Here is a 68369-nt window from a genome sequence, read left to right as displayed (position 1 = left end):
AACGACGTAACCACATATTCAAATAGGTTGTTACTAAGCATAAAAGTCGAGAATTCGTTTATTAAAAGCTCATTTTGATCTGACACCATGTCAACAACGTCTTTGGTGACCACAGCCACAGAATTTCAGACAGATCACACCTTTAGCTTTTATACTCAACAAGTATATCAAGAAATACATCTAGTTTGTTATTCACTGATTAGCTTCTGTAAAGCTTTGACATAATTTATTGCATTTTTGCCTCTTTTTGCCTCCAAACACATGAGCAACTTTGTAATAAAACAAAAGTAAAACGATGCACACACACGAATCATTTCGTTTATAGCAGGCGTCGAATCTGCGCACACCTTTCTGCATTTGTACATCCATTATCGTTGTGACCTATTTTATGCACACTTCCTTTAGATAAGAGCACTTGTTGAGTTATCCGAAAGTGGCCGGCCGTATATCTACTCGTGTGTTACATTCCCTTTTCAGTGCTAATCTGAAAAGCTTTCAACTCTTTATTGTGTGACCTCTTCACGAGTGCCGGGCGGTCACTGATTTCTTCTCACATAAGGTAAGCTCATACGTCACTTATAATGTCAGATTGTATGGCGGCTGGTGTAACCAAGCTGTTATCTTTCTGTTGTGTATGTGAGGGATTTCCACTAGGGAACTGAAACAAATGCGATTTCCAAATTATTGTTTTTTTTTGTCCTACATGTACTACATCTACACCTGTATACAGTACCATTCAGAAGTTTTAAAACATGTTTGCCAATAAGAGTTTAGAATAGATGTATAACTCATCAGTATTCAGCATTAAAATCATCTTCGGTTGAGATCTCAAGAAGCTGCTTGATTAAAAAAAAGACCAAATTGTGACTACACTTAAGATGTTAAAGACATGTAAGATGTTTTTAATCACAACATAATTTTATAGTTACATGTGTATTATTCCATAGTATAGATGAGTTTACAATCATTTTTATAAATGACAAATATAAAGAAAGTGTAATGTGGCATTCACACCAGATGCGGAAGAGGCGGCAAAAACGTGATATTCGCGCGTAGTTGGACGCTTGAACATTTTGGCTGTTTTTCAATTCCAAGAACGCAATGAACAGACTTGCGTTCTCGTGGATATCGGTCTTGCCAGGCGACCTTGGAAGAACGAACTCAGAAGGTCGCGAGAACACAGAACGCACCTGTGAGAATTGAGATGTGTGCGATCTTCCTGTTGTTCACCTGACCTTCGCCATTGTTTTGCCGCAATGACTTCTGCGGTGTGAAGCGATTTCAGCACGCAAGTCTGCACTCGATGCATCCTCGATATCAAGAACACATCCGGGTATTTTCATGCGTCCTCTGTACTTGTGTTCTTGAAAATTGGAATTGAACTTTGGTGGTTAATGATGACGTAGAGCGAGAACACAAGGACACAAGATTCGAGATATTCATGCGGAAAATCGTGTCATGGGAGGGGCTTCTGTGACTCCACTCGCTCCCTGTAATCACGTGACTACTAGAGCAAGCTCCTGATTGGTTACCGCGATGCGAATAGCCGGCAAAGTTAAGATTTTTCAACTTGCGTGTTTCCTGTGGAAACGCTCAATTTGCGCGAAATACGCGTTCTGCGCCATTCACACTGCGCCATTTGCGCGTACTTGAGCTCAAGATGCTCATTCGCATCTTTGCATTGACTTAACATGTAAATCACTCGCGATTGCCGCCTTTTCCACGTCTGGTGTGAATGCCACATAAGGGTTATTAAACTTTTAAAACGTATTTTAGTGCACCATATTTATAATTTTTGGACGCTGAAAAATGTACTTACCATATATGTGCATTGAAAATACACACACTGTAAAAATGATATCACGTCAACATATATTTTTATGCTACTTTGTTTAACTTAATTTGTTAAGTTCATTTCGACTTGTTTTCTAAGTTATGTCAACTTTTCAAAAGTCAAAACTTAAAAAAGTAGGCAGAACTGATCTGCATAATTAAGTTGTTTAAATGCTGCATTTTTTTAACCAAATAATCGATGACTGATCCTGAACTGCACATTTTGTTCAATCATGTTACTTTCCTAAACTTATGCATGAGATTGATATTTTGCAGGGGATCTACATAGAATTTAGGGATTTTAAAGAAGACAATTGTTGACAATTTTTAAACACGCAAATGTTGTGGAAAATCCCATTGTTGGTTTTGCAGGGGTGTACATTACCAACATACTCAACGTGTAAGTGCACAGATGCAAATACTGTGTAGTCAAAGAAATTCAGACAGGTGTTGAATCAAACATTATTATCTAATTTCAGCTTTCTTAATATCGAAGGCACATACAAGCATTAACACTTAATCAAAATCCATTCAAATTTAAAGGGTCATGATTCTGTCTTCCCTGTTTTCTAGCTCATTGTGACAGGAACATGGCAGTCCCCTGTGTTTTATGTGGAAGCACGTGGCAATTGTTTGTTTTGGTGTGGCATGATGTGTTCTTCTGTCTCATGTCTTGACCCCACCCCTGTTGCTCATTTTTTTGCATCATTTGCTCCCATATTTATTGCCCTTTGATGTCTTGTGCTGGTTCATTTTGTAACTGTGTGACCTTGTGAAGATTGTCAATGAAGTCAAGTCTAGTTAAGTCAAGATTTTTGTTAAGATTGTATTGTTTTACCCCCTTGTGGGCTTTTGTTTTGTCCCATATACACAACTTCCAGGATGGCATGCTGCCCTGTTCCGCCCGCACGTCCGCTTCTGCGACCTCTTTCTGGGCTCAAAAGGTCCTGAGATCCGGCCACAACCAAGAAAATATGTTTTTTTCATCATATGAAAAACAACATTAATAATAATATTTGTCACAAACAGCAGCATTTCATGTAACTTCAAAGGGTTTTCTGTAAAATGATATAAAGATATTACATTTATTCCACTGTATGTGGGTATGGGGTCACTTCAAATGTTTTTAGGTGGAAATTGAATGCAAAAAGGGTATTATTACGGAGCCCCTGAGGGGACATGGAGCAAAAATAAAATAAGGTTTTGAATGCACACGTGAAACTATCGCGTGCTCACGTGAAACTTTCACGTGCTCACGTGAGACTTTCACGTGCTCACGTGAAACTTTCACGTGCTCACGTGAAGCTACCGCGTTTAGTTTTGCGTGCTTATGTAAAACTTTTGCGTGCGCACTTGAAACTTTTGCAAAAAGGGTATTATTACAGAGCCCCTAAGGGGATATGGAGCAAATATTTAAATTAGATAAAAGTTTAACGATAGTTTCACATGTGCGCGAGATAGTTTCACGTGCGCATGTGAAAGTTTCACGTTAGCACGCAAAACTAAACTTTAAAAAAAAATTTGCACATGAAGGTTTCGCGTGAGCACATAAAACTAAACTTTAGATTATTTTTAATCCAATGTCAATTTAGGGGCTCGGTATATTATTCCTCATTTCAGTTGGAATATAATAACTTTTGCATAGATTATGATAGAGACAAATTTCATTTTCTTCCACAATCTGAAATCACCTGGAATCAAACAAAACTCTCTGCAGGTTTCGGGAACACTCAGGGCCAGAGTTATACACTTTCAACTACATACTGTTGAAAAAAAATCAAAAAGCTCCTAATTATTTTTTATTGTTTAATGAAGGACTGACAACACATACAACCATGTTTAGCTCTTTTAACAGTGTTTTATAAAATTTGGAGGGGTTTCCTGTAAACATTTACTCCACTGTATGTGGTTATGAGGGGCTTTTAAATTTGGGCATGCCACATTCAGGTGGAAATTCAAAAAATGTCTCAATGTAACATGTTAATACAGTTTCTGTTGCCCTGAACTGTCTGCACAAGTGCACATGGGTTCATATCTGCAAAATCCTGACACTTACATATATAAAATGATATCTTTTTATTGACTAAGTAAGGTCATGTCAAAGATTGAAATCAATGTGAAATCAAATCGAACTTTGATGCACCTAGATCATGAAACTTTAACCCACAGACAGGGTAACATATACACTTAACATCCCTTTACCACATTACAAGACACAAAACAAGCATCTGGTTGTCCACTAGTGGGAAGTGAAAGAGCGAAGGTTGTCACATGACCTTTCTGCACGTAGCAGAACAACACAATAGTCATGTTTCATACTTTAAAAAGCATAGTAACTGGAAGTTCCCAAAAGTTCATGTTGAAATATTCTAGAAAAACTTTGTTTGGGCATCTTGGGATATACTGTAGATAGAAAGTCTTTCTTTTTTTTTGAAGATCAAATGGACTTAACTGCTTGAAAAGATTTAGTATGGAAATATAGCTGAAAAGCTGCCCAAACTATTTGTGCTCTTATCAGCTGTTGGAAGTCATCTAAACTGCCCATGCCAATTCAAATCACAGTCCTCATCACCACTGTGAAAAAAACCCTGGATTAAGAATTTAAATAAAAGACAGATGAGCCAAAATAGGTGACTGCCAACTGAACAACACAATTGACAGCAAAGATGATCCCGGTGCAGTCAAGAGCTTGTCAAAATAAAGATATTTTGCCTGCAGCTTTACACAAAATGTAACTGAAACCTTAAAAAAACAAAATTATTTGCTTGAGACTTTGTGCTGCTGCTGTTTTTTTTGTGGTCAGTTTTGATTGATGCCATTAATAAAACGTCCCGTAGAGCCACAGCTGGATTTAAAACAGAACTTATTTCCCATCATTTGTAGGAAGGTCAGTAGTTATTTTTGTAAATAGAACACTACAATCTAATTTATTTAAGGCATATACAACTTCCAGGATGGCAAGAGGCCCTGTCCCGCCCGCACGTCCGCTTCTGCGACCTCTTTCTGGGCACAAAAGGTCCTGAGATCCAACCACAACCATGAGATCCGGCCAACCAAGAGACCGTCCAAGTCGGAGAAGCCCGGCACTCTCCCTATTCATAAATATCAGTCATGTGACCTTTTACATGATCTGCTCTTTTTCCAGCTTACTGGCGCCATCTCGAGTACCAGTAGGCTACTGACAAGCTAGCTTGCTACGATTTACGAATTTTTTATCTTTTACTGTCTATGATTCATACGTAGGGTGGCCATTCGTGCCAGATCCGCCGAACATGTTTTCGGGTGCGTTCTCCAGAAGTCGCGTTGCTCGACCGCATACGTCATCGAGGTTCTCACATTTCAGTTAAAATACATGTAAGATTTATTTCTTTTAAGACATACAATCATTGTAGTTTCATTCTTACCTTGAAATGTAACGGTTACTTTTCTGAAATTTAACCCGAAATATTAAACCTTAATGGCGTATGCGATCGACCAACGCGACTTCCGGGGAACGCATCCGAAAACATGTTCGGGACGTGTACGGCGGAACTAGCACGAATGGCCACCCTATTCGTATGGATACAGTAAAGGGCTACGAAACACAACATTTTGCACCTCGACTGTCATGAAAAGAAACACTACTTTCAAAAAATATCTTGGTTAGGGTGTGATGCCTACTCAATCCCTGATGCGTTCTTCTAGCCGCTGTCTGCTGCTACCGAACTACCACTATTTTTACGACACTAAGGCGGCACGACAACAACATGAAACTGCTCGAAGTATCACCTGGATCTCTACACATGCACCTGTTTGCAACGCCTTCCCGGGGGGCAGAGGACCCGGTCCCATGCGTGCCTGGAACGGAGCACCTTCGTCTGTACGACAGAGAGAGTTCGGAGACCCTGGAAGTCCACGAGCCACCCCACTAGACTGTCCATTTGAATCACAATCAGGCACAATATAATTTATAATTGTATTAATTTATGATCATAAACTGTGATATAGTCTTGATATGTGAGTAATCCACTTCTAGCCAAAATAACTTTTGAGATGTATGATATTCCATTGTGTAAGCAAAGTCACGGTGATTACAAAATGTATTTATTTATTTTATGTAATTTATTTTTGGGATATGGTGAGACAGCCCAAATGTAGCCTTGTTTTAGTTTATGTTTACCAATGTTTTGTCTAAAGATGCACACAAGTAATGTTTTTTATGTTTGTACTTAAATATCCTAATAAGGCCTAGTCCTGAATTAATCTAAACCTTGTCCTGGTTCAGAAGTTTTTTAGTTTAAATTACCAGCAATATTCTGTAATAAAACAGTTGCAAAACTTGTTGCTTTGTTGAAAAAGTGTTTCACAAGTGTCCAAGCTTGTGTTTTTAAGGGCTATAGTGTATATTTTATTTTAAGGAAATAAACCAAATGTACGATTTTAATTTCTCTCTGTTCCTCAAACGCAGCAGCAGAAGGCTTTAAAATACAACACAGTGAATCAAACCGAGCATATTTTTCTGCTTGAATACCACCAGACATAGGAAATATTTGTGCCAGTCAGCTTTGTACTCCCAGGTGGTTCATTTGATCCGCCACATTCATTTATTACAAACCCAAGAACAAGGCTGTTATTAAAGCAAATACAATAATCACTATAATTATTTGAGGCACAAAATATTTATGACGGTGAGTTACTATATCATGTGCCATAAGCAATAAACGTGTAAGAGGATTGGTCAGTCCAAAACATTTCAAGAAGATTTTTATTACCTCCTTCAGATTTCCTAGAAATCCTTGGAGTCTTCAGGGAGAGAAGTGATAATTGTCTTATCAGTAGGAGGCGAGCTATTGGTTTTGGCAGGCAACGTTTTGGTTTTGTATTGCGCAGGAAAGCAAAGCTCTGGGCCAAACTCACTAATAGAATGAAATGAAAGTTAAGCCGGCCGGCACGACCAAAACAGGAAAGAATGTCTGTCTAAGATTCCTGGATTGGGTGTTGGACACAAACACTGTCAGCCCTGGAAACCAAAAAATAAAGTATTCTCATGGTATTAGCCTCTGTTTTGAAACACTGTCAGTTTTTAGAACAAATATTAAAATAGTATTTTGAAATAGATTGTAAGGCATTGGAGTAATTGGAGTAACCTCCTGAGACCCGAGTTTTGGTTTGTCTTTTTTCAGATTTCTTCCAGCTATTTTGGGGTTAGGAAGAACCAATAAATATAATAATCAAATATTTTTCTAAGAACATGAAGCAGTGTATTTGTCCATGTTTGTGTACAACAGGTTCCAGTTATAGAGAATTAAGTATTATGGTGCAGACAACAAAAAATGTGATGTCCACATATGTGTCACCAGGTCTTAGAGGACATTTCACAATACTTTTTTAAGATGTCAAATAAATCTTTGGTGTCCCCAGAGTTTGTATGTAAAGTTCTAGTTCAAAATACCCCACAGAAAATGTATTATAGCTTGATAAAATTGACAAGTTTTTTGCTGTGCCATTTAAATGCAAATGAGTTGCTAATGCAAACACTGATCACCATAATATTGGTGATTTTCCTCACTGCTTGCTAAAAATATAAGTTGTTTTCTTTCACAAACCTACAATTTTGCTCCAGAAGAGCTCAGACACAAAAACCTCTAAGTGCAGCTGACATGTTTTCTTGTAAATGAGCATTTTTATCAGGCTCATGTTTAGGTTCAGTTATTTCACTTTAATGGCAATGAAAAAGTTGTTATTTAATAACTGAAATGCCTTATTTTTTTTCAATTTCACTGGTATTTCAACGCTATCTCACGAGAATTTGTAGATATTTTATTATAGCATGATAAAATTGACAAGTTTTTTGCTGTGCCATTTAAATGCAAATGAGTTGCTAATGCAAACACTGATCACCATAATATTGGTTTGTTGAAATTAAAACTTAATTGTGCTGTCAATAATTGTGCTGTCTCTCGCTCTCTCCACTAAATGCAGTGCTGTGGTTGGATTAGTGCAGAATAAGGGGTGGTATTATTATAATAAGATTCCCTTCTGACATCACAAGGGGAGCCATTTTTCAATTATCAATTTTTTCACATCCTTGCAGAGAATGATTTGCCAAAACTAAGTTACTTTGATCTTTTTTACATTTTGTGGTTTGATAGAAGTGCTGGGGACCCAACTATGGCACTTAAACAGGAAAAAAGTCAGATTTTCATTATATGTCCCCTTTAAAAAAACATGAGATGAATAAATGATTAAGACTTCCTCACTGCTTGCTAAAAATATGAGTTGTTTTCTTTCACAAACCTACAATTTTGCTCCAGAAGAGCTCAGACACAAACACCTCTAAGTGCAGCTGACATGTTTTCTTGTAAATGAGCATTGTTATCAGGCTCATGTTTAGGTTCAGTTACTTCACTTTAATGGCAATGAAAAGATGTTAGTTAATAACTGAAATGCCTTATTTTTTTCAATTTCACTGGTTTTTCAATGCTATCTCATGAGAATTTGTAGATATTTTATTATAGCATGATAAAATTGACAAGTTTTTTGCTGTGCCATTTAAATGCAAATGAGTTGCTAATGCAAACACTGATCACCATAATATTGGTTTGTTGAAATTAAAACTCAATTGTGCTGTCAATAATTGTGCTGTCTCTCGCTCTCTCCACTAAATGCAGTGCTGTGGTTGGATTAGTGCAGAATAAGGGGTGGTATTATTATAATAAGATTCCCTTCTGACATCACAAGGGGAGTCATTTTTCAATTACCTATTTTTTCACATGCTTGCAGAGAACAATTTGCCAAAACTAAGTTACTTTGATTTTTTTACATTTTGTGGTTTGATAGAAGTGCTGGGGACCCAACTATGGCACTTAAACAGAAAAAAAGTCAGATTTTAGATGACACATGTGTGTCAGTAGGCCAGTATGAGGATAGATGGTCAAAGTCTGTAGCATGAACTAATTCACAAATAGGCCATGAACTTCCAACTAGTTAAAGATAAAACCACATAGAAAACAAGCTATAAAATAGTTTAACTAAACGCGACCAACTTTTTAGGGACGTTTCCTGGTTTTGGTCATTTGTTTCTTGCACAGACACCATGCCGACTAGCTCTAAGCCTGTTTTCAGAGGTGAATCAGAATATTGGTGGTGACAGGAGCGGTGAATAATGTCCAGCGTCCTGTAATCTCATTGAGAGGATCTTCTCATTAGGTAAGACAAGGTCGCTCCACGACACCGGGCAGGAACAAAGTCAACACGTGCAACGTGCCTTATCAGCTGTGGAAATTTACCCTCATGCGTGCATGTTTGAAAACAAACAAGAGCAAGGAGCTTCGTTTCTGATGGGTATCATAATGGGGAATTATAGATCTCTTTCCATGGGAAAGCAATTATTTCTTAATTCATTGCAATAAGGGATTATGTTGTGTCAATTATATACCAGTATTTATCTGTTTGGATGGAGTAGGCTTCCATATATTAATTTATGATGTAATGCGACTCTTACAGTCACTTATCAAAATTTGTCCCTGCTGTAGGAGAGAGCACCATTTTTCAGAAAGACGTCATTTAAAAGATAATGTTTTAGACAGAGATATATTTTTGCTGTGGTCAATAACTCACAAGTGTTGTCTATCAATACCAGGTGAAATTTTGAACAAATGTAAAATGACTCACTTTAAACATAAATAGCGAATTGTTACTTTTGACCCTGACAGCTGGGATGAAAGTAACACACAGGTGGGTCAAAAGTAACACAACAAAACCAGATTTTTATATTTTAGTAAATATACATGACGATGACCTTATTACGATTTACTTTTATTTTGAAAAACTCACTTCAGGATGTGTTATGGTAATACATAACCTGTAGATTGATATAAATATATATTAATTCCTCCCAAGGGTTTTTGTCCTTCTAGGACTTTTTCCCATTGGTTTTTTTTCCTAGAGGGTTTTTAGTCCCAGGGAGAGTCAGCCAACTTTGGCTTAACTTAGCACTTTACTGTATAGGTTACATTATTAATATGCTCGCTTGTACGGTTTAACCGCTTTCTCTACTTCTTATATTTTCTATTGATTTTCTGTGTTCTCCTCTACATCTTCTCGTATTTTAGTTAAACATACAATTTTTTAGGTGTTACCAATGGAAGTATTTTTTTAAGTTAACTTTTCACTTTTTACAGTGTTGGTGGTGAGTTAACAACATGGAAGATGGAAATCTTTAATTAAACTCCTAAAACATGGATGTCCACATACAGTGCATGGACATAATTGTTTTTTGCACCATAATACTTCATTATGTGTAACTGAAACCTGTTCTACACAAACATGGACAACTTCACTGCGTCATGTTCAAAGAAAAATATATTAATTATATTATTGGTTCTTCCTAACCCCAAAATAAATCTGGAAAAAAGACAAAGCAAAGCTCGGGTCTTAGGAGGTTAACATCTATTCTTTCCATTCATGTTCCATTAAGCGTGGTGTTTGAATCACTGTGCATCTGTTTAACATTATCAGTGGTGAACATACTAAACTTATAAGACAAACATCTGTTGTAAATGTTGTAAAAGTCCACAAGATAAGAAGCTAAGGAAACAAACATTGATGTTGATGTTGTTTTAGAAGTTCAATAACTCCTCACAAACGACATTAAAGCAGTAAAAACCTGGGAACATTCTCTCCCACCTACATGTTTTCTTTGTAAACGTTGTCTTAACAAGCCTGTATTGCTTTAAGTCAGTGCAAAAAATGTTATCGTGCCTAAACATCACAAACTAAGATGGACTTTGTACGTTAAACAATGCACCAATGACGTCATACGCCCCACAAAATATTTCGCCCTTTATGGATGACGGCTATGTTGAGTAGGCTAAATATCACCACACCATAGAAAGTATAAAAGGCTTTGATATGGTTGACATACTGAAGGCTACTTAAGGCTTAAATTGAATTTGGCGGTGGATTTTGGGTGTGTGGTGTTTATGTAAACAGGCGTAATTTACATGTGCTCAATGATAGCACCTCACAAAAAAGTGTGAAACTTACGATGAAACTGAATTTATGTGCATTATTTATGGATTAAATCACAGATACACTCTCTGTTCAGAATGTTAAAGTGCACATAAACTTTCATATTTACTGTAAGAAATGTTTATTATTAATAAAGAACATTAAAAAATGAATATAAGTTGGTTTTAACTATTTACTTAAATAAGAAGAATGTCAATATATATATTATGGACATACATGTTGTTAAATTGTGGTGGTAGTTAATACTGATATTAGATATTTCTTTGCTGATTTGAAATAGGATATAACATTCAGCTAAGTTTTACTGGTGTTAAATATTACTGCTTGACTAAAATGTGTCTAGGGCTTTAGAAATCATATTTAATGTCTTACAAAAACTTAAAAAGCAAAGTTTAATTTAAACACTCTTTGGCAAATATCTCTGTGCAAAGTTCACATTTTTTGAAAAAAAATAAATAAATAAATAAAAATAGTTGCAGTGTTGAAAATATATTTTATGATTCCTCATTGAAGAAGAACTGTAATTGAAATATTGGTGAATCTCTTATAAATGTAAATGTTATTTATTGTTAACCCTATAGGTCCTATAACAGCTTTTTAAAAAGAAAAAAATAATGAAAAGGTTTCATATCATAAATTTTTCTATTTTTTTCTGACAGTGTAAGAGAGAAACCACCTCTTCTGCATTTTGGATTTGGTGCTAAATCCAAAAACATTACCTCGTGGTAAATTTGACCTTGTACTGTTGGGAAAACACTGCACAGTCGTAAGATATTTACTTTAAATGTATCGGACTCACAGATCTCTCTCAAGCTGTTCTCGGATATTCAGGATGTAGGCCTTCCTGTTCAATGGATTTTCGGAAAAGCCGATAGGTGTGGTTTGTTTGCCGTATTCATGCACCAGCTTACATTGTCAGATTTGATTTTGGACTGTTACATTTTATGTATTACACAATTAAGTTTTCTAATATGTCACAAGTTCTGCATTCGTTGACACAATAAATCAGATGTGATATATGATGTTGTTTCTCTTTCATCGCATGAAAATCTGTTTGAGGTGACTCATGATAAATGTTGAACTGGATAATCTTTTTGTCTGGTTTTGTTTGGTTTAAGGGTGAGTCAGCACCGCAGATACGATGGAAAAAAACTAGTTCTTAAACTTGGTAAATTTCCACTTGCAAGCCTAAAGATTACCTCAGCAAAACTGAGTTTAAGGCAGCAATGTAAAAATAAACCTAACCCTAAGAAAAAGCATGCACTACAGAACATAAGTTTAATGTTTAAATGTGATTTATTTATTTTTTTAGATAAAAAATGCAATTAATTTTTTTTTTACATTTTACAATGAGGTTGTATCATATACAGTGAACAATACCTCTACAGCATTTATTCATCTTTTTTGTGTCAACTTCAGCATTAACTAATACAATTTTAAAACCAAAAATGACTATTAACATTAGTTAATGCATAATGGACATGAATAATTTTATTGGCATTAACTAACGTTAACAAATACTAAAAAGAAAACGGTAACACTTTCTTTTACGGTGTCTTTGTTACACATGCTACATGTAATTATTATAGTAAAAACAGTTAATTATGCATAATTACATGCAACTAACCCTAAACCAAACCCTAATCCTAAACCCAACCATGTAGTAAGTACATGTTATTAATGATTATTACTTACTTAAATGCATAATTACACTGTAACAGCGATACTGTTAAATAAAGTATGACCAAGAAAACTATATTCCTCATTGTTAGTTCAACTAATACACAAATACAACCTTATTTGTAATAAGTTACCAAAAATCAATAGTGCCCTGCATTGTTTTAAACCATAGCTGGATAAAATGTAGACAAACCCAAATGTTGGTTTAGGTTAACCTGAAAAATCCAACTATGGGTTAACAACTCAAAATTTGACACATTTATCAAAATTGAATTGTTTCAAAGTCCCTTTAAGGAAGTTGTGCCACTAGGTGGCCATGTTTGCAATTTCTCTGGGAAGTTATTTCAGTCATGCAAGACTAAAGTCCAGTCTACTTGAATGGGGAAAGACAGATATGTCTAAAATTACAATAAAAACATATTTCTGACCAACAATTAAAATTGACATACTCTACTTTTGCTTTTAAAGGGACACTCCACTTTTTTGAAATATACTTATTTTCCAGCTCCCCTAGAGTTAAACATTAGATTTTTAGGGTCTGGTGCTAGCACTTTTAGCATAGCTTAGCACAATCCATTGAATCTGATTAGACCATTAGCATCACACAAAAAAAATGAATATTTCGATATTTTTCCTATTTAAAACTTGACTCTTCTGTAGTTACATTGTGTACTAAGAACGACAGAAAATGAAAGTTGTGATTTTCTAGGCAAATATGACTAGGAACTATACTTTCATTCTGGCGTAATAATCGAGGACTTTGCTGCCGTAACATGACTGTAGGCGCAATGATATTATGCAGCAACCGAAAATAATCCCTGTAGTGTTTTTTAATAGCAGGGGACTATTTTCGATAAATCAACAACCCAACTGTACACTTGATCACTTCTTTTGGCAACAATGTTGTTATCCTATCTTGCTTTGGAGTAAATGTAAGTATTTGTTGAAATATTCAGACATCCATCTCTGTTAAATGCAGTTTGAGAAAATGTTTGTTATTACTTGAAAGAACCGGTTAAATAATGCTTACTAAAACAGGTTAAATGCTTACTAATAAGTATTTTCAAGCTGATGCAAGATAGTTTAGATTATCATGCATAAAATATCTGACACAAGAAACATATAAGTGGCTGTCAACCAATGGCATGAGTTTGGGGTGGAGCTTCCTGTCTATCCACACAATGACAGGTGGAGCGTCTGTCACGCCCGTTTGAAAACAATGAAAGCTGGTGGGAGGGTGAAAGTTCAGTGATGAAAGGTCAGAGCGGCTCATTCAAAGGTTAGATGTTCAATCTCAGCTACCGTATGGGCTTGCAATGGTTACAGTCACCATTGTGGTTTTGAAAAAGGCTTTGATCCTCAGGGGGAATGCATGTTGGATAAAGTGCATTTGCTAACCAACATAAACATCATGAGAGAGTTCTGGGTTTCCAAATTTGGACCCCATTTATGATCCCAAGAGTATACGTTTAATTTCCATTCTTATGAACCCAGTGACTCAAGCACATGAAAACTTCAAGATTCAAAATGGATATAAAGTCACCCACCTAACGCAATATGAGGGACATAAACTTCAAATGAGGAAATAGTGATAAAATGGGATATACTACACTGTCAGAAAAAGAAAATGGTCATAGGTACATATATGTATATAGGTACCTTTGAGATACTAATACAGTATGTACTCTTTGATACCAGTATGTACATCTGAGGTAGTATTACATGTGTAATTTTCTAAAGGATACCACTCCAGTGTAGCTATCTACTAACAGAAATTTTAAACATAATAAAATATGAAAAAAAACGTTTACACACAATTTACATTAAATAATCCTCTACAAGTACAACGTATAAGAGTCAAATTAATTTAATTAATTTAACTAATTTAAATTCTTTGGTCTAGAAGCAAAATCTTGTTCTCTTTATAAAGACAACACATTAAAGTTTTTCACTGAAGTGTCTAGAGTTGTGAATATTAAATTGAAAAATAGTTATAGCAGTTTGTGTGCATTTTTTAAAAAATAAAAATAATGCAATACATTATAGATTTTATATTACAAACCCATATAAATGAAAATGTTTTACTTCCAAAATGAGGTTTTTGTCACACTTTTAGTGGTTTTACCAACTAAGGCCACTAGGTGTCAACAGTTTGCTGCATACTCACATATCACAAATTAATAAATTACTGTCACTGCATTATTATTAATGAAAAAAAGGTTTTGAAATATGAAAACTACATTCTTAGAGTTTTCCAAGATTTTTGAAGATTTATAATAGGATATTACAATTATGAATATATAGTAATTATGTGGTGAGTGACATTTAACAAAATGACTATCACTACTAAATATCTATCATCAGATTACATTGAAATATGAAAAATACATTCTTAGAGCTTTCCACCAATAGTTTGTCAAGATTATTTCAGGTTATTTCAAATTACTCATATACCGGTATATCATTATTTTTGCAATATAGTGATGCAATATGAAAACCTAAATTTTTGAGCTTTCCAACAATATATAGTTTGTCAAGATTAGTGCTTTTTAAGACATTTTTAAGAAATTATTGTTTTAAATATGTAATGCCAAAAGCTTTAAAGTGAGAAATAAAAAGGCATGAAAAATAGGCATTACTAACTGAAGTATTTTTTTTAAGTTAATCCAACTTTCACTTTTTACATTGTATAAGTTCTTGCTTTTCTGTACGCTCTTAAAAATGTTGACCTTTAAGTTAAATCCATACAATGGGTCGGGTTTGTCCGTTTTTGACCCATTGCTGGATTGAAAATAACCCAGCATTTTTAAGAATGTAGCTCTTAGTAAAGCATACAGCTAGCAACACCAAAGTATTGGGTTCGATTTCCAGGGAATCCGTGTTGTGCCTAAAAAAATTAAGTCACTTTGGAGAAAATTCCTGCAGGTTGATCATCAATTCCAGTTTAATCAGTTTAACTGTACCCTTGGTAACAATAAAACATCCATCATGGAAATATTTACATCATCGATCTGTGACGTCTTAAAAAACACCCTCGTGACATTTCAGCTATCGTTACTCTTTATAACAAAACCCTGAATGCGGTGATTCCAAACACAAACACAGGAATAATGGAAAAACAAAGTCATTCTGTTAGGCTACATGTGTTTTTACTAACACGTTTATCAAACTTAAATAGGATACAAATCAAAACAATACCAAACAAGACACAACAAGACAGCCTGACGTAATGTTCCCAGGCATGTTCAATTTATCTTCCCCAAAATGAACTTTGCAGATAGGGTTTATGGACGATGCATGTAGCTGTGGGGCGGTGTTGTGTGCACCTGTATGTGATTGTATTTTGTAAATTAAAGTGATCACAATTTTTCGAATATGGAGCGAATCATTTTTATAATCTGAAAAAAAAAGTTTTTACCTTAAAGAACCAGAAAGGTTCTTCAGGTATTCAAGGTGCTTTAAAAACCATTTAGGGTTCTTCAATGACATCGTGAAGCAAAAATGTTAAGTAGTGATTTAATATAAATCTCCATCAGCTCATTGCCCTCATAGATAATTCAACTGCAGACTGACTGACAGAAACATACCTTACATGTCTTATAAATCCTTTGAAATATGATTATACTTATAATGATAAATACTTATACAAGTCCTTAAATTAATGACATTTTAAGAATGCACATGGAGCCCCCGGCTAGGGCAGGTGGCCTTTCTGTGTGGAGTTTGCATGTTCTCCCTGTGTCAGTGTGAGTTTACTCCGGGTACTCCGGTTTCCTCCCACAGGCCCAAAACATGGAAGTTAGGCAAATTGGAGATACCAAATTGTCCCTCCCCCAACCTTTGTATGGATCAACTTGTCTGAATAAAACTTGTGTATGGATTGACTGGTTCTCGTCATAAATATAGCCGTAGATACTGGAATGGCGTTAAGAAATAAAGAAGAAGAAGAAGAATGCACACGCATACACATAGAATTTTGGATGGAAGGACACACAGACAGGAAAGCAGATTGATAAATTGTCAGACAGACAGACAGAAGAAAGACAGATAGATGGACCGGAGGACTGACAAACAGACAGACAGACAGATGGACAGGTGGGCAGACAGAAGACAGATAGATGGACAGAAAGACAGACAGATAGATATATAGACAGGAGGGCAGACAGACAGGTTGACAGACACACAGGCAAGCAGAAAGATTGACAGACAGACAGGTGGACAGAAAGACAGACGGACATACAAACAGATGGACAGATAGATTGATATTGAATTGGTGGCCAGACAGACATATTGATAAGCTGGCAGACAAACAGACAGATAGATAGATGGACAGACAGACAGACAGATTGATAGATGAACAGGCAGACAGACAGACAGACAGATTGATAGATGAACAGGCAGACAGACAGACAGACAGACAGATTGATAGATGAACAGGCAGGCAGACAGACAGACAGACAAGAAGATTGACAGACAGACAGGTGGACTGAAAAACAGACAGATACATGGACAGACAGATAGACAGATAAATAGATAGACAGACAGACAGACAGGCAGACGGATTGATAGATGAACAGGCAGGCAGACAGACAGACAGACAGACAGAGAGGAAGATTGACAGACAGACAGGTGGACAGAAAGACAGACAGATACATGGACAGGCAGACAGACTGATAGATAGATGGACAGACAGACTGCTAGATGTACAAGTGGGCAGACAAACAGACAGATTGATAGATGAACAGACAGACTGACAGACAATCAGAGAGGAAGATTGGCAGACAGACAGGTGGACAGAAAGACAGACAGATACATGGACAGACAGAAAGACAGATAAATAGATAGACAGACAGACAGACAGACAGACAGACAGATTGATAGATGAACAGGCAGACAGACAGGCAAGTTGACAGACAGGAAGATTGACAGACCAACAGGTGGACAGAAAGACAGACAGATACATGGACAGGCAAACAGATAGATAGATGGACAGACAGACTGCTAGATGTACAAGTGGGCAGACAGACAGACAGATTGATATATGAACAGACAGACAGACAGACAGACAGATAGATAGATGTACAAGTGGGCAGACAGAAAGACAGATGGATGGATGAACAGGCGGACAGACAGACAGACAGACAGACAGGAAGATTGATAGATGAACAGGCAGACGACAGACAAGTTGACAGGGGGACAGACAGACAGACAGGAAGATTGACAGACAAACAGGTGGACAGAAAGACAGACAGATACATGGACAGACAGACAGATAGACAAATAGATAGATAGATGGACAGACAGACAGACAGACAGACAGACAGATATACAAGTGGGCAGACAGACAGACAGACAGACAGACACGTTGACAGGGGGACAGACAGACAGAAAGGTTGACAGGCAGACAGGTGGATAGAAAGACAGACAGATACATGGACAGACAGACATATAGATAGATGAACAGGCAGGAGGACAGACAGGTTGACAGGGGGACAAACAGACAGGCATATAAGCAGGCATAAAGATTGACAGACAAACAGGTGAACAGAAAGACAGACAGACGGACAGACAGATAGATGGACAGGTCAACAGATAGATTGATAGATGGACAAGCAGACAGACAGACACATGGATGGACATGCGGGCAGACAGAAAGATTCACAGACAGACAGGTGGACAGAAAGACAGACAGTCAGAAGGACAGGTGGACCAACAGACAGACTGATAGATGGACAGACATACTGACACGTAGATGTACAGATAGTTGAACAGTTGACCAGACAGACAGACTTGTAGATGAACAGGCAGATGGACAGACAGATAGATGGACAGGCAGACATACAAGTAGATAGACAGACATCTTCAGGATTAAAAAACAAACAAAATCTATTGATTTTATAAAAATGATTATTTTGCAGAACTGCACACATTTTCCTGAAATATCAGTGCAGAAATGTAAATAAAGTCTGCAGAATCTCCCAGGCCTGTTGAATGTGAGACAGACATTGGCCTTTCTCTACTATACTTCTATTTAAAGCAGAGGTGGTATTATTCTCTGTTTCCATAGAGTTACAGGAACCTGCGTGAGGCGTGCAACCCCATTGTGTCACGTAAGAGATCGTTGGTAAATTCCTCAAATGTGGCCTTGGACCACAAGCCATTTTCATTTAACATGCAAAGCTCCAATTCCAAACAATCCAACACGGTCATTAAATCGCTTTAGTAAATCACGAAAACTCAAAGCCACGCTAACCGACTGCAGTCTGATGTGTTTTACATGCAAACTGTCTCGCTTGTAAACAAACTCACGCATCCGCCGACACCCAGTAAAATTACTTTTATTTGGTCTCTGCTGTAAATTCCAGTCAATAGTAAAGCTTGCTCGTATGTGACAGATTTATTCAAATACTAACTCACATGCTAGCAAACTGTCCTTTTGAGTGAGTTTACAGTGTCAGAGATAAAGGACTTTCACAATGGGGATCTACTGAGGGAAGGAGGTTGTTCCCTAAAATCTTGCAATACATGGCCCCGGTCATCCTCTCCTTAATACAGTGCAGTTACCCTGTCGCAGAAAAACAACCCAAAGCATGATGCTACCACCCCCATACTTCACAGTAGAAATGCTGTTCTTGGGATCATACTCATCATTCTTCTTCATCCAAACACGTTTAGTGGAATTATGACCAAAAAGTTCTATTTTGGTCTCATCTGAACTCATCACTTTCTCCCATGACTCCTCTGGATCATCCAAATGGTCATTGGCAAACTTAAGACGGGCCTGGACATGTGCTGGTTTAAGCAGGGGAACCCCCGTGCCATGCGTGATTTCAAACCATGACGTCTTAGTGTATTACCAACAGTAACCTTGGAAACGGTGGTCCCAGCTCTTTTCAGGCTATTGACCAGCTCCTCCCGTGTAGTTCTGGCCTGATTTCTCACCTTTCTTAGGATCATTGAGACCCCACGAGATGAGATCTTGCATGGAGCTCCAGTCTGAGGGAGATTGACAGTCATTAGCTTCTTCCATTTTCTAATGATTGCTCCAACAGTGGACCTTTTTTCACCAAGCTGCTTGGCAATTTCCTTGTAGGCCTTTCCAGCCTTGTGAAGGTCTACAATTTTGTCTCTTGTGTCTTTGGACAGCTCTTTGGTCTTGGCCATGTTAGTAGTTGGATTCTTTCTGGTTGTATGGGTTGGACAGGTGTCTTTATGCAGCTAACGACCTCAAACAGGTGCATCTAATTTAGGATAATAAATGGAGTGGAGGTGGACTATCTATCTATCTATCTATCTATCTATCTATCTATCTATCTATCTATCAGTAAGGTCTTATTCATCAAATTGATAGTTCACCCAAAAATGAAAATTCTTCATTTACTCACCCTCATGTTGTTACAAACCTGTATGAATTTATTTGTTCTGCTGAATACGAATGAAAATATTTTGAACAATGTTTGTAACCAACAATATTGACTTCTATGGTGTTTTTTCTACTTTTGGGTGAGTAACCTGGACCGTGCTGTCCTGAACAAACATCAAGTGCTTCTGTTAATAGCAGCACAACATATTTTCAATATTAGATCACAGGCGGTATCAAAAGAGGTCCATTGTGTTGTCCCTCACATGTGCAACAAACATGAGTCATTCTACTGAGTTTCCTTTTTTAAGGAGTACACTGAGGATTCAAACAGGCTTGTTTGTTGAAAAAAATATGCAAGTTCTTTGAGTAAAAAATGTAAAAATGTTTCAAAGACAATATGAAACATTAGCGCTCTGTCTGAAACATAGTATTTAAAAAACTGCAGGAGAAATTGCGTTTCGAAATTGAGGTTTGTTGCAATTCGCAATCTCACCACAAGATTGAACACATTACATCTTTATAAAAAAACTTTCTTTGAATTTTATGATTTGTTTATATGCTATTACTTTAACATATTTCATAATGTAATGTGATTCACCATTAACAACAATAGGAAATACATGTCAACACTCGGTATAAAGTAAAGGACTTTGGGGAACAAAATTGTGCTTATTGGCACAAAAATACTCTCCATTTTTTGGATTAAAATGTGACCTTGACCATGTTTTCAGGAAATTCACAAATATTTTATCATCAGTTTCAATATTTTTATATATAAATTCTAACTGCTGTGGGAAGCTGGGAACACATCGGATGAAGAGGTCATTTAAATTCGAACAAAAATTACATCTTAATGGTGCCTCCATCAAAACATTAAAAGAATGAAACGTTTAAGTGCCAACTTTTTTTCACAAAAAACATTGACATTGAAAAGGGATTTGGATATTTTGAAATCCATTACATGTTCTTAGTGGTGCTTCTCACAATAACCAAAACAGTTTACTAAGGATGCAAACAGAGCCACCCAAATTTCCCTCTCTTAGAAACTCATCTGGCTCTAACCCAAAACCAATAAATCTGAGCTTAGTAAATGACAGCCAACAGAGAACAATATAGTTGCTATAACCAGCAATAGACCGAGGACAACAAGCCTTCTCGTATTAAATTAGGACATTGAGAAAGAAAATGAAGTCCACAGAGAAGAGGCACAGATGCAGGGACAGGAAAAACTTTCAATGAAGGTCAACAACAACCGGACGAGACCTCCGCATGGATCCAAGACTCGTTCGCCTGACCACTGGCGTGCATGTGGAAAAAAAACGTCTCGGAGGAGCACGGCATGTGATCACCGCAGCAGACATCCTTTGCTATGTGAGCCGATGAGGGCAATCCCATAAACGTGTTAGCAAGAATGGGAAATGACAGTTTCAGGAACACAGACCTTTACTAGATGACTTCCATATGGTAGTGGTGTTTTTATGGTGACCAAACTGCATTTTGCGTTTGGGGCACCGTGTAATCCCATAATCTTGGTGAAACAGTTAGCATGCAATGGCAATGGGTGGATTACATGTTTGCTGATGGCGGTTTGACCCAAACCACTGCCCACGAACACAGCCCTGTTATTGTTTTTATGGTTACTGTAAAGGTCCAGGCACTAATACGAGAAAAACAGGATGAAAACAAACAATGAGTGAATAGGAATGACAAGCATCTGCTATAGTTACAAACAAAATTTCAAGCTGGGACATATAATAAATATACACTCACCTAAAGAATTATTAGGAACACCATATTAATACTGTGTTTGACCCCCTTTCGCCTTCAGAACTGCCTTAATTCTACATGGCATTGATTCAACAAGGTGCTGAAAGCATTCTTTAGAAATGTTGGTCCATATTGATAGAATAGCATCTTGCAGTTGATAAAGATTTGTGGGATGCACATCCAGGACACGAATCTCCCGTTCCACTACATCCCAAAGATGCTCTATTGAGTTGAGATCTGGTGACTGTGGGGGCCATTTTAGTACAGTGAACTCATTGTCATGTTCAAGAAACCAATTTGAAATGATTCAAGCTTTGTGACATGGTGCATTATCCTGCTGGAAGGAGGATACACATGGTGGTCATAAAGGGATGGACATGGTCAGAAACAATGCTCAGGTAGGCCATGGCTTTTATATAATGCCCAATTGGCACTAAGGGGCCTAAAGTGTGCCAAGAAAACATCCCCCACACCATTACACCAACACCAGCAGCCTGCACAGTGATAACAAGGCATGATGGATCCATGTTCTCATTCTGTTTAAGCCAAATTCTGCCTCTACCATCTGAATGTCCCAACAGAAATCAAATCAGGCAACATTTTTCCAGTCTTCAACTGTCCAATTTTGGTAAGCTCGTGCAAATTGTAGCCTCTTTTTCCTATTTGTACTGGAGATGAGTGGTACCCGGTGGGGTCTTCTGCTGTTGTAGCCCATCTGCCTCAAGGTTGTGCGTGTTGTGGCTTCACAAATGCTTTGCTGCATACCTCGGTTGCAACGAGTGGTTATTTCAGTCAAAGTTGCTCTTCTATCAGCTTGAATCAGTCGGCTCATTCTCCCCTGATCTCTAGCTTCAACAAGGCATTTTCGCCCACAGGACTGCCATATACTGGATGTTTTTCCCTTTTCGCACCATTCTTTGTAAACCCTAGAAATGGTTGTGCGTGAAAATCCCAGTAACTGAGCAGATTGTAAAATACTCAGACCGACGTCTGGCACCAACAACCATGCCACGCTCAAAATTGCTTTCCCATTCTGACATTCAGTTGCAAAATGTTCAACTCTGGGTGAAACAATCAGCTCGTTAATGTCACTTCTCACTTGGCCGTCCAATCACAGTGGAGGGGGGTGGGACAAATATCACAGCAAGCGCTGGCGTTTTTCAGTCGCGCATAAATGCTTTATTGTACACGCCCCCTAATGCATGACCCCCATCCCATCCTTACATAAAAACTCAGTTTTATGTTTTTACCTGAGGCAAAAATGTGAATAGCTCAACATAACCCTAAATAGCATTACAAGATCATAGCCGTAATTACATTTTTATTGGTTTATCCTGCCAATAACGCACATGTCTGCGGTCAACCACTCTTTATTGTTGCATGTGCAATTGAGCTGTGCTTAATAGAGTTGTTGTCGGATGATGGAATGCACGAGCTTTGCCATCTCTTCACTCCGAGGTCAAATAGTGGTGAACCAAAGCAGTGTGTTATTTTACAAGAGTTGCAATTATAACATAACCATCTTTCATTGCAATAACAAAACCAACTTCCAGAGAAAATACAATCAAACTGGTTCTAAACATACTGTAATACTTGCGCTTTAAATACATAGTCATGAAAAAGAATATTAAATCTCGCAAAGTTCCCATGAAATTAAGTAGAAATAACAGTTTAGTAAAAAAAAACATTATTCAAAGATACTACTACTGCATCACTAGCCTATTAGTTGTACTGTTTGTATATTAGCAATTTCTACTTTTTAGTTATACCTTATTCTTATTCTTTAAATGGTATTGGGAACTAATAATTGGGTATCTCCAATTTAACTAACCTGCATGATTTGGACTGTGGGAAGAAACCAACCATCTAAGCTGACACCTGGAAAACATTCACACCGGGGACGTTCTTGATGTAAGGCACCTCTGTGCCGCCCAAAAGACATTTCCGCGGTGCATTATGGCGAATGGCCAGGCCCATAGTCCCTTATAATATTTTTCCGTGCTTCATAAATTTTACTGTTGGCCCTGCGATGCATAAACAACACTTGAGTTGGTCATTCAGATCAAAAGCAATGACCCCTTTACAATAACACATACGGCACAGGTGCAACGGTTTGCCCTGCACACCAGTGACACAGTACTATGAATTCAAAAACAATACGGCCAAATGAGGAAAACATCCCACAGGGAACAATTGATAGATTATCTTAACAATGCTTTCGGAAAACTAACCGAGCACGAACGCTGCTGTCCACTGTTATTCAGATTTAAATGATTCGCACACAAAGGCACCAGAAATACATTCAGGGAATCGGTCCAGAATGAAAGAGATCAGGCCTGCATCTACAACACAATAGAGTTAATGACAAACATGCGGTAACAAGCATCAGGTGTGCTGGGGGGTACAAGCAATGTTATATATTTACATTTATGCATTTAGCAGGCGTTTTATTCAGTGCATTCTTATCAGTATTGTTCCCAGGGAATCAAAACAATGACCTCTGCATTCCCAACATAGTGCTTTGTTGCGTTACGGGAACACTTTCAATCATGCATGCACTCATTTGTGGCGAATTTGGCATATAGTTTTGAGTAAAGGTTAAAGTCTCATAGTTTGATTTCAATCTTTATGGCCTTACAATAAATTAATAACAAATTTTTATTACTTTCTATTGCATTTGCGAATGAATGAGAAGAATGGAGAGCAAGTGTGGTCTGATCTGTGCATGACTTACGTTTACATTGATGCATTTATTCAAAATGACTTATCGTTATAATGATCGAACCAATGAGCTTTGCATTGATAATGCAATGCATTAATAAAGTACTAAAAGTATGATCATTGGAACCGAATCAGTATTGAAACATAACAGACGTACTGCACCGTGGCCAAGTGGCGTGTCAGGCTGGATCGGTGACGCATGGCTCCGCTCAAGGTTACTAGAGGCATTTATTTTTCCCTTGGCTCGGACAGCATAGCTTTTACATTCTGTCACCGTGACGCTTAAAGAGAAACGCAGCTGTCCATAAAGTCAAGTGAGAATTCACAGGTGCCTGTATGTAAACCTCTGTGGATTTCATTATGAAATAGACAATTGCTTTATAAACCATCCTGGCAGATCAGTGGGAAAGTTTTGTTATGGGATGTATTTGTATAGGCTTTGAAGCAAAGTACCACCTGCGACCAAACGGGGCAATTATATTCGACTTATTCACGGTCAAAATTCTCTAGAATATAAACATCCTCTGGCATCTATTAAAGAAACACCAAGCGGAAAAACATGCCGCGACTTTGTGGTTTCGCAAGTTGGCCGTACAATTGAAAAATCACTTGTTCAAAGTCGACCAAAACCAGAAAATATTCTCTGAGCGATGTAAATGAGTCCGAGGAAAGCCTCCAAATGACACTGGTGAACCCGAACTGTCTAGGACAGTCTGCATGTCTAGGATGGCCATAAGGAATCCCGAGTCTCTCCAGATCCTCCTGGCAGTCTGTGCAATAAAGTTGTGGGAAGAAGCTGTTTTCAAATTCTCCTCGTAAATTCCTTTCGGCTATTAGCTTATTTGAGGGCGGATTAAAATGCTGCTGGTGAACTTTTTAAACAGAGAAATTGTAGAAACAACAAGAATAACAATCATGCGACTCGAGACGGGTGTGGTGGATTTACAGAAAGTCCCCCTTGGGCAGAGGTCTTCAACCTTTTCCAGGCCAAGGACCCCTTAATGGATAGAGAGGATGATCAGGGACCCCCAGTACATACTTTGTTATGATGGTTACGTTACAAAGATATGTAAATTGTGATTTTTTTTGTAAATACACAATACTTTGAATCGTTTTTTTTTTTCAAATATGGAAACTCAAAACTCTTTGGGTATTTTTTAAGCGCAATGCTAATGGTCTAATCAGATTCAATGAATTTTGCTAAGCTATGCTAAAAGTGGTGCCGCCAGACCGGTATAAATCAAATGTACACCAAAAAAAAGTGTAGTGTCCCTTTAAGGGTAAATAAATAAATATTTTAATAAACCTATTTATGCATATTTGTAGGATGCCTAATTTAAATTTTGTACATATATATTTTGAATTTAAACAATTTTTGGAAGACCACCAGTAATACCACCACAGACCCCCAAGGGCCCCTGACCCCCTGTTAAAGACCCACATTAAATATTGCTTATTAGGTCATTCAGAAAATTTGCATAAGGTACCAAAGTCCCAGTCGAAATAAATGAGTTCACTCGGGCAGCTTTTAGTCCTGCTGGTGAAGCTGCTATCTAGCTGAATAGGGGAATAAAATCTCAAATACTTTTTTTTTTGGTCTGTGCACAGTATACATAGTAGCCTAAAGTACAGAGGTTTTCAGACGTTATGATGCCAAGGACACCCAAATATGATGAACTTTTTGTAAGGGACCCAATTCCTAATTTATGTATTTTTTGCGAATAGTAAGAATGATGCTGAAAGCATTAACCTGAAGAAAGCATTTTCAAGTCACATTTATTTGTACTGGAGAAACTTTCACAATAAATCTTGTTTCATAAAAGATGTACAAGGAATAATGCCATATACAGCTAGGGAGTGAGATAAAGGGGACTGTAATGAAGAAATCACGCTACAAAGACACAAAGCAAATATAAACGATTCTGGAATTTATAAAGAAAGAAACTTTTTTCAGGGACCCTCTAAAACTTTGGGGGACCCCCGGTAGACCCCCTTAAGCTATTCTCAACAAAGCCAAATATTATGTGAATTCAACCTTTAGGAGTACATTGAAAAAACACCTTATGTGTATTCCAAAAGTTGATTTTCAAGTATTTCCATTACTAAACAAAATTACTTGACATATTTAAATATGAAAAGTCATATCAACTGCAAAGCATTTTTGTTTCTTTCTTAGAAAAGATGATAGTTTGTTTATTCTTAAAACTACACATACTTCCCTACTGAAAATTCCAGCTAAGACCAGCATAAACTGGTGGGCTGGTTTTGGCTGGTCTCCCAGCTGGGTTTTAGCCGGTATTGCTGGTGTAGCAAGCTGGTCTAGCTGTGTTTTGGTCGCTTTTTAAGCTGGTCTAGATGAACTTAGCTGGTCAGGCTGGGAAGACCAGCTTAAACCAGCTACTGCCACCTTAAACCAGCTAAAACCAGCTACCAGCTTATACTGGTCTTAGCTGGATTTTCCAGTAGGGTTACGCCCGCCATCCTGATACCAGCAAATCTGACAAATTTCCTTGGTTTCTTCTTATATGTAGACCCTTTACAAACTTCTTTGTCCTTATTTCCATTATCTTCCATTATATACACTACAGTAATAGGAGGTGTTCACATCCAGATAGGCCTGTTTGTTAGAGGCCTAGTCAAGTTAGTGTTCACAATCATAAACTAATAAGAGGTTTAGGTTCACTTATTAAACACAATAGTATGTGGTATTTCTGACCATAGATATATTGATCTATATTGTATTTAATCCAAGTAGACTTAAGGGCAGCCATCTTGAAAAGTGTTGCTGTTTTGTACAAGTTAACCAATTACCAACAATCTTCTTCAGCTATGTCTCTTGATGTTTTTTAATATATATAATTTTTTGCATGGAGAAAATTGGCTATTGATATATCGATATGGACAGCTTTTCAAAATACATACAGCAGACATTATGTTTGACTGTTTCTTGTTTGTAATATAACCACAGAGCTGTTTTTCATTATGATCACTTCAGTTTACAGGCCAAGATGATGAATTAGATTTTTTGGCCTCAGTGTCCGTCTGGGTTTTATTCCAAGGACAATTCAATCAAGATTTGGTAATACAGAGAAGCACAATAACCAAATTCGGCATGCAACTGTTTACTAGTTTGTCTAACATATTTTGAATTAAGGCCATAACCACAGAACATTTGGGGGGGGGGGACAAAACATTTAGGGCTGTATGAATCAATACATACCAGATATCAATAAACATACATCCATCTGTTGCATATAAATTGTACTTACCACAGCTAAAGGCGGCGGGTGTCTTAGGAGTGAAATCTTCCACTCATGTATACATTTACACCTGAGATATTTCTGAAAAGCGAGCTGATGATGATGATGAAAAATTTGTTTTTGCAATGTGCATGTGCAGAAGAAATCAGGAATGAACCTACAATATATAATAAGGCACACAATCCAAGTTGCTTAAAATTATATCATTATATTTACAATATCCCTGCAACGTAATTGGACATGTCTGCTAAAAAAATTAACATGATTCTTTGCACTGATTTGTCTATATTTGCATGTTTAAAACATTTTTTATATTGCCTTGGCTTCTTTTATGTATGTTAACATTTTAAACAATGTTAAAACATCAACAAGTACAACAAAAAACTTTTAGCCCTCCAGATTGTTTTATCCTGGAGGATAAAATATCCGGGCTATATGAAAGATAATATACACATAGCATTCATCATATCATATAAAATATGATTTTGCATGCATGCATGCATAAGGATTCCCTGACATGTCTTTATTGTTGAAGGAGCAGTCTGCATTATATAATCAATGCAAAGCTAAAGAATATGTATGCAATTTGAAATATTGCACCAATAAAAATGGAGAAAATACAGAAAAATATGCACACTTTCTTCCCTACATACTACAGCAGGTTTAAACATTGTACAACAAAATAGGTGGTCAGGGTGAGTGAATTACAGTGGGTATAAAAGAAACCACAAATTCCACATAAAAATGCATCCTCAAAATGTGATCCTGTTTTTCAGTGCATATTTTAGCACAGTATTTGGTAGAAATAAGAACAAATATGTAAACCATCTTGAGGGCATGGTTAACTTTTTATCCAAAAATACATATTTAGTGGAAACAGAACAGTCCATACACTGGAAAACAGATTGAAATATGTTCATGCTATTGTTGAACTCGAGTGAGGTGCATGTTCATTATTCTGTATGCGATGAGTTTTATTATGAGACTGGCAGCATTTCACTCATTTATTTCATTTTCAAAACTGTAAATCACCCAAATTACTTTCGATTTTAGGATTTTTACTTTTTTTTTTTCAACTTTTGCAGCAAATAAGTCTGTGAGGTGTAACCAACTAATCCTGCAGTTTGTAAACAAAACAGGAAATGATATCACAAAGAGGATCCCTGCATGTGCATGGCATTGTTATTATATAATAATGCATTACTTTTCTGTTGTTTATTACATTTTATATTATAATTAAGGACCTAAAGCAACTTAAAGTGCATTAAAGAAATGTTTATATGAACATACTAATGTTTTTATTAATTTTATTCTGCAATGAAAGGTTATGTAGTTTAAACTAGTTATAAAAAGATTTATCCTTCCCCCCAACCTTATTTGTCATTGTTTACGCTAAAAATGCAATTTTTTGATTGAAAACATATTTTCAGCTGGTCTGAACCGTGTCCTCTCTGGACCTGTCCCAAAAACAGCTCGATTTGGTTATCATTGGCCAACACAGGATTATTTATAGACTGTGGGAAAAACTCAAATAATCCTCCTCTTAAGTATAATGAGAAAGACCCCTGTCATGAGAAAGTGATATTTGGGGTCTTTTTCCAAACAAGGGTTCAATTTTAATAAAAAAGTAGTGTTCTCAGTTGGGCCATAAATGAGTATTTTTATCATATAATCTAAATTGTGCAGCGCTGTCAGGAAAGATGGATGATGCTTAACATTAAAAAGTAATCAAAACATCGATTTTAATAGCCACCGTCCCTGTGGAACTAAAACACAGGGGAACGAAACACAAGCGGAGCACCATGAAAAGTGTTTTGATTGGATGCGACTCCCTCTGCTGGTCACACATCAGTGTAGCATACACTAAAAAACTGTATATTACATTTCTGTGCTTATAAGATATTTAAGATATTAACTATAAAAATATAGAAACTACAGAAAAGAAAAGAAATGTTAAAACTTTCAAGGTCTCAAAGCTTTTTTAGTTTAAAAATATATATATTAAATGCCTCGTGTGAAAATATTAGACCAACACAACAGATTTTTTATGGAAAACGTTTGCCTGACAGATCACCACTTTTTTTATTACACTTGAAAAACATGAAACGTTTTAGTATTTTGATACAATCCAAAATAAAGCGTGCAAACAGCTTCAGAGTTTCCAAAACATAAAAGGTCAAATTCGAACAGAAATCTGTGGCTCAAGTGAAAATGTCATTCACTTAAAAGTCCATCCACTTGAAAAAAATAAAAATAAAAATCCCAAAAAAAGAACGAACAAATGAAGTTATCCGACTCTCAGCGGAGGGGCGACTAACACGACTCCATCCCCTCGAACAAACAACATGGGGATATTTCTCTTTGTTGACTGCAAAATCAAAGAGAGAGAGAGATGTAATGCATGTTGTAATGCATCTGATGAATAAAAAACAATCAAAATCTGATCGCTCTCACAGCAGTTACCTTGTAAATTTCCTCATACGTCTCTTCATCGATTTCCACAGTGGTGACCGTCTCCTCCACATCACCCAGGATCATGTTTAAGTGCTGATCGTAGGCGTGCAGTTAGTCAAACAGACATGAAATCAGTCAACACAACATTGTAAGAAGAACTGAATCTCAATTGCAGTCCGCATTTAGCAACATGAAACAAGAAAAAGTAATGTGTGTATATGAATAAACAATTATAATTGCATACATGTAGATGGTCTACTTATATATGCTTGCTTTTTAAGTGCAATATGTAAATGATCAGTGTGTGTTTTTTTACAACTATACAATAACATATCAAGCCTGCATTATTATGTTATCCTTACGTGAGAATACAAAACCAAACTAGTTTTGCATGATCCAGATCACACGATGTCTGCTAAATATTAAAGTCAGTGTAGTTTTTACATTTAAATGTGCCAAAAAATGCATGCAAATAATCTTTTAAATTGTTCTCTGATATCTACACAGAAGGTTTGTGGCTTTATTAAGTGCAAAAATGATCCAGAGTCAGTTTTACATGTCCATTAACAACCCTAGGATTTGCTTTAGAATGAAAGGGGTCATGAATGGTAATGTTGAGCTCTGCTCTGATTGGCTGTTTCTCCTTCAGTAGCTCTGTGTGTGTGTGTAAACAGACCTTATGTTTAAGTCTGTATCAGGGTTTTTTCAGAATGGACCTGTAATAAGTAACTGTAACGTCAATAGTAAAACTTCAGTCTTCAGTCTAACCGCTAGCATACAGCATTAACTAGCATATAGGGCTAACTCAGCAGTCACAACTTTGTTTTAGCATTTTAAAGGCGGAGTCCACGATGTTTGAAAAACGTATTGGAAAAGGAGACGGGCCGACTACCAAAACACGCGTATAGCCAATCAAATCAAATCAAATGCCGGGTTGCGTATGTGTGGGGCGGGTCTATCAACAGAAGGTCCAGATTCTATTGGGGTAGGGGCGTGTTTGTTTGGGTGATTTCAAATATCAACATTGGCTTTCAAACATCGTGGACTCCGCCTTTAACAACTTAATTTAATGTGTAATTCATGTTGGAGGCGTACATCACAAATGTAACATCACAGTTTTTGTTATGTTGAGATTGGTCTGTTTTCCAGCAATCTTTTGTATATATAAATATATTGTGCATTTAATTAAGTTTGGAAAATTTACTGTGTAGTTTAGTCAAAATGACAAAGATTGCAAATTCTGCGCCCTCGCGGCTTGAGTCGGTGTTGCCAGATCCCATTGTTAAAAATCCACTTTAGACGTAGTGTTTTAGTAATTATTGTGACACTTTGGGATATTTATAAAGCAATGATTAGGTGTAGATTAGCGTTATGCTGCGTTCACAGCAGTCGTGGTAAAGGCGGCAAGCGCGGGAGATGTACATGTTAAGTCAATGCAATTCTGCTGCGGCACGGCTTGAATGACGCACGAATTGAGCGTTGCCGTGGGAAAAGCGCGAGTTCCGCGCCGCGTTAACCAATCAGGACCTTCCTGTAGTAGTGACGTGATTACAGGAAGCGAGCCGAGTCTCAGACGAGTCGCAGAAGCCCCTCCCATGACGCGAATTTCCGCGTGAATGTCTCGAATGACTAGAATTTCACGAGCGAATGAAGCAAGTAAACTCAAATGTTCAAGCGTACAACTACGCGTGAATAGCGCGTTTTTGCCACCTCTACCGTGGCTGGTGTAAACGCAGCATTAGCGATATCTATGATGTATTTCTGAAAAACAAGCTTTGAATTTAATTTGTTCTTTATGGCCTATTATTTTTGTTTGTTTTTCGTACTAATATTTGGTAAGAATGGGGGAGGAGAACGTACTGTAAACTGACAGTTATCAAATATGGTTATTGCTGACAGGATAGCCTACTACATTCGGTAAGACAAAAGCAGTCAAAAACTCAAAGATACAAAGATGTAGAGCAATTGGGTTTAAATTTAATATGGCAAATATGTTAACACCCCAATCGTAAAACAGAAAAGCTAATCTCAACAATCTCATTCAATTTAGGAGTTAACCTTTCATTTTGAAAACATTCATAAGAGCAAAGAACTAAACAAAGTACTTGTTCATATAATATTGATTATTTAAAAAATATTGCTTACTTATTGTTTCATTTTAATTTCAACATTATTTACGTTAGTTTAAATAAAGTTTGTTAAGTGTTTATGTATTTTTTGTTGTTGATTTTAACACTTCTTTCTACCTAATAGCAGTACATCTCTACAGTCTACACACACAAAAACATGTTAAACTGCATGTGAATCTTTTACACACACTGTATTACACTTATATGGTAAGTTACTATAGACAAAAACAACATAGATTCTTGCATTAAACCTTAAGTTATTATAGCAATAACAGCATCTTGGTAAGAAAAGTGGATGGCTGTGGTGTCATGTCAATGTAAAGATCAGTTTTATAAGTTAAGGGTTTATATGGAAAATATATAATATTAGATATTAAAAGATGTAATGACGGAGTGGTGTATGATCTCACGTGCAGTCTGCCGCGCAGCTCTCTGTCATTTCTCATCTTCACATAAATCCTCTCATCTAAACTCAGACGGATCAGATCCAGAGGCTCTTCAACTGTGTTTGTGGCCGGTGGCTGCAAATATAAGTTTTTATGCATACATACTAATAATATAATACAAATCACATTCATACGTTCATGATCGCATCTCCTGTTTAAAAGCTGCACAGAATCACAACCGTACTTAATTTAACTAAACACTATAGTAGCTATTGCCGATAAAAAAAATCAAATTTAGATTAGCTTAAAAATGCTTAAACTATTACACTTATATCTAAAACAAAATAACAAACCTGCTCCACGTCGTCCGCCATCTTTCAAAATTACCCACAATGCTTTTCACCGTCTGCTTCACAAATCATTGGGCGGCAAAATTTGGTTGACAAACTGTGTGTTGTCCTGCAAGCGGCGCTCTGTGATCTATAAAACCATCCATTTGGGCAACTATCACACTTTTAGCTTTTTTTGGAGACATTTAAACACTAAAAACAAGTGAAATATACTGTTTATAGTCAGTAAGATATGATTCAAATCATATAAAGCTCAAACAAAAGGCTTGTTCGACTTCATGCGGCGCCGCAAGAACTGACAGGCAATGACATCACAGTACCGCGAGAGCAGATTCCTTAGAATGATTTCTCGAATCGGTCTCGCGGTATTTTGATGTCATCAGCATTTCGGATGAAGTCAAACAAGGCTGAAGTAAAAGGTTACACGTGACCAAGTTTATCAGCGGATTGAAAATAATTTATATCTAAAAAAATATCACTGAGTAACTTTTTATTGCCATTTTAAAGTCATGTATTTCTGCTTAAACTGTATGTTTCTGATGTGACTGGCTTAAATTGTAAAATAAAATATTTAAATTATTCATTAACACTGGTTAAAATGCTTTATTAATAGGCAATTGACAAAATTTGCATTTGGTTTAGTTTTTTAATACACATATTTGTGCATACATCATTTTATGTATAAATCTTATATAGTAGAAATGTTTTGGTATGAAGCTTGTCTGATAGTTTTGGTAAAGCATTTGCATTACATTTACAGTCACATATTAGATGATCTTTGAAAGTCTCTACAGCATGAACCTTGAATTGACAAGAGTCATTATTTATTCTATAACTGGATGGATTTTATAAGATTTTATAAAGTATGTTGTACATTAGCTATACATTAACTAGTCATTGTCATGCAAGTCCAAGTTTGCCATCAACGTCATTCAAACTAATATGTTATCAGAGGCGTGTTTGTTAAGGTCATTTCAATATCAACATTGGCTTTCAGAGATCATGCACCCCACCTTTAATTGTTAATGTTTATGATAGTTTATTCTGGGGGAGTAATGAATTTAATGAACTGTAAATTAAAGAACACATAATTTGTGGTTTTTAATTACATTGCTGTAAGATAAATAAGATACAATCAAGCTGATATAAAATAAATATTTTATTTTAATCATAATGCCAGTTATCATGATCATTGCATAGGAAATACGTTTTTTATCCTAATACCAATTATCACGATCATTTCACAGGGTTTGTTGATATCCATAGTATTACAAGTAACCAACGAAACAAAAATATTTTTAAGTATAATGCATTTAGTAAAATTATTTTTACACCAGCAGAAAACAGTCATGGACGGATATTAAAAAAATGCAAATGTAGTACTTATACAGCTGGAAAGTTCTAAAAACAGACATATTTACTAATGCAGATTATAGTATAGTATTAAAAAACTGAAATATTATCTGTAAAACGGAAACTTTTTAGTAGTTGAGTACTGTTGTAGTTATTCTTTTAACAGGATCAGTGCAATTTAACATAAGAATTATGAGGTTTTCAGGCTTTGACCTTGTGATCTTTGTGTAAAAAAATATTGTGTGTAACTGCACAACCCACTGTGCTGATAAGTATAAGGAAATGTACTGCAGGTAACTAACAAAGACAAAAAAATAATGGCATTTTAAAAGCTGCACCTTATCCACTTACTGTAAAATTATGAAATGTGATAAGGTTTTAAGGCACCATAATAAATTGAACGCACACAGATAAATCCATAAAGTCATACTTGATAATAATTATATGACCAGCACCTGTAAGTGCTCTTAATAGGTTGGCTGATAAATGATACTAATAAGGCACATTAAAGGTATTGCGGAGGATTTTCTTTTTCCGGGTGGATCATCAAGACTATTGGTCCTCCTAGTTGTCAATCAGGAGTGTTGCGCAATTGCATTTTTTTTTAAAAGTGAAGAAGGCGGTTCTTTTCTAATATTTGAGAAAATCCTCCGCTTCACCTTTAAGAGAAGATCCTTGATTGAGATCAAAAACTGGGTGAGGTGGATTTGCATTTTCTGGGTTGAAAAGACAGGGGTACAGCCCTGGGGCTGGTGCAGGTGGTAGCCCGGCTGGTGCAGGTGGTAGCCCACCAGGAGCAGGAGGTAGAAAGAGGTTAGGCTGGAATCCTCCAGGTGGGCCTTGCCACGGAGCAAACTGCTGGACGAATGGAAGAATAACCAGAGGGAATTTGATTTCTGGATCTGAGGCAAAGCGCACATCCAGATAAATCTGAAAGAGAATAAAAATGTGAACCACGAAAATGCAAACAATTGTATGCATGTAAAAACTAACGTATAACTACTTTATGTAAATTAGGAAATTAAATCTAAAAATATTACAGTAAGGAAAAAGAAATAGCACCTTGAGTTCATACTCCACTTTAATTATTCTACAGTTTTCTATAGTGACATCCATGTCAGGTGGGAGCTTTAGGTCTATTGTGACTTTTTTCTTTTCTCCAGATGGAATGCAGTCCTTGGTCTCTTTGACTATGTCTTTATATCCTCTATTAGTACTTTTCCCAGCAATGAAGGTCTGATGTTGCTTGAGGCTGTATTTTAGCTTGACATCACGAGATGAAGAGTTGTCAATGTCGACAAAAACTTTAATTTGCTCACCTTGCAGCAGATATTCCAAATAAGTAACTTGAGACCATGTCAATATAAATCATGAAAATGCTGACATTGCACTTGAGAGATACATTTGGTTTGTTTTATAACGTTACCTTGCATATAGCCCGATTTCTCAGTTGTTGCTGTAATTGAGGTTTTTCCCGAGGCAAAGAATTTCAACTTCTTGTCTTTAGTGCCAACTTGTGGTTGCAGTATAAAACAAAACAACAACATATTTATAAGAGCGCATTAAACCCTTTAACTATAGTACAGTTATTATACAACATTTCTATATGGGCTTTTGAAACAAAATTTCCACCAGATGTAGCCATTAAGCCACATATTGAATTCATAGAAAGAAATCAGAACATTTAAGTATACAAGTTGAGTCATAATAAATAAAGTGAAATGACACAGAGAATATCTGAAAAATAAATAATCAATAAATGTAAATCTGCACACTTCCATTCACTCTGTGACCCTCTTGTTGAGAACTGCTATTTTAACACAAATATTATGAATTCATACCAGTAAATGATCATTGGTGCCATCATTTCTTAACACGAAGGTCAATTCTGTTGATTTAGTAGAAGCCATCTTCCAAGGCCTGTTTAGCTTTACTTCCAAACTGTACTTTACCCATCCATGACACGCTTTAAAAGATGGAGGCATATTCCTGAAATTAAAAAGCACCAATGGTCAAATTCATGTTTTTACATTTTCTTTAGTGTGTAAGTGTGTATTAGTACATGTTAAGCATATGCAAAAGGTACAAACCCCAGAGTAAACGATGACGCGAGTTATTACATATTGTTTTTTTCGATATCAGCGCAGCTAACTTGTCAAGTTTCTTAAAAATTGAAAATACTGCACACTCGTGGTAAAACAGCACAGCTGTGCATTATTTTCGAATAATTTAACAGCACACCGTGACTGAAACAAGAATGGGAATGACACCAACTGACTATTGCATCATTTCACTTTGCATGTGAACAAATTCTGTGATATCACTCACTTTTGTGGCAGCTGAAATCTGAACGGAAAAACATGGCACCCTGGCTTCACAGTTTGCCCATCTGTGAATAATAATACAGGTATGAGTTTACTTTTACTCTATAATGTAAAAAAGTATAAATGTTATAATATCAAATACAAATGCGAGGGGCTATTTTAACAGATTATAATGGCTGTATTTTATACAGTTAATTCTAGAATCATTTTATATATCACTGAGTTTCGTGTAATGTACATTACTGTGGACATGCATCTAGCAATAGAAAAGACCCCTACTTACAAATCTCTCCACTTATAAGAGTCGTATTCTTTTCTACTTGACCTATAGAAATTAGAAACAAAAAGCAGTGGTAAAAACAAAACAGCAGCCCAAAATGCACGGGTTCGAACACAGAGATTCAACAAAATGTATACCAGTTTTAATGCACTGTAAGTCGCTTAGGGATGCTCCAATTTGATATTTTGCATCATATCGGGGCTGATCCGGGCTTTTTTGGCTGGGTCGGATATCGGACTAACAGGACGATCCAATTCCGATACTGTGTGTTACCCGGGGTTGTTACTGACAAGTTATATTCTTAAAATTTCTTAAAATATTCATGTAACTCTGTCTTTCGCAGCCCCCACTAGCCTAGCCTAGCACAAAGACCGGAAGCCAATGGCTCCAGCTAGCACACTGCTGCCAATAAGTGACAAAATATCATCTGACTATACAAATCACAACACATAAATAGGAAAATGTTTGCGTTATTTTGTCACTGATAGGGGCAGTATGCCAGCTGGAGCCATCTACCTCCAGTCTCCGTGCCAAGCCAAGCCATCGGGGGCCGCGTCAGACAGAAAGGTATGTATGCACTTATCTAACTCTGGGGGATACAGTGAATAAGCTTAATTCCCAAAATGTGGGCGTGTTCCTTTAAAATCGAGTTGACCTAATACTGTTTAAAAGTTTTATAAAAACAAATGTTTGAGGAAGTCTGAGGCGAGATGATCACATTCAAGGCTAGAATGTCCAGATCTTTTTGATTTTGCAATTGAATCTCGTAACAGTGGACTGAGTTTCTTACATAACCATAACTCCACCCCCTTTTGCGTCAATTCTGTACCTTTGGTAAATATCATCATAACCCGGAACTATGAGAACAGCAGATGGGGAGTTTTCATGGAGCCGGGTTTCCATTAAACAGAGAAAGTCTAAATTAAATTATTTATTGGATCGCTTTTGGATATAAGACTGCGTATATTTTGATGACCACCCAATATGTTTAGCTTTCGGATCCCAAATAATCCTCGAGTGGTTTAGTTGAAAACACTATCCATTTCCGGTTCTTACGAATGCCTCTGTTTATTTTTTTCTTTGCGCACATTTTTGTCAGATGAATTTCAGCAATGCTTATCACTGGACTGACATCATGTATTCACGGACGTATAGTCACCACTGGTTAACACTGCTGTTAGTCTTGTTTGTTTACGTATAAAAGTTACAACTTAGGATTGCACACACGCTACATATTTTATAAGTGACGTTTATATAATTGTACCTCTTTTAGAGCTGTCTTGAATGAAATACTGCTTTATTTTGAAGTATCTTTCATGGTCGCTGTAGGTTGTTTCATCATCGCCTGAGCCTTCGGTCCAGTGTACGTGTGCGTCCCCCGTAAACTTCACGAACAAACTGTCCACCTTAATTTCTTTGGTCACTTCCAAAACAGCTCGCCCCTCCACAATGTCACCACTAGCAAATGTATTGCTTTCATTTATCGGATCGTAATGAACACTGAGCTCTTTGATGGTTGGTGCCATGTTTGTGTGTGTGTTTGTATGTAGTGTTCACCTAGCCAGGGACTGGGTCCTTTGGGAAGTGGGCGTGTTCAGGTGTTGCGAAACTTTAACGAATCTTTTTTGATTTTGAATCATTCTGAGCGTGTTTCAAACTGGCTAGTCACGTGATATTAGCAAACGATGCCTCAGGCTTGTTCGATTTCATGCGGCGCTGCAAGAACCGACAGTCGGATGACGTCAAAGTACCGCGATAATAATTTGAGGAATAATACGATGTCTAATTTCTTCTAGCTCTCGCGGTACTTTGACGTCATCCGGCTGCAGATTCTTGCGGCGCCGCATGAAGTCGAACAAGCCTTTCATTACGTCATAACTGTTTAAAAAAATCCGACGATTCACCACTAGTGTGAGTTGATCACAAATGACCAGTGTCTAATATGGTCAGTTTTATCATGCAAATTCACAAAACATCCATCCTTCTGACGAATAACACTACAATTTTTTTCTACTTTTTGTACACAAAAATGTGCATAATTAAAAAGAGAGTTCGTTTTAATGATTTGTTTGCCATAAATAAAACTTAAAACACAGAATACACTTTCAATTATGTCTTAATTAAATTAAATAATTAATTTTTCTTAAAAACATATTTTTAGAACAATCTTGCTATTATTTTGTAAAAAGTTAAATGTTTGAACAGATCTTGCTGCTTTTACGCTATTTTGAACAGCAGATGTCGCCAGTGTGTGGTGTTTCGAACGCTTCGAAAAACTGAATCAATTTGCGAAGCAAACCTCGTTTTGCCATCACTAAAAATGAGCACGAATAAACACACTAACATATGACAACAATAGACATTGACAATAACAGACCAAGACTAAGGGAAACAACGGGGTATAAATAGAAAATGATGATGATAAACATAATAGATGACAGGTGAGGGAGTGAAGAGGATTATGGGAATTGAAGTCCGGTTAGGGATGACAGGCAAGGATGTAACAACAAATGTATCATTCACTGTAAATAAAATCCTTGTTGCACTTACATTAATTTTAAACAACTTGAATAAATATGTAATTTAAAGGGGATATATCATGAAAATTTGACTTTTTACGTGTTTACGTGCAATAATCAACATAGAAAATGTGAAAAAAATCAACATAGTAAGTTAATTTTGGTAAACCATTTTCTGCAAGCATGTGAAAAAAGCTCATTGAAATTCTGCTCCCCTTGTGATGTCAGAAGGGGATAAAACCGCCTCTTAATCTACACTATCCAACCACGGCACTGCCATTTAGTGCAGAAATCAGCTCATTTGCATTTTTAAGGACACATTCAAAAAACGGCTTAAACATAACCCATCCATTTTTATAGTGCAATGAATGCTCTTCAGCTCTTAACACCTGTTGCAGGTCTTTCCTGTTCTCTATAGCTGGTAAAACATAACATGCTACTGCATCATGATGTTTTCTGTTGCTGACCAATATAAATTGGTGATGTTAGGGGTAAGCATGTTGTAACTTCATGAGAAAGTAAAGCCTCCATTAGGTTGATGGGAAATGTTGTGGAGATCAGCCGAGATGAGATGTGGGAGATGGGAAGAGGTGCATTTCCTAAAAGACTAATCTAGTCCAAAACTATCATCTAAAGGAGTTTTATGCACTACAAAAAAACTATTTTGAAACAAAAACACGTTGGATGTTAGGGGTCTTTATGAAACAATTTAGCTGAAAATAACTGTTCTATGTCATCGTGAAGCACCTTTTTTAAAAGAGTATGTATACTAAATGATTAAAAAAGTAGGCCAGACTTTGAGGTTTGTATTGTTAAGCATGCCACTGAGCTTAGAAAAACATGCAACACCTGGGTTACAAAGTGTTAGCCACGTATAAGTGAAGCTGTGCATGTGTTGCTTTACTGAAAATCTATAGTACAAAAGAGATTCAGCTTATTTCGTTTTTAATATTTTTATATAAAAATACAATTTTAGGTGTTACCAATTGAAATAATTGATCAAGTAGTTGATCCAACTTTTACAGTGCATATAGTGTCTGACAAAGAACCTTGTCCCATTTTTATTTCAAAACTGACAATTCTGTACGCATTTACCAAATCCACGTGTGACTTTCTTCTGTAGATCACAAAACCAGAAGGTTGGCAGAAAATCTAGTGTGAAGACACTTTGCAATGGAAAACATGGCTCATTTACACTTTCAGAAAATATTGGTCAAAATATGTACCCCAGCTGTCTTCTTCTTTACTGTTTATTTGCGGTTGGCAACCACACACACACATATATTGTTACAAACGGTGCCGACAACATAAGAACATAACACATTATGGTATGTGCCACCAGGAGTCCTGTCTCCCGCTCCCACAAACACACCACGTCTCGGAATGAAGTTAAAAGAGAATTTGATATCTTCAAATTCATAATAAAATCTCCTTTTCATATAAAAATCAGGAAGTGGCTCAGAGTCAGTGGCATACAAGTAGGCGGTGGCATACAAGTAGGCGGTTGGATACAAGTAAAAAAAGATCTATCACTTCTTAAAGTCAGTCCGCTTGTTGTCGGCACAATGATGTCATCAAGATATGCGTCACAATTTTGAATCCCATGGAGTAGTACCAATCGCATAAGGCACTGGAATGTGGATGGCGCGTTGCACAAGCCCATCCGTTTTTCCGTGAGGAGACTAGTGCTCTAATACAGGGCCGATGATCCAACACACCATGTATCATCAACTTTTTAAACTTCTCCCAAACCAGTACTGTTGTGCACCAGATCCTTTGCATAGCAGGTTAGGCATTGTATATTAATGCATCGTTGTTTCTACAGATGCTTATCATTTTCTCGACTTTTCGTAGGCGATTGGATAGAAGTAGGCGGTTGGATACAAGTAGGCGATTGGATAGAAGTAGGCGGTTTGATACAAGTAGGTGATTGGATAGAAGTAGGCGGTTGGATAGAAGTAGGCGGTTGGATAGAAGTAGGCGGTTGGATAGAAGTAGGCGGTGGGATAGAAGTAAGCGGTTGGATAGAAGTAGGCGGTTGGATAGAAGTAGGTGGTTGGATACAAGTAAGCGGTTGGATACAAGTAGGCTGTGAGATACAAGTAGGCTGTGAGATACAAGTAGGCGGTGGCATACAAGTAGGCGGTGGCATACAAGTAGGCGGTGGCATACAAGTAGGCGGTGGCATACAAGTAGGCGGTGGGATACAAGTAGGCGGTGGCATACAAGTAGGCGGGTGGATAGAAGTAGGCGGTTGGATGCAAGTAGGCATTTGGATAGAAGTAGGCGGTTGGATAGAAGTAGGCGGTGGGATACAAGTAGGCGGTGGGATACAAGTAGGCGGTGGGATACAAGTAGGCGGTGGCATACAAGTAGGGGGTGGCATACAAGTAGGCGGTTGGATACAAGTAGGCGGTTGGATGCAAGTAGGTGGTTGGATAGAAGTAGGCGGAGGCATACAAGTAGGCGGTGGGATACAAGTAGGCGGTGGGATACAAGTAGGCGATGGGATTCAAGTAGACGATGGGATTCAAGTAGGCGGCTGGATGCAAGTTGGCGGTTGGATACAAGTTGGCAGTTAGATACAAGTAGGCGATTGGATGCAAGTAGGTGATTGGATGCAAGTAGGCGATTGGATGCAAGTAGGGCGGTTGGATGCAAGTAGGCGGTGGCATACAAGTAGGCGGTGGCATACAAGTAGGCGGTTGGATACAAGTAGGCGGTTGGATACAAGTAGGCGGTGGCATACAAGTAGGCGGTGGCATACAAGTAGGCGGTTGGATACCAGTAGGCGGTTGGATGCAAGTAGGCGGTTGGATAGAAGTAGAAGGTTGGATGGAAGTAGGCAATTGGATACAAGTAGGCGATTGGATGCAAGTAGGCGATTATTAGAAAAACAGCAATATATTTGATATTTATATATTATATATGATTTCTCCTTTGTTATTATATATGTCCCTTTCCCTATTTCCCCATCATATATCCTGATCCACACATTTTTTGTCTGTGCATAAATTCTTTTATATATAAATCTTTAATTCTGGTATGAGTGCGTAATAACTTGTAGTCTGCTAATAAAATCATCTAGATCACAATGTATTGTCACATTCCAATCTGTTATGATCTTTGAAAGTCTCTACAGGCCTGAATCTTCAAGCTAAAGTGTTTGATCATAAACATGATATACATTTTCTCACACTTCTGAGCTATGACACTTTAACCAAGAGCTTTGAAACATACAGTTTTTTACACACCACATCACGAGGAAGCACTAAGGTTTGCACTGACCACATTGTCTTTAATTCGTAAAACTCAATCACTTACACAAATGCTTTATACATGTTTAATTTGTTTTAAAACAGTCTTTGGGTTATAAACTGAGTCTAAAGATTAAAGATTATTTACATAAACAAAGTTATGCAATACATAATGAATATACTTTATCAATGAAGCAGGATCAGTCATGTTACGGAGTTCATCATTTGGGCAGTTGTCTAGGTGTCGTTGACATGGTTAGACTAAAACCGTGTGGGAACGTCCACCAGAACATACTGAAAAACAATGAAGAAATTAATATTAGCATTTAAAACGCATATAAATGTGTTGCAGTTTTCTTCAAATTAAGTCAAATATTACTAATGAACTAAAAATAAATAAATAGACAACTAATCTTTTACAATGTGATATTTTCAACTTATTCTGTAACATAAATTAAACTTAAATGTTAATTTGCCATATAAGCATTATAATGTAGGTCACCCCTCCACTTCACATGTTGATGAATTGAATGTAAATTATCCTTTATGTTTTTTATATTGTGATATTAAATAATAATCAGTTTTATCTCACTTACCTGTATTTGTGTTGAGTCTTTTTCAAAATCCATGAGCACCTGTGGGTCAATATCTTCAAATTGTTTTGTGCTTTTTCTGGTTCTTTTATGAATAAGAGCGACTGCAAGTCCTTTAAATAAAAAAGGAAAATTCAGATTTAATTTGAAAAGCAAATTTTACCCAGTCCAAGTCCAAATGTGCATCAGTAGCATTAGTGTGAAGTAACCGCATGTGACGTGCCATTTTTTAATTTAGGACACAAACACAAAGCTTGGTTAATGTGGTAATGTTCATTTAATGTCAAGCTATACTTTGAGATCATACAGTTTTTTCATATAAATTATAAATCACTCACCTATAACCACGATGAGCATAACAGCATTAAATACAACATATATGATGGCAATAATCTTCCATTGTGTCAGAGTCGGCCCAAAATGCGTCACTTCAGTTTTATTTTGGCATCCTCGAATTTGATCTGTAATTTTATAACAAACACCGTTCAATCACTGAAGGATTTAGTTGATTTTTTAGTTGTAATTATGTTATACGATTAACATGATTGAATCACTTACCAGTGATGTGTAATCTGGTGGCACTAATAAGTTTGTTTGTTGTGTCTGTGTTCATACAGTAATAAACTCCTAACTCATCAAAAGTGACATTTTTTATAAACAGTTGATGTTTTGATTGAATAAAATATTTTTGTTTCAATGTTATATTGTAGTAAAAAGGTCCCGTATTCATGGAGCGTAATATCTTAACTGATGGATCTGGTAGTTTTAGTAAAAACCAGTTAACCTCTTTCACATCCAGATCACAGTTTATAGTCACATTCTGTCCCAAATCTGTTAGTTGATCCGTCAACGCATCTACAGTTTGAGCCCATATGAGAAGATCTATGAGACGAAATCATAGACAATCATAAATGACTAATTACTATATGGAAAGTGAATTCATATTTATAAAATAGAATGAACTTACATAGCAGAAGTTGCATAATCTTCAAGTTAAAGCATTTGAGAAAACAGTTGAACATGACGTCTATTGCCTGTAGATTTCTTCACACTGGTGAGTAATAAACTGAAATCTCTTAGAACTAAGAGGAGGAAGTAACCCGAGTTTTCACTGACCACATTTTAGTCTTTTAGTCCTCAACCTGATAATTCACTCAACCCACCGTTTTTACCAATGCCATGGTATATAGTTTCCACTGTTTTAATGTGAGTTTCATAATGTGAGTACTTAAACTTGCAATCCATCAAATATAGTGAAATTTTTGTTTCACTATAAAACAGTATATATTCCTATCTGTATTCAATTTTTTTTTACTAAACAGTGCCATTTTATATAGAAGATATATTTTTTGTTTAGGATTATGTCGTTATCAAAAAATGGCATTTAATATAGCTGTGGCCTATTTGTATGATGTTCATATTTTCATATTAGCCGTATGTCGCCCCCTTGCTTAAGTAAAGGCCATACACATCAAATGAAACTGCTGCAGTGACCAGTGCTCATTAGATCCTCTTAGTCAGGGCCGGATTATCAAATAGGTACTTGGGGCCCAAACGATGGGAATTACATTTAAAAAATCTAAATAAATATATAATTGTTCAAGCGCAAATAATCCCGAATCGAGCGGACAATTAATGGCACCCCTAGAAATTTTTATGACTAAAATATCTCTAAAGTATATTAACACTGACCAGAAACATGATGTTGTCCAGTCATGGCTTCCTGTTTCACTAGAAAATAAATATTAAAAAACACAAACACCATGTCCCCATAATCAGTCATCACAGTGGATAAAACCAAAGAGTGCTGATGTGCAGCAAACACAAAATAGATTGTTGAGCTACACAAAATAGAAAGTGGCTTTCTAGGAACCCTCCAAATATGCTAATTTTCCAGCTCCCCTAAAGTAAAACACTTGATTTTTACCATTTTAGAATCCATTCAGCTGATCTCTGTGTCCGGCGCCAGCACCCCCAGCATAGCCCAGCACAATCCACTGAATCTGACCAGACCACCAGCATCACGCCAAAAAACAACCAAAGCGTTTCAATGTTTTCCAATGATACCACGCAGCACCCGAAAATAGTCCCCAATTTTCAGGTGCTGCGCAACATCATTGCGCCTGCTAGAGCCATGTTACGGCAGCAAAGTCCCTGACCATTACGCCAAAATGAGAGCGAAGCTCCCAACCATATCTGCCTAGAAAATCACAACCCCCAATTCTCTGTCCATCTTAGTACACGATGTTACTACATAAGAGTCATGTTTTAAATAGGAAAAATATCAAAAGGCAGATAAGGCTAGGAACTATACTCTCATTCTGGCGTAATAATCAAGGACTTTGCTGCCGTAACATGACTGCAGCAGGCACAATGATATTACACAGTGCCTGAAAATAGTCCCCTTGGTTACTTTCAATAGCAGAGGACCACTTTCAGGCGCTGCGCAATATCATTGCGCCTGCTGCAGCCATGTCACGGCAGCAAAGTCCCCGATCACCACGCCAAAATGAGAGCACAATTCCTAGCATATCTGCCTAGAAAATCTCAACTTTTAATTTTCTTAGTACACGATGTTACTACATAAGAGTCAAGTTTTAAATAGGAAAAATATCAAAAGGCCGATAAGGCTAGGAACTACACTCTCACTCTGGCGCAACAATCAAGGACTCCGCCGCCGCAACACGGCCGCAGCAGGCACAATGATACTACGCACTGCCGAAAACAGTCCCCTGCTATTGAAAGTAACCAAGGGGACTATTTTCAAGTGCTGCGCAATATCATTGGAAAACATCGACACTCTTTAATTATTTTTTAGGTGTGATGCTAATGGTCTAATCAGATTCAATGGATTATGCTAAGCTATGCTAAAAGTGCTAGCTCCAGACCAAGAGATCAGCTGCATGGACTCCAAAACAGCACAAATCAAAAGTTTAACTCCAGAGGAGCTGGAAAATGAGCACATTTTCCAAAAAAGTGGAATGTGCTTTTAAGAAAATAGTTAAACCATTAACTTCTGGGAAATAATGAACATGTTTTAATTGACTGGAAATGTTGCAAATCTGCATGAAAGAGGATGTGTGTCTATATCATCTTAATGCTCAGCAAGGAGAAAAATTTTACCAAAGACACCAAAGTTGTTTGGAACACAGTGTAAGAAAGTCTCTGCTCTCATGCAAAAACAAACTCTTTACCAAACATGGCTAAAAAATAACCCAGACATTTTATAGTGCTCTTGAGCTTTTAACCCCTGCTGCAGGTCTCTCTTGTTCTCTATAGCTGGTGAACCATAGCATGTTACTGCAGGTCAGGATGCTCTCTACTGCTGACCAATTTATGTTGGTGATGGTAAGCATGTTGTAACTTCATGAGGAAGTAAAGGCCTGATAGGAAATGTGTGTTGTATAAATGAGGTCAGAGATGTGGGAGATGGGGTAAGATGTGACATGCACTCTTCCGGGCTCCTTAAAGACTAATCTAGTCCAAAACTATCATCCAAAGAACTTTTATGGACTACAAAAAAATATATACTTGGTAATTTGGATGTTAAGGGGTCTTTATGAAACAATTCAGATGACAATTATTTTTCTATAGTGAAGCACCTTTATTTTAAAAGAGTATGTATACTAAATGATTTAAAAAGTAGGCCAGACTTTGAGGTTTGTATTGTGAAACATGTCTCTGAGCTTATAGAAAAACATGCAACACGTGGGTTACAAGGTGTTAGCCACGTATAAGTGAAGCTGTGCATGTGTTGCTTTACTGAAAATCTATAAGAGATTCAGCTTATATACATTTAGTTTTTAATATTTTATATGTCATTTAGTACAGTCTAGCTTTCAATTATGTACCATTTAGGTAAAGATATTTATACATTTGGCACTTTTAATGTACTAAAATAAACTCTTTAGATGCAAAGATGCATTTTTTGAAACGGTCCTCCTATAGTGACAGCTATGAGCCATTTTTATCTAAAAGTGTAGGAAAATGTAGTCATCATTTATTTACATGTCCCATGTGACTCTTTATTAAAAGAACATGTTAAGCACAACTTCCGTTGTTATTTCTAAAACATCCGCTCCCACAGCGATGTCATATCTAATAATAACACATTATTACATTTACATACAGATCACAACAAAGTAAATCATAACGCAATAGGAAACTAAATAAAGTTATTTGTTGTTACAAGTTTGTGATGTAGGCAGCTGTACAAGTGCATAAGTGCTGTTGATTTGGGTGGGCTTGCAGTGTGTGGTGAAAGTCACCTCAGCGTACTGAAACAACAACAATGAAAGAATACATTATTAGCATCTGATGTTCATGTTTAGACACGTTGCCTCATGGTCATTGTAAATCTAGTGAAGTCAGATTTTATGATTTATCATTTGTGAACCTTATCTGGGTTTTTATTTGCAGATTTATAAGATCAGTAACACTGGACAAACAAGTGCATCTGTGGTAATGTTGCGTCTTAAATCAGATAAGGTTGTTTTCACTCTTGCTAAACTCTTATAAAATAAAGACGCTTCACGATGCAACAGAAGAACCGTTATTGGCTGAACGGTTTTATAAAGGACCTTTAACATCTTCAGAATTCATCTCAAACATTATTTCGATTTAATATTGATGAACCAAAAATGGTTCTTCTATCGCTGAGAAGAAACTTAACACCTTTATTTTTCAAGAGTGTACTAAAAAAAACACTCCAGTTAATGCATATTTGCAGACACACATTTCTCTCAGACGCAGACACTATATGTATTTGAAGGGTTTGTAACCACATCAAGCACATGAAATTAGGTCAGTACTGAGGCAGTTTTTGATTGGTTGTCTTTTGCTAAACTTCTCGCTAACACGCGCGCACAGTACTACTCATTTCACATTGTTAAGTTGTGAACAACTAAACATTTAACACATTTACAGTTTTGAATTAACACATACAGAGTTTTTGTCCACTGACCTTTGTCAGGCATTAACAAACTTAAAAAGACAAGACACATTTAAATGTAAAACTGTCACACAATAAATGTCACACAACTTCAAATCTTCTACATCATCAAATATAAAGATAAGGAAATATTTTTAACATTACATAAAACAATATATGCATTTAAACCCAAAGGAGATCAAATTTGTTTAGCACTAACCCACTTTCAAAAAAGTGTGTAATGTTGTTTAAGTATTTAAAAGCCAATAGATGCAATTCTGTGAATTTCTATGATTTTGAACAGTGAATGACTTTAAAATTGTTTCAAAACTCATGTTGTGATTTTACTAGCTGTTTACCTGCCCCGAATCTTCAGGTTGTGGCAGGTTATCCTGAGTTTTTGGGGTTTTGCTGGTTGTCTTACTTCCACACACAAACACTTTCGTTAGTCCTTGGAATAACAAGGTGAATACAGATTGAACTTAAATAGAGAGTAACAACATTCAAATGAAAATACTGACTATTCAAATCTAGATTGCAAAATGGCATAACACCCAAAACATTTGTTGTCATGTAGGCCAACTGTTTAAGGCAAGGCAAACTTATGTTCCACCCTACAAGAGCTGCATCACATAAAATAACATTCAATAAAAACTCAAAAAACACATATATACATATGTCTATATAAACCACCTAACAATTAGCATAGTGAATAAATAGTTTAGTGGAGAACATTTTTTGTTTTTTAAAAGGAAACAATCCAGGATTTTTCTTACTTTAATAGACTTTGTTGGACCTCAACAGTTTACGGTTTCAATGCAGTTTAAAATTGCTGTTTCGATGCAGCTTTAAATAGCTCTGAAAGATCCCAAACGAGACATTAGGATCTTATCTACCGAAACAGTTGTAATTTTTGGCAAGAAGAAAAAGTTCTCATCTTGCACGAGCCGTGTGACGCGCCATGACATATGTGGAAACTATTGCTTCAGTGTTTACAAGTGTGGAGAAAGATGAGCATTCAGATTGTTGTGTTTGAAATTATACTTATTAATGTCTTTGTGTTAGTTTATTGTTTATAATGGTCCGCAAATGCGTGACCATTCCACATGATTTTGCAATACATAAGATTGCGCTGTATGCATCACACGGCTGGTGCAAGACGAGAAGTTGGTATTATCACTAGATAAGACCCTTATGCCTCAGTTGGGATTTTTTAGAGACCTTGAAGTTGCATTGAAACCATTGATGTCCATTGAAAAATCCTGGAATGTTTTCCTTAAAAAAAAGTAATTTCCTGTCGACTGAACAAAGAAAGACAAACACATCTTGGATGACATGGGGGTGAGTAAATAATCTGGATTTTTTTATGAAAGTAGGATGTTTCAGTCCAGGTTTACTTTGTAATATTCAAAAGCTGGATTGCAGATGGAATAAATTAATTTTTAAACCTATTAAGTCTGCAGGGTGGTAGTAACATGCTATCTTTATTATAGCCGCAAGTAGATGCACTAAAAAACAACTTGGTTTCGCAAGTCAATTCAAACCTACTATTTTAAGTTATTAACGGTGTTTTATTAATTCAAATGATTTTAGAAATGTATCACACAAGGTGGATAGTCCTTAGGGTTAGGGTTAGGGTTAACCCTAGTCCTTATGTAGCATATAAAGGACATTGTAAAATATTTAGCAAATGTGGAATGACAGCAGGATGTGTACATAATGCCAAATGCTAAATTGTGGTTGAACTCTTCTTTTAAGACTGTAGTGTATCTATCTCACATCTAAAGTAGAGAAAAGAAATCACTCACCTATAATCACAATGAGCAAAACAGCATTTAACGAAGCAGATATGATGGATATAATTAGCCATTGTTCAGATGACTGCTTAGTACACTTCGGCTCAGTATTATTTTGTTTTTCTGGAGTTGACACTGTAATTTAAAACATACATTATTCAACATTTGAAGTGGATCAAAAAAGTTCATCAAAGTTGTCCAAAGACAAGAACGGGTATTGGGTGTTGGTAAGACTTCACTTCAAATGTTGACTATAGTACTGTATATTTAGCACTGTGCAAACACTGAAGGCTTTATTTAACGTTTGTAGTTATAAGTATTTATGTTCTAGCATGTTTGTATCTAAACAGCACATAGCAAATAACAAATTATAACTTTAATCACTTACCAGTGATGTGTAATCTGGTGGCACTGAATAGTTTGCTTGTTGTGTCTGTGTTCATACAGTAATAAACTCCTATCTCCTCATGAGTGACATTATTTATAAACAGTTGATGTTTTGATTGAATAAAATATTTTTTTTGCAAATGTTTCATTGTAGTAAAAAGGTTCATGTTTCATGGAGCGCAATATCATAACTGATGGATCTGGTAGTTTTAGTAAAAACCAGTTAACCTCTTTCACATCTAGATCACAGTTTATAGTCACATTCTTTCCCAATTCTGTTAGTTTATCCATCAAAGCATCTACAGTTTGAGCCCATATGAGAAGATCTAAGACATGAAAACAAAATTGAAAACAGACATTAATAACGATTATTAACCTTCAAACATCACAGATCTATTTATGCATCATGTATGACAAAACATAAATAAAGATATGAAAAATAAAACAGAAATAACTTACAGAACTGTAACCTCATGATGTTCCCTCTAAAGCGTGTGACCATAAACATGATGCAGTCTAGATTTCCTCACAGATATATAGAGAAACTTTAACCCAGAGTTTTGAAGCTCAGAGCTGATGTATTACACACCACATCATGAGGAAGTAGTCAGGTTTGCACTGACCACATTGTTAGTCTTCAAAATCCTGTTTATACACTCAGTTACTCACACAAATGCTTTATAACTTCTTGTGTTGTTTAAAGTGTGTCATTACTAGTAAAAGGCAGCGTATGACCCATGTCAGAATGAAACATTTGTATCAAATGGCAAACACTTCTTTCATAATAATAACTTTTTGGATATACCATCTAAACACTGCTGTTCTAAATCTAAAGCTCTTTGGTCTTTCATAGGCTTATATCTACAATTCAATACAATGTTCTACAGTGAAAGTAATCTGCCAAGAGGGGTAAAAAGTACACCGGAGACGCCAATGCAATGTAGAAACAGAAAATATTTATTACAGTTTTTTCCAATTGCTAACACACAATTTTGCAAACTAGTCTGGTTTTATCAAAAAACTTAACACAATTTACAAAACCACACACCCAAATAGCAAAATACCACATATATCCTGCAAAATGAAGCACTCCAACCAAAACTACATATAACATTATCAAAATCAAAATTTGACACAAATTGGAACACACTTCATTCATATTACCAGATTTTTGTCTAACCAACTACACACAGTTGGGCATAATGAAAAGTGCACTTTTCTTTGGTATGCTTTGCCATAGTGCTGGAATATGTGTTGGATTGTTTGCATGCACAAGGATGTTTGCGGATGCACACACATGCTGTTGAATTTTTTTTATTTTTCACCAAACAAGTCACAACGCCTCGTCCACATCACAGGCAATATCTTCCCTTGCCAGACATCGAGGGAAGAAGCACCTTGAGCGCCTTATCCATCCCTAAATTGCACCAACATCAATCTCATCACATGTCTCTTCCACAGCCTGCAAAAGAGGCATGCGCACGGAGGGCTGCTGGTCGTGTGCCTTCCATGTGGCTCTTCTATGGGGTTCAAGGGTGGCGGGTGTGGTGGGAGGTGTTGCACGGTGGATGTTTGGTGGTCAGCAAACCAGTTTTGGACTGGAGCTACACGATGAAAGCTCATGTTGTGCCATACTACAACATACCGGTTTCTTTGGTCTACATCATTCATACACTCTGATGATATGAGAATGTTGTGGAGTCTTTCTAGAAATGTGAGAATATGGGCTGTGTTGTATCAAGGTTGGCATGACGGTGGAGGACACCATCCATATTGGAGATGGCAGCACACATTGTGATGTTCCCACCACGTTAGCCAGGAACATCTATAATGGCTCTGTGGCCAATGACGTTCCTGTGGTCTTTTCTAGTGCTTACATACTGATTGAAGTGTTAACAATTAACCATTCAGGTGTTTGGGCAGGTGGCACATATATTGGCCATTTAGCTCGTGTAGTGTCATTTTGAATTGTACTGTTTTGAAAAGGCAAACATGGGACTTTATGTCAGATTGTTGTGTCTTGTGCAGAGATCCGTGTTCAGTGCATTTAAAAAGTGCCATTGTGAATTGTAAAATGTGTGTAAAGCAGAAAATGTGTTTAGACTTTTGGAGACTTGAGAAGAGTTGTTGCTCTCTGTGTGTCAGTTTAAATAGTTGTGCTGTTCATGTCATTTTAGTGTGTTAGCAATAGGAAAAAACTGTAGGCCAAACATTACTGTTGTATACATTAGCATACAATAAAATTATAAACATGTAAACCAAACGTATATTCTTTACAGTAGAATACAGTAAATTGTGTGTGGGGTCCTGTTCCAGGAATTGGCAGGGGGGGGGGTGCAGATTGACAAAACAGTGACCTTTGACCTATTTATAGGCCTATCTATACCACTGTAAAGTAAAGCAGTGATTGGTTAGTGATCAGTAAAGCAATTAGTGTTTGCACATGTGAGGAGTGTGTCTGTGTGACCTGGTGAATAAGTGTAGCATTTTAATTGGTTGTGTTTGGAAAAGGAAAGCAAGTGACTTCCTCATAGATCTTTGTGTTTTAGGTAGAGAATTGTGTGTAGTGTTTTGAAAAAAATGTTTTATGCAATTGAAAACTGAGTCAAAAGGCTGAGAAATAGCTTATGGTTTTGAAGATTTGGCATGTAGTTTTGCACTTTGAGTGAGAGCTTTTAAAAATCGTGTGACACGAAAAGATTTTGTGTAAGCAATCGTAAAAAACTGTAATAAAAAAAAAAAAGGTTCTGTTAGCAGTGTGTTCTTGATCTCAAAACAGGTTGATGTGCCCTTAGAAATATATTTTAAAACTGAATGAATGGATTCAAAAGCTAAAGTGACATTTTTATGGATGTTCTCATGCATTGCCTTAGGTATTATAATAAATAGGTTTTGCTATTATTTACCTTCAACTCTTCAATTCCAGGTTAACCTCCTGGATCCTAACAGTACACAAAAATAAAGGTGATTGAAAGGTTCTCCACAGTGATGCCACAGAAAAAACACTTTGGTTCCTCAATGAACTAAAACTGGGGCACCAAGGCACAAACACTGCCATAGAGAATCATTTTGTGGTTCCCCAAAGTACCATTCAGGCTTAAAAAAAATTTTTTTTACCTTTTCTGTAGAACCTTTCATGCAACAAGCACTTTTAGTTGAACTTCTCCCTTTGTGCTCCTGAGAAGACAAGTCAAGACAGTTTTTAATTTAGGAGAAAAATACATTTTTTAGGTGTTATCAATTTGAAGTAATTTTTTAAGTTGATCCAAGTTTCATTTTTTTATGGTGCATGGAGCCTGAAAAAACTTGTAAAAACCTTTTAATATAAATATCACTCAAAACTCACATTCTTTTATCAACTTAATAATATCATCATATGGCTTTAGCTGTCATTGAGGCAGTACCCTTTAACAGTGTTGTAGTCAAGACCCCCTAAACTGAGACCAAGTCATGGCCGAGACCAAGACAGGCCGAGACAAGACCAAGAAAGGGTCAAGACCAAGTCAAGACCAAGACCAAGACAGGCCGAGACCAAGTCAAGACCAGTCACTGCATTAAAACACTTATGATAAAATGTGGAATATGCATATGAGGCACTTCTTGTCTCTCTGTGTGTGTGTGTGTGTGTGTGTGTGTGTGTGTGTGTGTGTGCGTGCGCGCGTGCGTGCGTGTGTGTGTGTGTGTGTGTGTGTGTGTTTGTGTGTTTATCTTTGTCTATAAGCAAATAAAAGTGACAAACACTGAAATCAACTTAACTATTTATTCTGAACTGTCTTTCCATGGCTTGTCATCCACTTAACACAATGCAGGTGTTTTTAGTAATAATATTAGAAAAACTGTTATTGGGAGAAACTTAAACAATGCTTAAACAATCCCAACATCATATGCCAAAGCTGAATAAACTGCATAAAATTAATGATAGAAAATAAATTTGTGATGTGCCATCAGTTGTGGTCTTGACCGGTCTTGAAATAAAATTTCGAGCCCTCTTTGTCTGAGACTGAGACGAGACCGAGTAAAAATGCGGTCGATTCCTTTTAAAAGGAATCAACACTACAACACTACCCTTTAAAAAGATATGCATACCATTAGGTATAGACATATAGAAATGTGTACCTTTAGGTATACTAATATGCATTCTTTGAGGTACTAATAAGATCTCTTAAGTATAAATATGCACCTCTGTGGTACTAATATGAACTCTTTAGGTGCAACAATGTACTTTTTGAAAGTCCCAGTGACAGCATATTTTGACAATTCTTTTTTGACAATGTAAGGAGGAGCCAGGATTTTTAGTTACACTTCTCCTTTTGTGTTTCCAAGAAAGTCATGGGAGTTTTTAGCATGAAATCATACTTTTAAGTTAACAACAATCTTTTTTGTTGTTGTCGTGTTTTTATGCTTACTTGTATGTCAGAGTTACTGGATCTGTTTGGTTAACTATAAAAATGGAAAATAGAAGGTGTGGCTTGTTTTTCGATTGCCAAACGATTGGATCTAGAAAAATCTGAATTAGTGTTCTGCCAAATATGTCATCAGACCGCCTTTCTTAGGGTAAGTGTATTTTCAGATTTTGATTGAAGATTATGAAGACAATTTTATTTGGAGGGGGCGGATTGACTTGCATGGATAAATATAAATTGTTTACCACAAGACTACTAAAAAACATTTTCTTAGCAAAGTTAAGAGTCCATTTTGATTTCATACACTTTAAACAAAATGGTGCTACACAAAAGCTTGTAATCATAGGGGAACAATTTTAGTGCTACAGATCACCTACAGTATATAGCAGCTTTCTAGAATCATAAGTGGTGTTTAAGCATAACAGCAGTTATGGATCAACATAGCATGGTTCCCATATGATTATGATGAGCCAGTGAACCACTTTTAGTGCTGTTTAGCACCATTTTCTTTTTTAGATGTCGATGTTAAGGCTCATGGTAAAACTTAAAGATTACTTTTTTCGGACTAAAATGCAATGATCTCAGTTTTTGCAACAAAAATAATGGTCATTGTTCAGCTCTTTAATTAATACAACATTTGAGAAGAGTGTCATCGCTACTGAAAAAATTAATCTAAAACCAGCATACGCTGGTGAGCTGGTTTTAACTGGTCTCTCAGCTTGGTTTTAGTTGGTTTTGCTGATGTAGCAAGCTGGTCTAGCTGTGTTTTGGTCACGTTTAAAGCTGGTCTGTGTTTTGATCACTTTTTAAAATGGTTTAGCTGTGTTTTGGTCACTTTTTCAGTGGGGAAATGTCATGTGGCCTATAAACACTGAGGCAGACCCTGCATCCCAATTCGCAGTAGGCCTACTAAATAGTAGGCTACTCGTAATTAGAATTAGCATGTCCCATTTCTTTTAATGCACTCAATTATCTATACTTTTCCAGAATGAAAACAATACAAACTGTCATGGCGTAGGATAAGTAGGCTATTGGAATGCATAAATGAGTCCATTTATAAGTTTACATACCTGCCTAGCGCAAAACGATTGAAATAAAATGCAATAATGAGAGCTCGCCTTATTTTGATTATTGAGAAAAGTAAAATACCATGACTTTTCTTTATACCTACTGAAAAATTTAGCTAAGAACAGCATAAGCTGGTTTTAACTGGTTTTGCTGGTGTAGCAAGCTGGTCTAGCTGTGTTTTGGTCACTTTTTAAGATGGTCTAGCTGAACTTCAGGCTGGAAAACCAGCTGACCCACCAGCTTTGCCAGGCTGGGAGGACCAGCTTAAACCCGCTACTGCCACCTTAACCTCCTAAGACATGGATATCCACATACATTGACATCCCAGCTTATGCAGTTTATGCTAGTCTTAGCTGGATTTTTCAGTAGGGCAAGCAGTAAACAAGATAGGCTATATGATGATATTATTACATTTATAAAAGAATGTGAATTAAATAAGAGAAAACACAGCAGATATTTTTTTTACTGTTTTTATTATATATGGCCCTTCCTTTATTTCACAACCCATATCCTGATCCACACTCCAGTCCAGTCGGTGGCGGTAATGCTCCTACACTCTTAAAATGAATGTGTTAAAATAACACATCTTGTGTCCAACACATCTAGGCTGCGTCCAAAAACTCAAGGCATGAGGAAATGACTTCAGAGGCATGAAGGCAGCTCAGTGAAAGGCTTTCGGACACACTTCAAAGGCAGCGTGTTTGAAATATAAACAGAGAGCGCCTTTGTGATAACTAATCACATATTTAAAAACTACAATACTAATTTCTTGCTAGAAATGCAATTAAAATGTGTAAAAAGTGAACATCTACCTTTATTTACACTAAATTTGTGCTCCAGTCGCTTCCTTGGCCGCCATTTTATTTTTTCTAACTGAACCATGCTCGACCAATCACATTCAGGAAGTAAAGCTAACATTGAATTCGGACATGTCTTGATGCCTTCCTGCCTTGGAAAGCTGCCTCAGAAGGCAGCAATTTAGAGTTTTCGGACGCAGCCCTAGTTTGTGTTATTTTTGGAACAACACACTTTGTGTTGTTTTAACACATCTTGTGTTTTCCCTTCTATTTATATGAACTCAAAATCAACATCAAATGACAGATAATGTGTTAAAAACAACACATAATGTGTTAAATAGTTTAACACAAACAATGTTTTAATATTAATGTTTCGTGAATCCAGCCCCAGATCACAACAGAAGTGACGTAGATAGTGACGTCCCAACTGTCCCAATTCTGCTCTTCACAGCTTAGGGCCCTTGGGTTCTGCTAAGTGCACTTCCAACAAGTGTCCACTTTCGAGGAAGACCTTAAGGCTTAGTGTGAATATTGGGACAGGGCCAATGCATACCCTCTATAGAGGGTACCCTGCAAGCAAGCCTAAAATGGCCCTTTATGGGCCCACTTAGGGCTAGCCTAAGGGCCCCGGGCATGTTTGCTCATTGGCAAAACGTTGGCCCCTTAGCGCTGGCATGGGCAGCCCTCACTTAGCCCCAGGAAGCCCTCACACTAAAAAATCCCCAGAGTTAAATGAACACTGCTGGATGTATATATGCAAGGGGCCAACGTTTTGCCAGTGAGCAAACCTGCAAGGGGCCCTAAGGCTATGACCATCGTAAGCTTGATTGCAGGGTATGCATTGAAGTGACTTTTCCACGTGACCACGCGAGAGCTCGCCCGGTTGAGTGGCAAAATGTTCAATAAAATGGCTGGTTTTCATAGCGGTTGCTGCGAAAATGCCAGTGAAACTGATTATTATCAGCTTAAATTAAATTTAGTTGGACTTGATAGCAAAGGTGGACAATACTTAGTTACATTTGTTACATTTTCCAAGCATCTGTGCTTTATTAGGATGTTTGTATTGGGAAAAACATTACTTCACTACATTCTAAAGCATAGAATCATACTGTGTATTCTTTATTATTCTTGCATATTAAAATTTATTTTATACCTAATTACATTAAAATTGTGTACTTTTACTTGAGTAAAAGTACGTTAATGTACTTAAATATTATATGTAAAACATTATTTATGAAATGTAATAGAGTAAAAATTATGATAATATGCTTTGGAATGCAAAGAAAAACACGGATAAAATACTTGAAAAATACTTTTAAGTAGAAAGTAAAACCTCTGCTTGTGACCCTAGCAACTTATCAACCCACCTGTGATCTGTGGACTTTGGAATTAACAATCTATTTATTTCTCCTTTCAGTGTTTTTTGGCAGTCTGTAAAACGTTAGCTCCGAATTCCTGTTAATCTGTTAGTACAGTCTATCGCACAACAGCTTTTCCCCACTTCAACGCGTTTTTGCCGATATCACGCTGTACTCAAATTCTGCAGCTCTGTCTTTAGCCACTCAGTGAGCGTAACCGCAGTCCCTCTCACCGATGGTGATGTCATGTGCATACCCTCTATATGGAACAGTAGGTGGCGGCATAGATATGTATAAAGGCTAGATGTCTCGCCCGCGCTGCTGGCCAATTGAGTGGAACGTCCGCATTTGGCGGCCATCTTACCACAGTCAGCTAGCTCTCTGGTAGCATGTTTTAATGATGCAGGTACTAATAAATGACCATAACTTGCTTCATTTTTACAGATATTTAAACGGTTTGGTTTGTTATAAACGTCAAAGATGTACCTATGACACTGCATACTAATACAATAAAAAAATCATGAAACATGTTAAAGCATCCAGACTTATAGCCACGTTAATAACGTTTGTAAGAAACCAAACCGTTTGAATATCGGTAGCAAATTGAGCAAGTTATGGTCATTTAAAAGTACCTGCACCATTAAAACAAATGCTACGAGTGAGTGAGCGCCCTGTCGTAAGATGGCTGCCAGGTGATGACTTTAGAGACTCTGCCGTAACACATCTAGCATTTATACATATCTATGGCAGTATGTGGTCAGTTCACCAGCCCGCGAAATGCGGCGCTGCAAGAACCGACAGCCGGATGAGGTCAAAGTACCACGAGAATGATTCGAGAAATCATACAAAGTGTAATTTCGCCTCGCTCTCGCGGCACTTTAACGTCATCCGCCTGTCAGTTCTAGTGGCGCCGCAGGAAGTCGAACAAGCCTATTAGAAGAACAAGAACAAGAAGAACAATTTCAAGATGGGAATTGACGTTACACCCTGGTGGTCTGAGGAATGTAGTAGGGCTGTTAGGGACCGTAATAAGGCTTTTAAAATTGTAAAGCAAACGCTAAATTTTGGAAACTTGATTAAATATAAGCAGTGTCAAGCTGTGGTGAGGCACACGGTCAAAAGTGCAAAAAGGGAATATTAGAAAAAGTTTTGTGATTCAATAGAAAGAACAACTCCAATTCAAAATGTATGGAATATGATTAAGAAGATGAGAGGGAATGAGAAGGAGTTTGAGTATCTAGTAATGATAGATGATCAAAGAGTTATCACTCTAAAGACAAAGCAGAGGCCATAGCGAAGTCATTGGTAAAGGTGCATAGCTCAGAGAACCTTACTCAGGAGGAGAAAAGAGGAAGAGATATGACAATAAAAAAGTACAGAGATGTTTTATATGAGGAAATGGGAGATGGGGAAATTTCAAATGCTCCTTTCAATTTACAAGAATTTAATATGGCTCTAAACAAAGTTGGAAAGTCTTCCCAGGGAGGGATATCATCTGTTGTGTTATGTTAGAAAATTTGTCTGATAAAGGGAAGGAAGTGATGTTGAGTTTATTCAATAAAGTGTGATCAGAGGGAGTCATCCTGGCAGAATGGAAGCAATCTGTTATCATCCCTATTTGAAAACCTGGAAAAGATGCAAAGAACCCAAATAATTATAGACCTATAGAATTAAAGGCGGAGTGCACAACGTTTGAAAAACGCTTTGGAAAAGGAGACGGGCCGACTACCAAAACACATTTATAGCCAATCAGCAGAAAGGAGCGTGTCTACTAACTGACATCCGTGCCGGGTTGCGTATGTGTGGGGCGGGTCTTTTAAAAGAAGGTCCAGATTTTATTGGGGTAGGTGCGTGTTTGTTTAGGTGATTTCAAATATCAACATTGGCTTTCAAACATTGTGCACTCCGCCTTTAACCTTGCAAATGGGTAAAATTGATGTTTGACTTATTTGTATTATGTATTTTGACTGTTGTTTTATTGTAAGGTGTCCTTGAGTGTCGTGTAAGGCGCCCATAAATAAAATGAATTATTATTATTATTAAAATAATGGAAAGAATGGTTAATGACAGACTGGTTTACTGGTTAGAAACAAGAAATCTTTTACATAGCTATTAGAGTGGTTTTAGGAAAGTGAGGGGGGCTGTGGATCCAATAATTGCTTTGGAAGATTCAATAAGGAAGGCACAGGCTAATAGGGAAACAGTTTTGGCCATATTTTTTGATGTTGAAAAGGCCTATGATATGGTATGGAGGGAAGGTCTTCTTATTAAACTGAGACAGATGGGAATTAAGGGAAGAATGTTCCAGTGGGTTAGTATTAGTAGTTTTTTTATCTGGTAGATGAATTAGTTAAAATTAATGAGGAATATAGTAATGAATATGTAGTTGAAAATGGTACACCTCAAGGTAGTATTATCAGTCCAGTATTATTCTTGATTATGATTACTGATGTTTTTAAAAGCATAGAGAGATCCATTAATGTTGCATTGTTTGCAGATGATGGGGCTATAAGAGAGGTAAAAATGTTAACTTTATTGTGAAGAAGATGCAACAATCAGTGGACGTGGTCCAAAAGTGGGCCCTTGAATGGGGATTTAGCATATCCATAGAAAATACTAAGACAGTATTTTTTACCAGGAGAAATATTCCTCAAGATTTAAAACTGAAGATATATGGTGCAGATCTAGAAAGAGTTGATTGTTTTAAATATTTAGGCTTATGGTTTGATAAAAGGCTTACCTGGTCTGTACATATACAGAAGATGATAGAGATATTGATATTGAGAAACCCTAAAATTGATTTAGATCTTTTAGAGTTAAAATTGAGTGAGGAAATCAACAGTGGAATAGTAGAACACCAATAGAGATGTATATAGAGACAAAATAGTGGTATTTATAGATGCATCAAAGTCAATAGAAGGTAAAGTTGGTGTTGTGTTTGTGATTCCTAGTCTCAATATAGGTAAAAAAAGAAAGACTTTTACACAGCAGAGTTGCTAGCTATTTTTATTGCTCTGTCCTGGGTTGAGAGTGGGGTTGTAGTTGCTTCAGATTTAGTATCTGCATTGATGAGCATCCAAAGTCTCAATCCAGACAAGACACTGTTTTAGAAATTGTACAGATGATTAGTAGATTATTAAATTCCTAAATAAGTGTCAGCTTTCTATGGGTTCCAGCGCATTTAGGAGAGCGGGGAAATGAATTAGCTGATAAGAACGCAAAGGAGGCATGTGAATCTCTTGAAATTACAATGAATATAAGTCATAGTAAATCTGAAATTAAAACCATAGTCAAATCCAAGTCTAAGGGAAAATGGCAAAGTAAATGGGATAATGCTATTTCTGGTAGAAAATATTACAGTATCCAAAAGTTTGTGGGCGGAGCAAGACCAACTAATAGATTTACTCATGAGGAAAATATTATCTCTAGGATGAGGTTTGGACACACTGGTTTGGCTAGTACTTTATTTCTTTTAAAAAAGCATGCTGATGGAAAGTGTAGTGTTTGTGATGCTGATGAGACTGTAGAACATGTTATAGAACACTGTAATAAGTTTAACCAGGAGAGAAAGCTATTAATTCAAGAGATGGAGATAGAAAGTGAACATTTAAAAATAAAAGTAATTCTTCAGAAAAGGTCAAGTGAAGTTTGTTTTAGGTCTTTGTTTCATTTTTTGGAAGAAACTGGTCTGATTAGAATAAAAATAGAGTAGGTCCTGTATATATGTATGTGTGTTAGATTATTATTTTATTGTAATTTTTTAGCTATTGTTAGGATTTAACATATCCAGACCCACACTCCATTTCGGTAGGTTCCAAAAGTTGTTTGCCATCCGCCATTATAAAGGAAAGAAGAAGAAGAAATGACGATAAAAGTATGATTCAGAGAGAGAAGAATTTAAAAATGCTGTAAGCCAAAATGGAAAACAAGATATTAGTAATATTTTGGTAAAATCTCCTGGTGACAAGAGTTGGGATCTCCTATTAAAATATTTAGGAACAACAAGATTAATGAATATAATCTGAGCAATTAAAAACAATTCAAAAGAATTATGTGTATTTATAGTATTTTTTGTTCTTTTTTATCTCGTTTCCTTTTTCTAACAGTTAATGTTAGTATAGATCTTTAGTCCACAATCCAGATCAGTGGGTGGCGGTTAGTGCACCCGAAAGTTGTTTGCCAACCACCAATAAAAACAAGAGAAGAAGAAGAAGAAGAAATGACGACAAATCATTTGTTTTTTTTTTCCAAACAAAAGATTCGCTCATCACTAATCCAATATAATTAGTTTTCATCTCCATAGTCATGATCGCCAGGTATGTTTTTAATTTGTATCCGAATACACCATATTTGTTATAAAGCGTATAACGTTACAGGCCCAGCCGGAAGTAAGTTAAGTTAGAATTTACGGGGTTTTCCAGGCCTGGTTAAACTCTAATCAACAGTGTGTTTGTTTAAATTGTTGTAAAATCATAGTAACTACAAATTCACTATGATTTCACCACATTATACATAGTTTATTTATGGCATTTGTAGTAAAAATATAATAAATTAGTACAAATTATAATAAGTCTGCCAAAAAGCCATATGGTTACTATATTTTACTATGCATCGGTATTATAACGATATAAATGCGCGCAGATGTAACGTAATATGTTACACACGTGCCCGAGCATGTCATGCACATAAAATACTGTAACTAACTTCAATGTTGACATTATAAAATTCTTTACCCTGCGGGTATGTAGCGTGCTTGAACATGCACATGCGGGCTTGAATCCGTGGAATTTTCTGTTATGATTTTCGTCGAAACAGGTTACATAAGCCTCAGTAGTTTAGTTTAAACATAAGGCCTGCATCACCAATAGGACTTAGGTTAAGACAGGATTAAGCCTTAGTTAAATTAGGACATTTAAGTAGTTTTCATGAATGTGCCTTCGAATATACAATTACTTGTGTGCATCTTGAGACGAAACAATTGTGCAAATTGTTTTCAGTTAAGACAGCTCAAACATGCATTTCATTTGTCTGCAAAACTGAGCCAAAATGTGTTAATAGAGCTATGAGCACTACAATCTCTTTAATATTTAATGGTAATGTATAAACACTCTGTAGTGTAGTCTCTCATGTTGTCTTAAAGGGGACATATCATGAAAATCTGACTTTTTTCATGTTTAAGTGCTATAATTGGGTGCCCAGTGCTTCTCTTAACCTAGAAAATGTGAAAAAGATCAACCCAGTAACTTAGTTTTGGTAAACCATTCTCAGCAAGCATGTGAAAAAACAGCTCATTAACATTTTGCTCCCCTTGTGATGTCAGAAGGGGATCTTATTATAATAATACCACCCCTTAATCTGCACTATCCAACCACAAAACTGACATTTAGTGCAGAGAGAGAAAATGAAAATAATTGACAGCACAATTGAGTTTTAATTTTAACAAACCACTGTTATAGCGATCAGTGTTTGAATTTCACCAGCTCATTTGCATTTTAAAGGACACACCCCAAAACGGCACATTTTTGCTCATGACTACAAAGTGGCAATTTTAACATGCTATATTATCTGTGGGGTATTTTGAGCTTAAACGTCACATACATACTTTTTGAAGCTTTCATTGTGTTTACAGTGCACAATATAACATGTGTTCATGTTTCACATGTAAAAAACGTTGTATTTTTCACACAATGTACTTATCTGTGTAGCGCTGTTTTCATTATCCTCAAAACGGTCTGATGTCTTTCTTGTTCTATGAAGTCCCTCCTTTAGAAATACATAACTAGTTCTGATTGTGTAGTTTGTTTAGTGTGTTGTTATTCGATAGCAGCTTAGCTTGCCGTTAGCTTAGCTGGTGACTGACGTATTCCTGTGTGCAGAATTTAGTCAAAAAATGTCATTAAAGCAGGAAGTAGAGGGCTGTAGTCCAAACCGGCCATTCGCAGTAGGCTTTGAAAGGGGACTTCTGTTAAAGAAAATAAATTGCTTGGCAGTGAACTTTAAGCTTTATCATTTTACAGGTATTATTTATGCTAATATAGCAACATTACACACTAACTAGGGTTTAAAAAATGGAATCAGAAAGAACTTGACCTTTACGCCTGTTTCACACATACTCCGTATGCAGTGCGTTTGCGGTGCGTGTTGCAGTACGTATGCGGTGCGATCCGTCAATCATCCGTTGTGCTTTCACACATACTCCGTTTGCAGTGCGTTGCTAACCGCTGCTTCTGCGAATCAAATAATCATGTGATTGACACTTTCTGTTGAAAAGCGCCTCATCAATAAACTATATAATAGCCTGCTGTGTTTTTTTTCTTCACAAAACAATATACTTTAGATATTATTTGATGTTTAAAATCTCTAGGGTAATGGTCAGGACACATGAAAGGATCAAAGGTCTATTTATCTCCACATATCATAAATATAAATTAGCATTATAACTTTTGAAGAGAAAATATAGGTGACAAGCATGGTTACATTATAGGCTACATTTCCTATACTATTTATATATTTGCATAGACGAGAGTATTTATATAACGGCGATGAAGCTCATATGGCAAGAAATATTCTCAAATAATTAAAATAACAGCATAATGACATGAATAAACAGACAAGGAAGCAAGATTGACATGCAAATTGTATTATTATTATTATTACCGGAAAAACAGCAATATTACTAAAACAAACTCTGAGGTAAAACACTCTGTTATAACTGCAACAAGTCTAAATAAGCTCAATAACAATTGAAAAAAATCATTATTATCTCCAAAAACGTTGTATGACAAACATTATATTTAAAGCAAATGTATTCTTACAATCATTCCAGATCAACACATTATTCCATATTACTGAGCACGTTCGTCTCTCGCCTCGCTCTGTTATAGCGCTGATTGACAGGTGCGCTTCCCCGTCTATCAAACAGATCATTTTGTATAGTTCTCTTTAGAAAAATTAACCATAATATTAACGGTTGACAAAACGATTTTTGTCAGATTGATTATGATTTGTATTACCTTAGTTTAACTAAAAATTCCGTGGTTATGGATATTGTTATAAGACAATATAAATTTGGTTACTGTTGTTTTACAAATAAAAACTAAAAGACTATGTTAGTATAATTAAACAATGGTAAAATTAATAGCATACTTTATGTATATGCAATGTATATAAACACGGTAGAATATTTAACATGTTATACATATCATTATTTAACTCGTGGTAAGTGTTTTGCCTTAATTGCTTCATACTGGGATTAAACAAATAAGATTACAGAAAAAACTACTGAAAAACTTTATTTACATCCATTTAGAGTGAAATTACTGCATTTTTGTGTAAATCCGTGTTCATTTTGACCACAAAACATGCGCTATCACTTTAAATCAGCGCGTGCAGCTTCCGTGCCATACAGCAAAAATAGACTCGCTGCCGAAACGATCGCAGCACTGCTGCACCGCACCGCATCTGCAACGGACAGGACGGACCGCTTACGTGTGCTGTGTGAAAGCTCTAACCTGTTAACATGGCTACGTAAAAAATTACGTACCGCAAACGCACTGCATACGGAGTATGTGTGAAACAGGCGTTAAAAGTTGTTTCGTTTTAAGATTAAGTGCATGCCCCAACCTGGCTGTCTCGGCATTTCCCCTGGCAAAATGCAACCTGTTATCTATCTTCCTCGTTTTAAAAGAGGTCTCTTATAGATGGAAATAGTATAATTTTTACCTTGAGTCATGTATTTCCGAATTAAATATGAGAGCAAACTGTGATGTTTTGTTTTGTGAAAACTAACAGGTGCATTTTTTTTTACAGGATATTTCTTGTCTTCTTGTTTATACATGAAGGTAAGTGCTTAATCTTCTTATTCCTGTGCTTATTTTATTGCATAAAAATCTGTTTGTTTTCTTATATATGTGTACTTCTCTGTTTTTTAAGCGTCTCTGGAGGTCACAGTCGAGGGTGTTGTCGGTGGTTCTGTTGTCCTACCATGTTTTGAAAGTGCAGATCAGCGTACAATTCAAGACATAAATGTAAATTGGCGACATAATGAAAGCAGGTTTGTGTATGATATAATTAAAGGGAAAGCGTCAGACGAGGATCAAGAGTTAGAGTACAAGAACAGAACTGAAAGTTTTCCTGAAGTTTATTTGAAAGGAAACTTCTCCCTCCGGCTGAAAAATCTTCAAGAGACTGATACAGGAAAATACTCCTGTTTTATCAATAAAGAGTCACAAGAAGAGGAAGTCAACCTCATTGTCAAAGGTGTGTGAAAACTTAATATATACATTGTCTAAATACGTTAAATGGTTCCCCAAAGTTTTATTCATGTTCTTATTGGTCAGCTAAATACATTGCCACTCCTCTTCAGAGTGTATAATTTAATTTATAAAATGGTTAGTTAGAGTCCTTGATTCTGATTGGTCAGCAGCTTTGTTTCATTTATGATAAAATACGTCTGCTGTACCCAGAGATTCACAATGCACTGCACACATAGCCATGTGATCATATGTGAAACATACTGCTACTGTTCACAGTAATTTAGGGACTATTTTTTAGTGAAAGAAAGACTTTTAGGGGCGGTTTCCCGGACAGGGATTAGACTAGTCCTAGACTAAATTAAATATAAGAGCTGTTCAAACTGAAAACAACTTGCACTGACATCTTCAAATACATCAGTGCCCTTTGTTTTCCCTCAAAATGCACAGAAGTAACTTTTTAGTAAGACATGTTTGTAAAAACTAGTTATATTTCCTCATTAAACTAATGCGTAGTCCTGTTTTAAGATAATCTCTGTCTGGGAAACCACCCCTTATGCTATGTACACACCAAACGCGGGGATTACTCGTGGGATTTAACTTCGTGTCATGCGAATGTTTCGCTTGAGTTGAATATTTCTAACTTGTGCGAAGACGCTGTTAGAAGAAGGTGGTGAATAGCGTGTGTTTTTGCGGCAAATGCGCCTCCCATATTCGCATCACCCCACTTGAGGATGTGTCTGATCGCGTCTTTGCATTGACTTTGTATGTAATCTACTTGTGCAAATCGTTGAACTCGCTTCTGGTGTGAACCCACAGTTAGTGATTTAACTTTATAAAAGTTGCATTGATACATATATTTTTGCTTTAATATTTGTAAAATGTGGTAACTTTAATGAAAACAATAAAGTACTTTAGTCAGTGTTGTATGTGAAATGAGTCAAGTCTGAAGTGGGTTGCATTGACACTGCTTTATGGCGTGTCTAACATCACCCTTCAGCCGTGACTAATTCAATGATACAACACAGCCTCTCATAACTTATCTACTTGTTAAAGGGATAGTTTACCCAAACACAAAAATTCTCTAATCATTTTTTTTCATCTTCATGTTGTTTTAAATCTGTATGAATTTCTATTTTCTGAACTGTTCCTTTAAGTTGGACATACCGCAGCGCTTCCAGGTCTAAACAATCTCAAATGCCATAGGGAAATAAAAAAAAAAAACATGTTAATATAAACTTATCATAATGCAAAAATACCAGAAACACCTAATCCAAAATCTGAGATGACCAGACATGGACTCATGGACATAGATTTTTTTTTATGAATTATTAATAGGGATGCTCCGATTGATCGGCCGCCAATCAGTATCGGCCGATAATGGCATGAAATGACTTGATCGATACTCGCTAAATTTGGCGATCTCGTGAACCGATCTTTCTTTTTACTTTTGTCATCATAGGGATCCTGATTGCGGCTGTAATTAGAGACATTTTTTATGTTGTGCAAGCTTTTTCATAACCTGTTGCTCATGTGCGATGTGCAGATTTGGATTTCTCTCTTTGCCTTTACAGAGATAAGCCTTATTCAGACAGACAGCGACTTTCACGCTGAGAAACACCTCATTGAAAGAGACGGGTGACACAAAGTCTGGTTGTCATAAATGAGTACCGTCCACTCCAGTAACTGCCGAGAGAATGATGACGTAAACTCCACTGCTTCGTTCTCATTCGTAGTCGCTCCTGAAATTCGTTCATCATTTGCATAAAGTTAAACTTTTCCACACGGGTGCCAACTATCACTTTCGCTCGTGTCGCCAGAAGTCGCCAAGTTTCCATTGAAATCAATGAGATGGCGTCGCTGGCTGTCTGAATGGGGTGATTGGCACGCGTTTTAAAGTTTTGACTGTTTAAACTTTCATTTCCTCATAGCTGCTCTTGTCTGTGTACAACCGACACGTGCGCACACAGTAGCCTGTCATCAGTGCGCGTGTACACGTCTGAAAGCTGACCAGTGAAATTTAAAACAGAATTAAACAACAGTAGCAACACCAAGCATAAACTAAACCTGGGGCAATTTCATATAAATTGCTGAACA

The 68369-nt window shown here is 36.7% G+C and overlaps 3 protein-coding genes and 2 long non-coding RNA genes across 6 annotated transcripts in view; 1 reads left to right on the top strand and 4 right to left on the bottom strand.

The window, feature by feature from the left end:
- Nucleotides 1–28941: 28941 nt before the first annotated feature.
- Nucleotides 28942–33177, bottom strand: LOC141359542 (U6 snRNA-associated Sm-like protein LSm3). Its single transcript, XM_073862171.1, has 4 exons — nt 32959–33177; nt 32637–32740; nt 30100–30202; nt 28942–30004 (listed from the first exon to the last, which is right to left on the bottom strand). Exons 1-4 carry the CDS (start codon nt 32977–32979, stop codon nt 29924–29926), a joined length of 309 nt encoding a protein of 102 aa, XP_073718272.1. The 5' UTR covers nt 32980–33177; the 3' UTR covers nt 28942–29923.
- A 919-nt stretch (nt 33178–34096) lies between these two features.
- LOC141359540 (arrestin domain-containing protein 3-like) lies at nt 34097–35861 on the bottom strand. The gene is made up of 3 exons (XM_073862168.1): nt 35735–35861; nt 35371–35627; nt 34097–35238 (listed from the first exon to the last, which is right to left on the bottom strand). Exons 1-3 carry the CDS (start codon nt 35853–35855, stop codon nt 34939–34941), a joined length of 678 nt encoding a protein of 225 aa, XP_073718269.1. The 5' UTR covers nt 35856–35861; the 3' UTR covers nt 34097–34938.
- Nucleotides 35862–42759: 6898 nt separating this feature from the next.
- Nucleotides 42760–45253, bottom strand: LOC129453573 (uncharacterized). Of its 2 annotated transcripts, XR_012366035.1 has the most exons (4): nt 44249–45253; nt 43620–44163; nt 43285–43394; nt 42760–42982 (listed from the first exon to the last, which is right to left on the bottom strand). It is a non-coding gene; the product is annotated as an uncharacterized lncRNA (long non-coding RNA). The 2 variants fall into 2 exon arrangements; XR_012366034.1 differs by having other exon boundaries at nt 43620–45253.
- A 1970-nt stretch (nt 45254–47223) lies between these two features.
- Nucleotides 47224–50940, bottom strand: LOC129453572 (uncharacterized). Its single transcript, XR_012366031.1, has 5 exons — nt 50854–50940; nt 50396–50720; nt 50020–50142; nt 48571–48662; nt 47224–47558 (listed from the first exon to the last, which is right to left on the bottom strand). It is a non-coding gene; the product is annotated as an uncharacterized lncRNA (long non-coding RNA).
- Nucleotides 50941–62206: 11266 nt separating this feature from the next.
- Nucleotides 62207–68369, top strand: part of LOC141359541 (CD276 antigen homolog) — a 7283-nt gene continuing 1120 nt past the window's right edge. The window contains exons 1-3 of the mRNA XM_073862170.1: nt 62207–62336; nt 65830–65861; nt 65953–66279. Of these exons, the coding sequence (XP_073718271.1) occupies nt 62326–62336; nt 65830–65861; nt 65953–66279 (370 nt within the window). The 5' untranslated portion in view covers nt 62207–62325. The remainder of the gene's footprint in view (nt 62337–65829; nt 65862–65952; nt 66280–68369) is intronic.

The sequence above is a fragment of the Misgurnus anguillicaudatus genome, chromosome 23 (assembly GCF_027580225.2).
Source record: "Misgurnus anguillicaudatus chromosome 23, ASM2758022v2, whole genome shotgun sequence".
In the NCBI taxonomy this organism is placed as follows: domain Eukaryota; kingdom Metazoa; phylum Chordata; class Actinopteri; order Cypriniformes; family Cobitidae; genus Misgurnus; species Misgurnus anguillicaudatus.
Note: the sequence above shows the minus strand (reverse complement) of the source record. Positions and strands in the feature narration are given on the sequence as shown.

Coding starts and splice junctions, on each gene's coding strand:
- LOC141359542 (XM_073862171.1), bottom strand. CDS start 32,979: ATGGCGGACGACGTGGAGCAG. Junction 30,203..32,636: donor GACAGAGAGCTGCGCGGCAG/ACTGCACGTGAG, acceptor TCTGTTTGACTA/ACTGCACGCCTACGATCAGC. Junction 30,005..30,099: donor CGTATGAGGAAATTTACAAG/GTAACTGCTGTG, acceptor TTGATTTTGCAG/TCAACAAAGAGAAATATCCC.
- LOC141359540 (XM_073862168.1), bottom strand. CDS start 35,855: ATGTTGTTGTTTTGTTTTATACTGCAACCACAAGTTGGCACTAAAGAC. Junction 35,628..35,734: donor GAAATCGGGCTATATGCAAG/GTAACGTTATAA, acceptor ATCTGCTGCAAG/GTGAGCAAATTAAAGTTTTT. Junction 35,239..35,370: donor AAGTGGAGTATGAACTCAAG/GTGCTATTTCTT, acceptor ATTCTCTTTCAG/ATTTATCTGGATGTGCGCTT.